The 61,545-nt window shown below is 38.6% G+C and overlaps 1 protein-coding gene across 3 annotated transcripts; it reads left to right on the top strand.

Annotated features, from left to right (window-relative positions):
* The first annotated feature begins 24,362 nt into the window (after positions 1-24,362).
* LOC131152156 (cellulose synthase-like protein G2) lies at positions 24,363-27,979 on the top strand. Of its 3 annotated transcripts, XM_058103842.1 has the most exons (8): positions 24,393-24,557; positions 24,660-25,040; positions 25,823-26,050; positions 26,123-26,335; positions 26,440-26,539; positions 26,665-26,843; positions 26,946-27,293; positions 27,388-27,979. In XM_058103842.1, exons 1-8 carry the CDS (start codon positions 24,447-24,449, stop codon positions 27,934-27,936), a joined length of 2,109 nt encoding a protein of 702 aa, XP_057959825.1. In that variant the 5' UTR covers positions 24,393-24,446; the 3' UTR covers positions 27,937-27,979. The 3 variants fall into 3 exon arrangements, with proteins under 3 accessions (XP_057959826.1, XP_057959824.1, XP_057959825.1); XM_058103843.1 differs by having other exon boundaries at positions 24,363-25,040; positions 26,665-26,757; positions 27,010-27,293; XM_058103841.1 differs by having other exon boundaries at positions 24,385-25,040.
* The last annotated feature ends 33,566 nt before the right edge of the window (positions 27,980-61,545 follow it).

Genomic DNA, 61,545 nt, shown 5'->3' with positions numbered 1-61,545 from the left:
CGGGGGGGGGTGAAGCGGGTCGGGGGGGGGCCAGTGGTATCAATGGGCCCGGTTCCAAGGCCACCAGGGAGAAACACGGTTCTTGTACAGCGAGTTGCTCAACGCTAAATGGGAAGTGGTGGGGTTAGAACACCAGAACAACCCGAGGAAAGACAGCGGCACAACGGGGAAATATGGGCAAGCAAAGGCGGCCCGTGTTCGGACCAAAGCCTGGTACCAGAAGGGCGAGCGAGCGTGGGGACCGAAGATTGGTGGCCATCATTTTCAACTGAAACAACCCCTGTGTTTGTGCAAAGCTTGCTTGTCAAGAGGGAAGGGAAAAAAATAAACCAAAGCATAAGGTGAGGAGCAACGAGGGGACTTCAGTCCTCGGGCAGAGCGTGCAGCCAGTCAGCGTGAGGTCATGTGCAGACTGCGGGAGAGCGGGCGGGCGCGCCGTGAGCCGGTAAGAGGAACATAAGCACGGGATGAATAAGGGAGGGAAAGATCGGGGCCGCTCGGGGAAGACGGCTGCAGGGGAGCTTGCGCGGGAACGGGGGGCGCTCCTCAGGTGCAGCTGTACCGCACGAGGAAGGTGCATCAGTTGTAACATCGGCAAGAGGTGGAGAACATCTGCCAGAGGGGCAGCATGCAAAGGGGGAGAAGGTGACTCGAAGTCAACCAAAATGCATTCCCACGATATTGTTGTTGCTTAACCCCGTGCCAAAAGCTGCAATTTGTTGGATTGTTAAAAAATACAAACAACCCACGCTAACAACGGGCCGGTGGCAACCGAATACACAATCTATAGCCCACAGGCAGCATGTCCATAACCAAGAAAAATGACATGACATACATTGTCGGGGTCATCCAATTTGCAGAGCTGCTCTGTGTGGAATGTAACAAATTGCCCGACAACCAACACTTTCAAGTGATCATACGGTGACATCCTTACCTTTGCCAATTTTTCGAAACGTCCCCAAGTAGGGGCGAGGTTGAATGAAACAAATTATCAAGTCTACCGCCGCTTCATTGCTTCATTCACCTCAAAATAATTTTTGGTAAACTTCGCTCATCAAGAGCATAACATCTCAGTAATCGCACATAGTAGGATGCGGTTCAGTCCTTTCGGCAATTCCCGTTTGTTAAGGGTTTTTTTTGACGGTCTTTTGATGTCTAATGCATTGGGCTATAACAATATGCATCAAATGGGGCCAATGTACTCTCCACCATTTATCCATCCAAAGCACACCACATTTCACCTTCTTTTCGGTCTCATTTCAACCTTGACTTGAAATGCTTAAACACATCGAAAACTTGATCTTTAGGTTTTCAAAGTGAAGCCCAACCTTTTCTTGAACACAATCCCAATCAGTAACAAATCAAGGCAACAAACCATGAGCTTTAACTTTCAATGACCACATAATCAAATGTATCAAATCTAAAATATTTTGATTTTTTATTAACAAACTTATTGTATGAAAAGGACATTCTATTTTGCTGCTTACCTGGCCAACAATGAACACAAGCTTAAGAAGGAGTACCTTTTCATCTCCGGGTAGGAGCTTCTTTTTTGAACAAAAATTGCATCCTTTTTCCAATCATGTGCCCAAGCCGCTTATTTCCACAATGGGTGGAAGAGTGACTCGGCAATTGCATTCACAACACGCATACCAATTATTTCCTTGCACATGTATAGTATACTAGTCTCGTTTAGCTTTAGAGTCCACACCAAATACCTTTTGTGATCTTCACAATGTTCCATCAAACCAAGGGTTGTTAAAACCCTTCGATCATCAAGGCTTTCCCGGTAGATACAATTTAGTTCTGAATCTCGGGTATAATTCTCACATCTTTGAGCACATCTCCACTTTGCATTCAAGATTTGTTTCCCCAAACAATATTTCCATGCCACCATTTTCAACAACCTTCAGTTCACCCATCCAACAACTTCATACTTCTTTTGAAATAAAAGTGAGAATCTTTCAGAATAACATAGAATGACGCACTAGAATCACTAACCTAATCATCTCTTGACTATCAAATTAAGCACTTCATCACAAACAACTATAAGATCACCATCACATCAACCTGAAGTTGTGTCTTTATGTTTTTCTCAAATTTTTTCTCTTTGTTTTCTCTTTTGAAGTTCCATTTTTTACACTCCTGCTTCATATGCATTTCTTATGACAATATTGACCCTTAATATCCCTTTTTCAAAATTGAGCTGGACCGGCTCTTTTTGATTTAATCATTTTCTGGTGAGAATTCTGCTTTTGCTTCTACCTCTCCCCTCGATCTTCTGTCACAAGTAGCCTCTGAATGAGAAAGAGCTACTGATTTTCTTTCTAATTCTTCAATTTAGCAAACTTATATTTGACTTGTATCATAATACTAACAATCTCCATCAAGAGCCGAATTACTAACTGTCACTAACAAGTCTCCCAACGTTTTCAGCAAAAGTTAAGAAGCATTAGAGAGCCCCTGCAACTCATCATCAAAAAACTATTTCCCAGTAACAGTTTGATTAATATATTTTCATTTCATTTCCAATTCGCTCGGTAATCGACCGTTCATCTTTATATTTACGTCCACTAATTTTATAATAAAAGTTTTATTTTAACTGACTTTCTATCATAAAGTACTCCGCTAATTTTTTTTCACAATGTGTGTCAAAGGTCAGTAAGAATATGATGAAAAACCTATCATCAATCTATTGTCGGATGACACCAAGTTTGTTTGCCTTATAGCCTATTCCACTCATCACTACTCCTGGTCTTTCAACTTTCGGCTATCATCCACCCTCATACAGGTCCCTCCAAATCTGAACTCAAAATAAAAGATCTTACATTTTTATTTTCTAAGTTACCCAATTGCTTCCATTGAATCTAATCATACGACTAGTATTACCATCCATAATTTATACAATCCTATTGAGTCCAAATAACACGACTCTGATACCACTTGTTAGGAAAAAAATTATATATTAACGATTCCCACAAGTAAATCAAGGGTGTAATGCAAATAATAAATAAAATGAGACATAAGAAAGTTAATGTGGTTCTCTAAAATGTTAAGGTACGTTCACGGGGTACGACAGTCCAAATTCACTATTACCAAATTCATACAAAGTGGATACAAAAGACACAAGTTTACAAATACACAAAGATATATAACAAATGCAGCAAGATGAAAAAGATGTCACCAAATATTGTGAACAAAGTTTCAAAAAATAATCAACCGAAGCACACCAAACTCCTCAAAATGCTGTACAAAAACACTAGCCAAGTTGCACGAAGAATAGAGAGCAACGGCAGGATTGCTGGCGGTGGAGAGGAGACCGGCGCAGGCGTGTAGAGTGTAACAAAGTATTGAGAAGCAATCGAGAGAGACAAGGAGGAAAGAATGAAGATAATGCTATCAAATCTTCCTTCATTAATCTGCATTTACACTGAGATTCTCTGTATATTTAACTAGAAATACGAAGAAAGACAAGAAACCAGAAACAGAACCAGAAAACACAACTGAAGCTGAAAAAAAAAACAAAACAAACGTAAGTAAATAATGAAAACTAACTTGTTAGCTGTAATAAGGCGCATGATACAAAATGCTGTCTGCGCGTGAGAGTGACTTGTGAGGTTAGATGTTGCATGATATACAGAATCAGAATAGATGAAAACCAGTGGAATTAGCCTTTGGCTGCGTACTTAACTGCGTGGCTTGAATATCCACAAGGAGGGTTTGCTCATCACTGCTAACGCATGGCTTTTTGTCAGAATGCCAAAGGTACCTGACTCCATACATGCCTTCTAGAGATGCCAACAAAGCATTAATAAAAAAAACTTTTTTAAAGATATGGACCTCACAAGGAGGAAACCCAACAATTTGGAGATCAAATTTTTTTTTTTTTTAATTATGCACCGAGTTTTCACGTGTTCGTTTTACGGTTCACGTGACTAATTCCACGCCCCTTAAAGTCGATTCCACTACTTCAAGGGGAGGTAAATTTCAGAAATTCAGGGACGAAAATAAACTCGAGAGGGTTTGAATACCTAATTTCATGAGAGACATTTTCACAGTCCGCACTATCACCTGAACCACATCTTGGGGGGAGATCAACTTTCTTCTCTCAACCCTTCTTTGTTTAAAAAGGATGAGAAATTTCTGGTTATCAATTATTATAACACTTTGGGAAATTACAGCCCTCAACTTTTTGGTTCCAGCCCTTCCATCTCCCTCAGCAAAAATTTTTTCACACCAGTACATGACCATAATCTTAAATATCGACTGCAATTTTTCATTTTGGGCGACACAAATTTTTATTTTTTTTTTTGTGAATTAAATTCTTGTGCCATTGTGAGATAGAATGCAATGCTAACCTATACCAGCATTTTCCCCCATGTCAAAGATTGAGCAAATTTTGCATATTGCAGACGTCGATGTTTCAAACAGAAGCGTCCCCAATGAAAATAAGCAAAAAAAAACAACACAAAGCATAGGTGCATAAAGCAAACACCACAATTAAATCCCTCTCAGATAATATAATCCTCCAATTTGGTCCTTGCAATTCGTCCGTTTAATAAATGTGTCATAAACTGATACTACTCGTAGAATTATTTTAAAAAATAATTTTTTATTATTAATTTTTTAAATACATTTCTACATATAAAGTATATATCTATAACATAGAAAACATATACATGTTGTTTATTTTTTTATATATCTTACTAAAAAAAAAATAGAAAACAGTAGAAAATAGTACTTCTCTTTAATTAATATTTTTTTTTTTAATAAATATATGTTATATCAAGTTAAACGCAGGTTACCTAACTAGTACCAACCCAAACATCGTCAAATCATTATTAAACAGGTAGATTGGAGTTATGTTTTTATAAAAATCACTTTTTTATTAACGAATGGGTCATGGGTTAGTGCCGGGTTAGACATCCAGCGTCCAATTTGATCCATATTTTTGAATACATCATTTTAGAAAATAAACTTTCGTCTAAAATTTTTTTAAATATTTTTTATTAAAATAATATTGAATTGGGGAAAACGAAACAAGATCGCATCTTTGGGATTGGGAGGGAAAACGACGGAGCTAAAAAGCTTACGGTTACACTCTAAAGTTGTCATTGGTGGGTCACTGCTTGGTTCACTTGATCTGCGGCTCTGTTCACCCTGGCCCTGACCCTGACCCTGACCCATTTGAATGTTGCGCAGGACCACCATTGCATATAAATAAACAAATTTATGGTAAAAAACACCAGTCCTTTTCTCGCCAATCTGTCTCTCTCATCAATAAATGATAGAAAACAATAACCCCTTTCTGGGCAGAGTTTTTTACGAAAATATTAAGAGAGAAAGTAAAGAAAAACACAAATATTGAGAAAATAGGTAAAAATATAATAAAAATTTGCACAGACACACACATTTTGCCCCCTAATTTACAGACCGTCCAAAATTTCTATTCTTAAGACCACGTGCTATGCTTCCTTTGCATTTCAGCCCTCAGCTGAACCTCTTGAATGGCATCCCCATCGCATGCTTGTGACATTCTTTTCTCTTCTCTCACAGGTTTCAAGTTCATGGTTCATTTTATTTTCATTTCTTTGTCTATCCTCCCTCCTGGAACACCTAGCAGAAATCATTTTCACTGGAGGATCAATTCGCATATGGTGGAACTTAGTTTTCGAATTTGGATAATAAGTCAATCACATCCTATGCGTTTGGAACAGTAGAATGTTTTTCTTGAAGTGGTTTGGCTTTGAGACGAGCCACGAGTTTCTTGCCTAATAATAAATTGCCGATGAAGACAATTAGCTGATACAAACACGACATATTTGACATTTTCAACATCTGCGTTCGTTCTTTCTTGCTCATTAGTTAGATTGCGTGATTTTAAACATCTTTCACTTTCGCTGCGGGAGTTGGCTAAATGATGGTTGCCGAATTGGATCCGTGTTTTGACCAGTTCTTCTCCCTTCTCATCTTTTTCATCCTAGTGGATGAATTACCCTATACATTGAAGGATATATTAAGGAAGGAAGGCAAATGCACATTCCACCTTCTTTCACTATTTTTGTTTGTCCATTTTATATGCCTATTTCGCTGTCCCTTTAGGTACTTTTGTTCTCATGTGGTGAAATGAAATCAAAATGAGATAAGTTTGAAGACTTTTATATTCAATTTTCTTTCGGGGCTTTTTTTTTTTTTAAATGGGTTGAATTATCGAATGCCCTTTTCCATAGTTTTTTTTGTTTCATTTAAATGCTATTATTATGGGATTTGACCATTAGGGGCACATATAATAGGATTAGATTGGATTAAGTAGGTGGGATGCCCTCTGCCTTACCCACTCTAATCTTGTCATATTTGAGATTGAGGGCCTATAACATGTTGGATAGAAAAGAAAATAAGATAAAAATTAATTTTTTATATTTTCTATCTTAAATATGATTAATAATAGAAATTTTCCCAAATTCAATTAAAAAACTACGAAAAACAAAAAATTAATGGCATCTAAAAAAATATGTTCACTCATTATATATATATAGATTTGAAGAAAATTCCCCAAAAAAAAAAAAAATAAAAGAAAAAAAAAAAAAAAAAAACAAAACCGTTCATAAGTGATGAAAAAAACAAATTTAAATATTAGAAAAAACAAAGCACTTCCGCCATGTTCTTCTAGAAGCAAAATAGTGAAATCCTAAAAAATACGAAGACCAAAAACGACCTACCAACCACCATTACAGCCTGCGATGTAAGAATTCAAGTTAAACACGACTTCCTGCCCTGCCACTTCAATTAATATTTATGACCATTCATAGAACAATGATTGCATGCGTATCAATGGAAAAGAAAAGCGACAGCCACGTTTAAACTCCAAGAACAAAGCCAATAATAGTTGCACAATAGTCAAACATTTCATCAAACACCCTGTGACTTTGGTGAATTCTGTGAAGAAATATCTGAACGGGAAGAGACAGTGAGCGAGAGAAGGAAAAAATTCTGAATCTTATTTCTGATAGTGCAATATTACAGCCACTGAAATATATATATATATATATATATATATATATATATATGAATATGAAAAACTAACAAATTAAAAGAATAACAAACTGAAATAAGTTGCAATGATTTGCTGTAAACAAATGGAATCATAGCTTGGCAGCTAATCTGTTTAATGACACTTCCCCTCAAGATGTATGTAATTGACAGTATGACACATTTACACATACACCCATCTTGGAAAGTATGAAGCAATGAATGGATCCAAGAGGTTTCATGACAGTGTCTACTATCTTATTTTGTGAAGTAACTTGCAAAGTCCTTGATAACCCCACCTTGTGTAATTTTTCCCGAACTATATGGCAGTCTATTCTTATTTTTGTTTCCTCCATAGGAAATCGGATTAGCCACTATATGTAATAAATCGCTGTATTGTTGTCCACAAAAATAGAAGGCTGGCTTTGTATGTTCAATAATCTTGTAATCTTTAAGTAACGAAATCAGTCAAGTTACCTTGCATATGGTAGTAGCCATGGTATTTATATTCCGATTCTTGCATATGAGGCTAGAAACTGCCACTTCTGTTTCTTGGCATTTCCATGAAACTAAAAGAATGTCCCAAAGAAAATACGTAATCCTGTGACTGATCTTTCTGGTTTTCTATGCCCTACGCCCAACTCTGACCATCACAAAGGCTTCAAACTGCTATTTCTTAAGAACAGCTGAAAAAACAGCCTTGACCAGGAGTAGCTTTAATATATCTCAGCACTCGATATGCTGCAATTAAGTGAGGTACCCTTGGCTTGTCTATGAACTGACTTAGAGCTTGAACCACATAGGATAAATCTGGCCTTATAATGGTTAGATACAACATCCTCCCAATTAATCTTCTGTAGGAAGTGGGATCTTCCAGTAAATCCCCTTCTTCTGTAGTTAACTTCAGGTTTTGCTCCATAGGGAATTTGATTGCCTTAGAGCCTATATAACCTGAATCTTTAAGAATGTCCAAGGCATATTTCCTTTGATAGATGGAAATGCCTCTTTTAGACCTTGCTACTTCTATTCCCAAGAAGTACTTCAATTCTTCTAGATCCTTAATTTTAAATTTGTCATGTAGAAAGTGTGCCAAATCCTTAAACTCTTGTAAATCATTTCCTGCCAAAATCACATCATCTACATATACTAAGAGAGCAGTGTATGACTCACCATTACCCTTAGTGAAGAGAGAATAATCTGCAAGTGACTGTTTGCAACCAAATTCTGTCAAAGAAGTGGATAATTTGGAGTACCATTGTCGCGATGCTTGCTTAAGCCCATAAAGAGACTTGTTTAGCTTGCATACAATATTCTCCCCCTTGCTATCAAATCCAGGAGGCACACGCATATAAACTTCTTCATGAAGATCTCCATGAAGAAAAGCATTATTGACATCTAACTGATGGAGATGCCAGCCTTTGATAGTAGCAATGGATAGGATGCAGCGAACACTAACCAACTTAGCAACAGGACTGAAAGTATTTGTGTAGTCCAAGCCTGCTTGCTGTGTGAAACCTTTGGCCACAAGCCAAGCTTTGGGCCTTTCAATAGTGCCATCAGAGTAGAACTTACTTTTGTAAACCCATTTATTATCAATAGCAACTTTCCCAGGAGGTAACTCAGTCAAGGTCCAAGTGTGATTGTCTTCTAGAGCCTTGATTTCAGCAGCCATTGCTTTCCTCCATTCAGGATGAAGAGCTGCCTCTTTATAAGATTGAGGTTCAATGAGATTGGTAACCGAGGACACAAAACCTTGACGAGCAAGAGAAAGATTGGAAGTGGATATGTAAGGATGAATGTCATGAGGACAACCTGGACCAACAACAGTGGCAGAGCTGGAATGATTTTTCAGAGAAGGCAGAGAGCAATGATAATCCTGGAGAGAGGAAGGAGATCAAATTTGTCTGGAAGATTTTCTCAAAGGAACTGAAGGAATAGAAACATTGAAATCAGTTGGAGAATCAATAGAAGCTTAAATTGGATCTGATGTAATATTTGGATTGTGGGAAGATGGAGTAGATGTGAATGAATTTGGACTGACAATGGGAGTAGAAGAAGATGGAAAAGACATAGAGGTTGATAGAATGGGATGAGGAATATCAGGGGAATTATTATGTGAAAATTTCTGAAAAGGAAAGATATGCTCATGAAACACAACATCTCGAGATATGAATATTTTTTGAGTGTGTGGATCAAACAATTTATAGCCTTTTACAGAATGAGGATAACCAAAAAATATGCAAGACTTTGCTCTAGGATCAAATTTGGTCCTACCATGTGAAATAGTCGATGCAAAACAAAGACAACCGAAAACTTTAAGATGAGAGTAACAAAGAATTTTATGAAACAACATCTTAAAAGGAGATTTGTTATTGAGAATTGGAGTAGGTAATCTATTAATGAGGTAAACCGCAGTTAAAACACACTCACCTCAGAAATGAAGAGGTAAATTGGACTGAAATCAAAGAGATCTAGCAACGGCAAGGATGTGTTGATGCTTTCGTTCAACAACACCATTCTGCTATGGTGTATAAACACAAGATTTTTGATGAACAATGCCTTTGGAAATAAAAAAATTAGGCATGTGAAACTCTGCACCATTATCAGTACGTATTGCTTGTACAGTAGTATGAAACTGATTTTCAGCAAAAGTAACAAAAGACTGCAAGTAAAAACTGGCTTGTGCCTTAGGTTGCATTAAGTATAACCAAGTGCATTGGGTATGATCATCTATAATGGTCAGAAAATACCTTGCACCATCAATTGATTTAGTAGAGAAAGGTCCCCAAATATCACAATGCACAAGTTGAAAATCTATTGAACACTTATTATTGCTGTTTGAAAATGACAACCTCTGCTGTTTAGCAAGAGGACATATATTACAATGACCAGAATTTGAATCTTTTATTTCAGGGACAGATTTATGCAGCAAATCTAGTCTAAGCTTGGATGGATGTCCTAATCTATAATGCCAGACATCAAAATCATAATTTCTAGCAGGAAATGAAGCAGGTACAGTGAGGAAGCTATTATTATTGAAAGCTGTATTAGAACAAGAAATGGATTTAAGAAGTTTACTAGCTGAGATTAGATTATAAGAAAAAAAAGGAACAACAAGAACATTAGTGAGCAGCAAATTAGATGTTAAACGAATTGTTCCAATGTGTGTAACAAGAATAAGAGCACCAGTAGGAAATTTCACAGATGTGTTAATGGAAGTTGTTATGGTAGTGAGAGAATGGACAGAATTTATCATATGATCAGTGGCTCCGGTGTCAATAATCCATGTGAGACTAATTTGCTTTCTGCCTTGAGTGCAAATAGCAGATGAACAAGAAGGAATACCTGTCATTGTAGAGAAGAGATGATCTTCAGAAAAAGATCTTGTACTGTGGGTGAAAGGTCTAGTAACTTGAGCAACTGAAGGCTGTGGCTGTATTTCAGGTGAAGGATGCATGATTGCCATGATCTGCCTAAGTTGTTCTTGAGTGAATGGAAGTTGCTACACTTCACTGGATTGCTCAGTGTTGGTTGTCAAGATTACTTGATTTGCTGAAGGAGCATTGTGCTTGTACCTTGACTTATAGCCTGGAGGATACCCATGTAATTTGTAACATTTTTCAGCCATGTTTCCTCGAAGTCCACAATGCGAACACACAGGTCTGTCTTTCTTGCCATAACTCTGCTTATTCCTTTGATTTCCTGTAGCTCTTCCTAGCATAGCAGTTGGTTCAGTAACAATCACTGAACTAATCTCCCTTTGCCTCTCTTCTTGCACAAGCAATGCAAACACCTTGTTTATAGGAGGTAAGGGATTGCTTAGAAGGATTTGACTTTTAATATGACCATATGACTCATTCAGGCCCATCAAGAATTTCATTACATAATCTTGATTTTGATAATCAACCAAGATTTTCAAAGAAGCAGGAGATGTTTCAGGAATTGGCTTGTAACTCATCAGTTCTTTCCACAAAGACTTTAATTATGTGAAGTAATCAACAATATTCATTTGACCTTGTGTCAAATTAGAAATGGATTGCTGTAATTGAAAGATCCTAGGTCCATTAGTCAAGGAGAATCGATCTTCAAGTTCAATCCATATATCCCTTGCTGATTTGATGAACATCACACTGGAATAGACATCGTCAGATAGTGAATTGAGAATCCATGATTTCACAGTGTCGTTACCTCGTTGCAGGTGGCATAATTCACATCAGAAGAGAGAGGAACTTCCAGAGTTCCATCAATGAATCCCAGCTTGTTTTTGGCGCTCAGTGCCATTGTTACACACATGCTCCATGTCTGAAAGTTGTCTCAAGTAAGAACCTTATTTACCAGATGCAAGTTTGGACCATCACTGCTTTGAAAGTAATAAGGATTTGGGTCGGATCAACATTGGAATTTACATGAGAACAAGAAGTATCCGAAGGAGTTGCAGAGGAAGCCATGAGAGAAGAAATTCTCTAATTGCTCTGATACCATGTGAAGAAATATCTGAACGAGGAAGAGACAGCTGAGCGAGAGAAGGAAAAAATTCTGAATCTTATTTCTGATAATGCAATATTACCGCCACTGAAATATATATATGAATATGAAAAACTAACAAACTAAAAGAATAACAAACTGAAATAAGTTACAATGATTTGCTGTAAACTAACTAAATCACAGCTGGGCAGCTAATCTGTTTAACAAATTCTCAAGAGTGAATTGATTATTTAAAACTTCTTAACTTGATTTCAGTTCCACAAACAATATTTCCCAACCTAAGATCTATCTATACAATCTTAAATGCGCAGATAAATACAAAGTGCGTAAATTAAGTCATGCGCAGCATTTACAGGAAACAACTTTGAGTGCCTTAAGGTCGGTTTATGTAGCCAAGGAATATACATTACCGCATTTTCTCATCAAGTTTGGACCTTTCATCTTTTGGAATATGCACAAATGCTTTGCACCAAAAAATACGCAGGTGATTATAGGAAACATCCTTACCTATCTATTGACATTTTGAGTCCGATCTCTGTTTTGATGTTGACAAACACAAGTGTCTTATGTGTGTACTTAGTGCTTGAACATGTCATAATTCAGGACACACATAAAGGACAGGCTATGGATGCCAAGCCAGTACTTAAAAGCGCATAAAACTTGATGTATTCCATGGAGTCTTCAGAGCAAAAGAAGAATACATATTTGATTTTTATTTGTAATGCATTTAAGTTTTATTATTTTGGTCTGTAATAATGCATGCATCTGCATGATATATCTAAATGCTCAGATTGAACATAGACAAACTTTAAGGCACCTAGAGTTTAACCAAAAACCCTTTTCATAAAGGTCGACCGAACCAAGCCCGGTCGATCGAATCATTGGTAGTATAAATGCCTCGTTCAACCAAACAGGTTAGAAGTCAACATGTTGACTTCACATCGGTCGGCTGTTCTGTTTTGAACATATCTTTCTCGATTGACCAAACTCACATGTGTCTGACCCTAACAACTTAGTCGACCGAACTTATAGTTAATTTTTGCCACGATCAACCTAACCATATGAGCGGTCGACCAAACCTAAGCCACGGTCGACCGAACCTACGAAGGTTTCAAAATCTCTTTAAGTCGGTCAACCAAATCCGTAGTTCAAAATTGACACGGTCGACCAAACCTATTAATATGGTCGACCAAACCTTGAATATGGTCGACTGAACCTTTCAGGTTGAAAATTTTTTAAAGAGCTAAAACGTCATTAACTTTTAATTAAATTTTTTCAAAATACCAAGCGTGTCCCCAACGGTCATAATTTTTGGAAAGTTTATAAATACCCCCTCATAACTCATGATTAGAACCTTTGATTAACTCCAAATTTCTCTCTAATTCTTTGTTAATCAAAGTTCCTTCAAACCAATTTTTATTGCAAAAATCATTCATTTGGGGCAAATGTTTTAAACAAAAACTCTCCAACTCGCTTTCTATTCACTTATTTCAAAATCACTTTGGAAGAGATGACATATTTATTTTGGGAATTTGATTTGTATTCACATGCACATATTCTCACTTGTTATTTATTTTCTGAAAATCATTTTGAGAGCGTTGGTTGGGTTTCTCATGGTTATTTCTTTAATAAATATTTTTTTTTGGGAGAAAAATTATTTACAGCACAAATATTTTCTTGAGCTTAAATACCTAGATTATCCAAATATTCTTTATTTGCAAAAATATTTATAGGAGAACAGTAATACTCATTTTTCATATATATTTTATTTGTGCAAAATTATTTGATAGCACTTTTACACTACTGAACATATTTCATATCATATTAGAGTGCATGCATTTAGAGCTTAAACGTTGTACATCTCTGCTTGTATTTATAAGCATTTTATCATGTACAAAAATGGTTTTTATTGTACCGGTTGGGTTCATCCCATTAGTTGAACTAGGGAGTCTCAACCTCGTAAGTGAGACCGGCTAGGTTCAGCCCGAAATTTGAACTGGGAAATTTCAGCCCTGTAAGTGAGACAAGTTTGATTCAGCCTTGTAATTGTGCTGGAGTTTACCTCACCCCATAAGGAGAGGTTGTAATGGTTTCTGCTCTACCCATTTAAGTGAGTAGGGATAGTGTAATCCTTGGGGGGTTATGCCCAAGGCAAGGACGTAGGCTAGTTTGGCCAAACCTCGATAACAAATATCGTGTGTTTGTTTCTCCCTTTCTCATTTACTTTTTGTACTTTAATTTCAGTATGTGTATGCTTGTTCATGTTTTTTTATAATCATCTTGCATGCACACAGAATTAATTTAAATGAGATATGCAGCACACGTGTATGTATGCACACATTGCTCACTTACTTTACATACATGTTTTATTTCAAATGGGATATGAGATGTGATGAATCAATGTAATTGTTTAAATTAGCGAAAAAGTTTTAAATGTCCAATTCACCCCCCTCTCAGGATCACACTATTTCCAACACTATCCAAACTTGGTATGACACATCAAACTGTAGAGGAACACAGGGTGTAAGATTCAACACAAAAAAAATAGTGCTCAATGCCTCCCCCCAAAAGGATTTTGGCAACTGGGCTTGTGAAAGAAAACTTCTCACTCTCTCAACTAGTGTTCCATTCGTCCTTTCTGCTATGCCATTCAACTGAGGAGTTTTCGAAGGAGTCTTTTGATGTCGAATACCTTGCTATCTACAATATTCATCAAATGGACTAGAATACTCTCCATCGTTATCAGTCCGGATGCATCTCAGTTTCTTCCCAGGTTGTCTCTCAACTAGGGCTTGAAATTTCTTGAACTCAGCCAACACTTGGTCTTTCGAATTCAAGGTATATACCCACAACTTTCTTGAATGATCATCTATGAAGGTCACAAAGTATCTAGAGCCACCAAGTGTTCTCGTCTTCATAGGGCCACACACATCCGAATGTACCAAATCCAGTATCTCTGACTTTCTCGAATGAGGGGAATTCTAGAAGGAAACTCTGCTCTACTTCCCTGACAAAAAATGAGTACACCTTTTCAAAAGTGTACTTTTTAGTCCACATAGTAGACTTTTCTTCCCCAGTAGAGCTAATCCTTTCTCACTCATGTGAGCTAGTCTCTTGTGCCACAAATATGTTGTACCATTATCCTCCATCGCATTAACAATGTCGTTGGAGATCTTTACTTGCAGAACGTACAATGCAGAGTGCTTCATGCCTCGAGCCACAACCGTAGCACCCCTAGTGAGCTTCCACTGGCCATCACTGAAAGTGCTGCAGTACCCTTCATCATCAAGTTTACTTGCATAAATCAAATTCAAACGAATGTTAAGAATATGTTTCACATCTCTAAGAACTAAACTCGTGCTATTATTTGTCTTCAGATACACATCCCCAATTCCAATGACTTTAACCAAGTCATCATTGCCCATCTTTATAGTTCCAAAGTTACAGGATCTATAGGATGTAAAGAGATCCTTTCGAGATGTAGTATGAATGGAGGCACCACTGTCAATCACCCAACTGGTCTCATGGTATGCAACATTTATCATCTCATCATCATAAACAATAAGGAAGTCTACAGGAGTGGTGATAGCAACTCTATCATCACCATATTTGTCATCTCCATTCTTCGTTCCCTTCCTTTTCTCATTCTTGTTTTCTTTCTTCAATTGCCTGCAATATTTCTAGACGTGTCCCTTTTTCCCGCAATGATGACACTCAATATTTGCAAACTTGTTGGACTTGCTTCTACTGTTATCTCTGATCTTTGGATCTCTGCTCTTACTTCTCTCCATCTTTTCTGTAACCAAGATCTTTGATTGTGAAGAGGATCCCTGTGTTTTTCTTCTCATCTCTTCATTTGGCAAACAACTCTTGGCCATATCCATTGTGATTACACCTTCTGGAGCGGAGTTAAACAATGAAATTCTGAGCGTCTCCCAAGAGTCTGGTAATGAACCAAGCAACCATAACCCTTGTATCTCATCATCAAACTTAATTCCCATTCCAACCAACCGATTAATAATTCCTGGAATGTATTCAGGTGATTAGATAAAGGAGTCCCGTCCTGGTACCTCAAAGTCATCATTTGTTCAATCAGCTTATTATTTCCAGTCTTTCTAGCATATAGTTGTTCAAACTTACTCCGTAGAGAATGTGCATTTGTCTCTCCACTAATACAGTTCAAAACATTGTCATCTACCCATTGCTTGATATACGCACACACCTATCGATGTAACAGAGTCCATTCCACATCAGACTTTTTTTTCTTGCTTTTTCAGCACTAAACATCGGTAGGTAATAATATTTCACAAAAAGAAGATCCTCCATTTTTCCTTTCCATATGTGATCATTTGAACCATTGAGATTAATCATTCTACTAGTATTTGCTTCCATAACTGCTAACTTGACAATCTGTTAACCGAGCTTTGATACCACTTTGTTGGGAGAGATATTAACAAAAAACCACAGTGGAATAATTATTCTCCCTATATGCAAGAAAATATAGTGTATCTCTACTTTTATATGCGCTAAAAATAATAGGAAAAATAATTAATCACATCAAGCCACAAGAACACAAACAATTTTTTACATGGAAAACTTCCCCAGTGTGAGTAAGAAAATCCATGGGACCTAGTCTAGTTGAAACCTCCACTATCAACCAAATAATGGGTACACCAAGTCTTCTCTTATCGCAATTAGAGGTTACAAATATATCTCATTAAGATATCAACAATCTTGACAAATACAAAGAGAATTGGAGAGAATATACCAAAATTGCGGTTACTGTTCACGGGCAAATATCCCAACTCCTGAGATCAAAATCTGATCTCCACCGTTCAGATTGTAGCTCCTTGAGTCATGGACCTCTCCTCCAAATTTCATCTTGATCGGACCACACACGAAGTAGGATGAGAGTCTTAATGAAATTTGGGCAGCATGAGAAAAATCACATTTTTCTCTCTTTCTTTTTGAGAAGTGACAACTCCTCCCTTCTCCCCTCTCTTTTTATAACTTCTTTTAGGCTATCGCACTAAAGGGCTGAGCTTTGGGCTTTTAATAAAGCCAACTTGGGCTTTCCTCCACATGGAGGGTAAACACGTGGAGATAGACTACCATTTTGTTCGAGAAAAAGTTCAACAAAAAACTTTGGAGGTTGGCTTCATCTCAAGTAAAGACTAGCTCATTGATGGTCTCACTAAACCAATCGTGTTAGCAAAATTTGCCTTCCTACGAGACAAGCTCAACGTGAATTCATCCCCACAAAACTTGGAGGGGCATACTACAAAAATAAATACTACATTAGATTATGGCAAATCAAGTGTAACTACACCTTGATTTTAGGAGTCCCCAATTATGGACATGAATATTGCAGCAGATCATGGCAAATCAAGTGCAACTGCACCTTGATTTAGGAGTTCCCAATGGCTATAAAATTAATTGCTTTCCATGTATATCTCATTTCTTTGTTTATAATTTCTTGTAAATTATTATACAGTTACTGATCATATAAATATATACCATCTCTCGCTACAAGGACATGGGAGTTTTTAGCATTCTTGTTTTATCTTTTATTCCACTATAAAAGTAATGATTAGAAAAATAAAGAAGGCGGCTCAGCCTCAAACAAATTAAACAATGACCATTAAAAAAAAAAACACAATGAGCATTATCTAAAGTTTTTTCCCATTTTATTATTAATTTATAATAAAATATAAAATAATACTTTATTTGGGAAAAAAATTCCCATTTTGAGGCTTACATAATCTTGCAAGATGGAGTAACCAGAATTAAACAAATCTCGTAGGACGGAGTTGCGAGATTTAAAAAAATCTCGTAGGATGGTCCTGCGAGATTTGCCTGCAACTATAAATTCATTCCTCCATTCTTTCTTTTATTTTCCGATCTTCAAGTTGCGTCCGCAACCCTAATGCTATCTTCTCTCTTTGCTTCCTCTTGTTCCTGGCCTGAACTCTTTGCTAGCAACCACAATCGGCCCCCCTAGGATCTCAATCCTGGCAACTCCATCTCATCGGTGAATCCTATTGACCTGCAGAAGCCTTGTGACGTCGCCGAAGATCAAGGGTAGGGCCATCCGGAGGCCCTCCAATTCCCCTACGATGACTCATCCATGCTCGCGTCCAAGCTTTAGTTGCACCATATTCTAGCCCACTCTTCCTCACGAAGGTGAAGACCCAGAAAACAGAGCTTCATATTTCCTTTTTTCTTTTCCTTTCTTTCGTTTTCTTTACCTACCAAATCAGATATAGATTTTTATTTTCAAAAACAATCTCCATGGAATCCATGGTGGAAGTCTGTTTAAGGCGACCTCAGATTGATCATAAATAATGTTAATTGTATTTGAGAATCAATCAAGTAATGAAGAAAGAAAAATATCTTTTGAAGATATATACTAGTTTTGTTTGATCTGGGTATGCATTCAAGTAATGAAGAAAGAAAAATATATTTTGAAGATACTAGTTTTCTTTTATCTGGGTATGCATGGGGCAGGTACCTTCACAGTTGAGTCTGTAGAATCGTCGAGAATTTGGATTATGATACGATCATACGACCATGAAAGGCCACATGCAGCTTCAATGGAGAGCTGATAAACCTGAAAGTGAAGAAAAATCATAACTAGAGAGAGAGAGAGAGAGAGAGAGAGAGAGAGAGAGAGAGAGAGAGAGATGAAATTGAAGTAAAGAACCTCTCTTTTATTGTACATTGGAATTTGGACAAGGACCATGGGATAGAAGGAATTGTCGAGCTATGTGTCACGGTTCGACTATTTTCACACCGTTGTGAAGGGCCGTACGGCGCTAGCTAAAGCACTCTTGCTTAACTAGCCAGCCTATCGTTTACCAACATTCATCCACGAAGCACTTTCATTAACATTCATGCAGATAGCAGCGGAAACAGTAATCAATTCATGAAAGCCGTGGCAAGCAAGCAGTAAACATTGAAACAAACGTAATTCATTAACAAATCCTCCGTTGACATGGTGTACTTAGCGAGGGAGGCAAGTAGGCTAAGCACGTTGATAATTTCTAGTGAGTTTTACAATGACTGATGAACATTCACCCTCCCCTAAAGAGCTTTTTGGGCTATTCTCACTCTAGCACTAGGAAACATCAAAGTGACCGAGGAGTCATACTGCCTTATTTGGCTTACAATGAAATAAATACTGGAAAATAACCTTACACTAGTATTTACATGATGGAAACCCATCCCAAACACACGAGGCAAGCGGTCACAAGCAAGCATAATGCCCTGAACAAGCTTAGCTCGTGACATTCTCCCTCACTTATGCGGTCGACGTCCTCATAGACTTTGACACTAGGTACACTTCGACTTTGTTTATGAATGGTTGCATACCTTCCACAGAAACCCAGCTAATTTCTTCGTCACCAAGGCCTTTCCACTTCACTAAGAATTCCTACTGCTTCTTCCTTGAGGATGTGAATTCTTTGTCTGCAAGGATATCTTCAACTTCACGTGTGTTAGGTTGAACTGTACTCACTTCTACTCTGGCTGACTGATTTTCGCTCAGATCGTCAGTGTTGGCGTTGTACGACTTGAGGTAGCTGACGTGAAACACAAGATGCACTTTCATCCAAGTCGGAGGGTCAATTTTGTAGGAGACCTTCCCGACTTTGGTCAAGATGGGGATTGGTCCTTCATATTTGTGAAGTAGTCTCCTATCTCGTCCTCGTAGTGACCTAACCCGTTTAGGATTGAGCTTAACAAGCACTAAGACACCTACGTTGAAGTGCTGCGGTCTTCTCCCCTGATCTGCCCACTTCTTCATCTGCTTAGTAGCTTTCTTTAGGTAGGCTCGGGTAATCTCAGCATTCTGTCTCCATTCTTTGGTAAAGACGTATGCCTTGGGACTCTTTCCCTTGTACGGCTCATCCACTGTGTGAGGTAATAGCAGCTGCTGGCCTATAACAAGCTTAAAAGGACTCTTGTTGGTTGTGGAGCACTTTTGGGCATTGAAACAAAACTGAGCCACATCAAGTAGTTGCACCCAATTCTTTTGGTTGGCGTTGACAAAGTAGTGCAAGTACTCTTCAAGTAGCCCATTGAATCTCTCCGTCTGTCCATCTGTTTGTGGGTGATAACTCGAAGAGATTTCTAGCTGTGAACCAAGGATTTTGAAAAGTTCTGTCTAGAAGTTGCTAGTGAATCTTGAGTCTCGGTCACTAATAATGTCATGGGGAACACCCTAATATTTCGAAATGTTCTTAAAAAACAACTGTGTTGTCTCCTTTGCCGAACAGTACTTCGGTGCAGCTATGAATGTATCATACTTCGAAAACCTGTCTATAATAACAAGTATAGACCCTGCGTCTCCCACTCTGGGCAAGTTGGTGATGAAGTCCAATAAGACACTTTCCCACGATTTGTACGGTACTAGTAGGGGCTCCGACAGCCCAGCAATTTTCCTCCGCTCCACCTTGTCTTGTTGGCAAGTGAGACAAGTTCGGGTATAATCAACCACATCATCATGCATGTGCGGCCAATATTACCCCTGCTTCAGTAAGGCCAAAGTGCGCTACCATCCTGGATGTCTGACCTATATGGTATCATGACATTCCTTCAGCAATGTCTTCCTCAGATCACCTACTCGTGGCACAAAGAGCCGATTACCATGGGTCATCAGTAATCTATCTTCCATATAGAACTGTCGTGCCTTCCCTTCTTCGGTAAGTTTCATTAAGTTCTGCCCAACTGGATCTTTGGCTAAGTTCTCCTTGATGCGCTCCCGCATCGTTGTGGTAACAGTACTTAAAGTCAAATGTGTTACCATTTGTAAGGCTGTCAGTTCAACCTTTCTACTCAGTGCATCCGCGACTTGGTTCAATCGCCCCACCTTGTGCTCAAATGAAAAATCAAATTCTGCCAAGAATTCTTGCCATCGGCCCTGCTTGGGTGTCAGCTTTGGCTGTGTGAAGAAATGGCTAACACCTGAGTTATCTGTTTTCACCACAAACCTTGACCCAAGTAATTAATGCCTCCACACACGGAGGCAATGTATCACTGCTAGCATCTCCTTCTCTTGATCTGTGTACTTTCGCTCTGCTTCACCAAGCTTACGGCTTTCGTACGCAATAGGGTGCCCCTCCTGTACCAAGATGCCTCCAAGGGTGAATTATGATGTATCTATCTGTTCCTCGAAGGGTTTCATGACATCCGGAAGAGCCAGTACCAGATCTCTCATCATGGCATCCTTCAAGTCATCAAAGGCTCCCTGGCACTCCGCTGTCTAGTTCCACCCATGACCCTTCTTTAGTAGTTTTGTCATAGGGGTCGTTCTCCGTGAATACTCCTCTATGAACTTCCTGTAGTAGTTGGCAAGCCCAAGAAAGGAACGCAACTCTTTCACCGTCCTTGGGATCTTCCATTCTTGAATTGCCCTTACCTTCTCCATATCCATTCTTATATGACCTTGTTCAATCACATAACCAAGGAATTTGATGCTCTGCTGAGCGAAAGAGCACTTCTCTTTCTTCACATATATACTGTTCCCCTTCAGCCTATCGAACACCTTCCGCAGATGTTCTTTATGTTCCTTCAAAGTGAAACTGTAGACAACAATATAATCCAGGTATACCACGACAAACTTGTCAAGGTACTCACGGAAAACCTGGTTCATCAAGGTATAGAATGTTGCAGGCACATTCGTCAACCTGAATGGCGTTACCAAGAATTCATATGCCCCATACCGTGTCACACAAGTAGTCTTCAGCTTATACCTATCAGCAATTCTCACCTGATAGTAGCCTGACCTCAAGTCAAGTTTAGTGAAGTACTTGGCGTGACTCAACTAATCAAATCAACAATCAACGGAATAAGATACTTGTTGCGCACTGTCACCTTGTTGAGCGCACTGTAGTCTACACACATCCGCAGGCTCCCATCATGTTTCTTTTGAAACAGCACCGGTGCTCCAAATGGTGCTTTGGAAGGGCGAACATATCCCGCTTCCAATAATTGATCAAGTTGCTTCCTTAATTCTGCTAACTTTGGAGGCGCCATCCGATATGGCCCTTTTGAAGGTGGTTTCACTCTTGGGAACAACTCAATCTCATGGTCCACACCCCATAGTGGAGGTAATTCGTGAGGCAACGTATCCGGCATCACCTCCTTGTACTCATCCAACACCGCTTGGATGGTTGTAGGCACCAGCTCTTTGCCTACTTCTTCATCTACAACCACCGTGGCTAGATATGTCTGCTCTCCTTTCCTCAAACCTTTCTTGAGTTGCATGGATGAAAAGAACTTCCCATCGTCTCCTTTTGTTGCAATAACTTGCACCATGCACGGGTGATCTCCCATCAGACATAGGAAACTAGCCGAAGGCATTAGCACTGCCTTCGTTCCCCTTAGGAACTCTATTCCCAAAATGATTGAAAAGTCATCCAATGACACTGCTATGAAATTCACATGACCTTCCCACTGCCCAAGCTTCACAGTAACTTGCTTGGCTACTCCTAAAGTAGGCTGGGCTACATAATTAACTGCTTTCATGCGTCTTGTATCCTTCTTTAAGGATAAGTTGAGTCTCCAAGCTTCTAGTTGCAAAACAAAGTTATGGGTAGTCCCGGTATCCACCATAGCACGAGTGCTTTTCCCATTGATTCTCAAGTCCACAAACATTAGCCCTCTGGCTCGTGTAACATTTGGGGCTTTTGCCTACTTTTCCAATGCGCTCACCTACTGCATTGCACCCATCCTGGGGGTCTCATCTTCTTCCCCATCATCTTCCAGTGCTTGTTCGGCAATGGAAGCCTATAAAGCATTAAGTGATGCTTTGTAAGGGCACTCAAAAACTCTATGAGGACCTCGACACAAGAAACACTCAAGTTTACCCTTTCCCTTGGGTGTGTTGAACCCTCGAGACGACGAAGCTTCCTTTGAGGTTGATGCTTTATAGTCGGCTCCCCCACTCTTGGGTTTGCCTTTCTTGAAAGACTTTCCATTGTTTCCCTCTAGAAAATAGAATAACTTGTCCTTCTCCGACATATCCCGGATATCCAACATCAAAGTAGAAAATTATTTCACATATTCCCTGATCGACCTAGTATGCTTGAGGTCTCTCAGCTTTTTCCTTGCATTGTACTCAATATTTTCATGAAAGAATTGGGCCTTGAGCTCTCTCTTCAAGTCTGCCCAACTATCAATTACACAGTTTCCATTTTCAATGTCATTGTACTTAGCATGCTACTGTAGTTTGGTGTCACCCACCAAGTACATGGTTGCAGTATCCATTTTCATCTATTCTGAGGCCATCCTCGCAGCGTGAAAATATTGTTCCATATCAAGCAAGAAGTTCTCTAACTCCTTAGCATCACGAGCACCCCCATACGTCCTGGGTTCAGGTACCTTGGTCTTACTAACTCCCGGAGTGTTGGTGTTCCCCATAGCAAGAACCATCAGATTCACCTTTGCATCCAGATTAGCCATCCGGGCCTGCAAAGTTTCCACAGTGTGGTGAAAGTCCTCTGACATTTCACTTGTCAAACTTGCTTGATGCTGCTGTGATCCCATCACTTCATCAACAAGTCCCCTCAGTTGGGCCATCTCGTTGGCCATATTGTTGGTTGTCTCTTCAACCTGTGCTTCCAGTGCACTAAGTTGGTGCCATGGTCAGTTACCAAAGCTTCCAAAATCCCACAATGAAGGTAACTGAATTCTCGTAGCAACTGAGCCTTGGCTCTGATACCAAGTGTCACGGTCCGACTATTTTAACACCATTGTGAAGGGCCGTGCAGCGCTAACTAAAGCACTCTTACTTAACTAACCAACCTATCATTTACCAACATTCATCCACGAAGTACTTTCATTAACATTCATTCAGATAGCAACGGAAACAGTAATCAATTCGTGAAAGCCGTGGCAAGCAAGCAGTAAACATTGAAGCAAATGTAATTCATTAACAAATCCTCCGTTGACATGGTGTACTTAGCAAGGGAGGCAAGTAGGCTAAGCACGTTGATAATTGTTAGTGAGTTTTACAATGACTGATGAACACTCACCCTCCCTTAAAGAGCTTTCTGAGCTATTCTCACTCTGGCACTAGGAAACATCAAAGTGACCGAAGAGTCATACTGTCTTATTTGGCTTACAATGAAATAAATACTGAAAAATAACCCTACACTAGTATTTACATGATAGAAACTCATCCCAAACACACGAGGCAAGCGGTCACAGGTAAGCATAATGCCCTGAACAAGCTTAACTCGTGACACTATGCGTCGTCTTTTATGAGCTCCCATTTGTAACGTTTTTCTAGTTTTCTACTAAAGAACTTGACTAGAATGAAGACAATACCCATGTAAACCCTCTCGACGAAGAGCATCAGAGACATGATCAGGTATAGGACAACTACGATTCTCAGGAAAGGGACGATCAACGGGGCTTTGACTCGATCAACGGGGCTTTGACTTGACCCCAAATCAATCCCATTTGCATTGCAATGTCATCTTTGGTCCCTTGAAACACATCTAGTAGAAGAGTCATCATCGAAAGCCGATCCATTTACGCCCTTTTTACTTTGAAAACAGAGCAGAACACAAAAAAAAATAGAACGAAACGAGAAAAATAGAGCGGTCATAGTCGCAGGCAAATCTTGCAAAATTGAACTACAAGATTTGTTTAAATCTCACAACCCTGTCCTAGGAGATCTATTTAAATCTTGCTATTTCATCTTGCGAGATTACTTAAACCTCAAAATGAGAAATTTTTTTTCCAAATAAAGTATTATTTTATATTTTATTATAAATTAATAATAAAATGGAAAAAACTGGCATTATCTATAACATGCTCCGCCGCATAAGAGAGACACCCATACCATCGTGTGTATATACATATATTCTCCTCGTGATCCTGCTGAATTGCACTCGCCGCCTTACTCCAAGTTGTCACTAAGCCAAATGGATTCTCTCCCTTTCCATCTCTCCATAGCCCACACATCTGCAGCCATCGCCAACAGACTACACGCCCTTCTTCACGCCATAGCTCAATCTTCCTTCATCTATTATAGAGTATCTTCTCTGCTATCCTCTGCCACAAACAGAGCACCTGTTTCCGAGCTTTTGGTGTTTTCTTCTGAACTGATTCTCTCCTTCCTATGGCTTCTCAATCAGGCCTATCTATGGCGGCCCATTTCCCGGACTGTCTTCCCGGAGAGATTGCCGTCCGACGAAGAGCTTCCGGCCATCGACGTTTTCGTGGTCACCGCCGATCCGAGGAAGGAACCGCCGATGGGGGTTATGAACACGGTTCTGTCGGCCATGGCGCTGGACTATCCGCCGGAAAAGCTGTCGGTGTATCTCTCCGACGATGGGGCTTCTCCTCTGACGTATTTCGCGCTTCAGGAGGTTTGGGTTTTTGCATGGTCGTGGCTTCCATTCTGCAGGAGGTATGGGATCAAGTGCAGGTGCCCGGAAGCTTATTTTTCAGATCCAGAGTATGATCCACAGATTTTTGGTAGCACTGAGTTTTTGGAGGAAAGAGAGAAGATCAAGGTAAACTATTTCATTGATTTTCTTTTAATTTGTTGTTGGGTAAATTATAAAATTAATTTGTTGTCGGGTAAACATAGTTATGTATTATATTAATGGAAGTTATGATAATACCATGATATGTGCTTAGGTTATGATCCTATTATTTGTAGCAAACTTTAAAATAATGTCAAATCTAATTACACTTTAAGGACTAGTTAGTGTAATTTAGAGGAGGAGGGGTGGGGTTTAGACTTGCTAATTAACTAAGTCAATTAATTAATTTGATCACACTTTCATTTTTGGAAACACTTTTCATTCATTTTCTTTTTTCACTTTTGATTGAAGACTGAAGTATGATAAAAAGAATTCTATATGTATAATCACAATTAAACACACAAGATGTGCGTTTAAAAATTATTTAAGTGTTCCCAAATGAGGCTTAAAGTTACCATTGGCACTCTAAGTTTACTTTTTCTTTTTTAGTATTGAATGACAATTTTATACCTTTATTTTCTCCAATTCATGAATTGGTCCTCTCTCTCTCTCTCAAAAAGTAAAAAGATCATGGTAAAAAAATAAAAATAAATGGAGGTGCCGCCCTCCTTATTAAAAAAAAAAAAAAACTTAAATTCTTATTTGGTCCAACATCGGGCATGAGTTTCATATTATGTTTTGAATTTGTGCAAATTTAAATGAAATTTAATATAATTTTGTTTTATACTCTATTTAAACTTGCATAAATTTAAATTTATGAGCCAATCTCTAAGCTGCCAAACAGAGAATTACAATTAGCATTTTTGCAGATGAAGTATGAATTGTTCAAAGAGGATCTGACGAGGGCTGCAGAAGAGAATAAAGGGACAAGCATTGCCAATACTCAAATTCATCCCCCAGTTGTTAAACTGATGAATCATGAGATTGCTGATGAAGCAAACACTGCCAGAGAAGACATGCCTCTTCTTGTGTACGTTTCTCGGGAGAAGAAACCTCGTCATCCGCACCATTTCAAAGCTGGAGCTCTCAATGTCCTCGTATGCATGCATACATCCATTTTTCAATGTTTCTGCCTCTGTTTCTGATGAATCATTTTGCAACTTTTGCAGCTTAGAGTCTCGGGCCTCATCAGCAACTCTCCCTACATACTTGTGTTAGATTGTGATATGTACTCCAATGACCCATCTTCTGCTCGGCAGGCAATGTGCTTCCACCTCGATTCTAAGATCGCTCCCTCGTTAGCCTTTGTTCAGTTCCCTCAGAAATTTCACAATGTCAGTGAGAACGACATCTATGGTGGGCAGCTTCGACCCCCATTTGTGGTATGCAAATGAATTCCTAATTGATTTAGGAGACAATTCCAGTTCTTAAAGAGCAGTTGCCAGTACATAGCAGCGTTTTGTTGATTTCTTGGATGCAATTGCAGGTGAAGTGGCCTGGAATGGATGGACTGAGAGGACCCATTTTGTCTGGTACATGCTTTTACATGAAAAGAAAGGCGTTATATGGTGCTGTTAACCAGAAAAGTATGACCAACACACAATTATCCTTGTGACTAACAATTCTGTAAAACTATTCCTTTCACTCTACTGCCTCCAATGTTTTACGGTTACAAAATAGTTCAGGAATAACTTTGCCATGTATTGACCAGCTAAGGATCTCCTTCAACTCAAGCAATCATTTGGTACTTCAAACGAGTTCCTTAATTCGATTTGTCAAGGCCATCGACGAACTATTATTGATGGTAAGGATTCATCAAGCTCATTGTTTCGAGAGGCAGTGTCTTTAGCACATTGCACATATGAGAGAGAAACTGAATGGGGTGAACAGGCAAGCACTGTATTGACTATCCATTGCATTACCAATTTTTGGTTTTGCTAGCCACCAGTCTTTTAACATACTTTTTTTTCCCTTCTCGTGCATTGGTAGTAGGTTGGTTTCTTGTATAATTCTGTAGTAGAAGACTACTTTACTGGTTTCATCTTGCACTGTAAAGGGTGGACTTCTCTGTTCTGCAATCCTTCAAGGCCAGCATTCTTGGGCAGTGCTACTACGAATTTAAATGACTTGCTTGTTCAAGGGACAAGATGGAACACTGGTGTGCTTGAAGTCGGGTTGTCAAAGTTTTGCCCCCTAATCTACGGACCATCGAAAATTTCTATTCTTGAGACCATGTGCTATGCTTCCTATGCATTTCAGCCCCTCTATTTCCTGCCTTTGTGGTGCCTATCTATCATCCCTCAGCTGAACCTCTTGAATGGCATCCCCATTTACCCCAAGGTTAGAATTCTGTGATTACTCAAAAAGTACTCTATTTTTTCTAATAGTCATGCTCATCTACATCTTTGTGGCATTCTTTTCTCTTCTCTCACAGGTTTCAAGTACATGGTTCATTTTATTTTCATTTCTTTGTCTATCCTCCCTCTTGGAACACCTAGCAGAAATCATTTTCACTGGAGGATCAATTCGCATATGGTGGAATGAGTTGCGAATTTGGATAATAAAGTCAATCACATCCTATGCTTTTGGAACAGTAGATGTTTTCTTGAAGTGGGTTGGCCAGAGACAAGCCAGTTTCTTGCCTACTAATAAAGTTGCAGATGAAGAACAAATTAAGCGATACAAAAATGACATATTTGATTTTCAAACATCGGCGATGTTTCTTGCTCCATTAGTTACATTGGTGATTTTGAACATCATTGCTTTCGCTGCGGGAGTTGCTAAAATGATGGTTGCTGGAAATTGGGATGCGTTGTTTGGACAAGTTCTTCTCTCATTTTTCATCCTAGTGGTGAATTACCCTATAATTGAAGGGATGATAGTGAGGAAGGACAATGGGCGCATTCCACCTTCTGTCACTTTTTTATCTATTTTGTATGCTATAATTATCTTGTCTTTAGGTACTTTTGTTCTCATGTGGTGAAACGAAATCAAAATGAGATTAGTTTGAAGACTTTTATATTCAATTTTCTTTTGGGTCCTTTTTTCAAATGAGCTGAATTATTGAATGCCCTTTTCAAGGGTTTTCTTTTTGTTTCATTTACATGCTTTTGTCACGTAGGAGGGATACACTGCTCTACCCACTCTAATTTTGTCATATGTGAGATTGAGACTGAGGGCCTAAAAAGAAAAAAAAAATAAAAAAAAAGCAACTTTGTGTGCAAAGCTCTTGTGTATGCAGGGTTCGAAAAAGGGGCGGACTATAATGGATTTATAGTATACAACCTTACCTTTTATTTTTGTAAGAGTTTTTTTCCACGTCTTGAATTCGTGATCTCCAGGTCACATAGCGATAATCTTGTCGTAACATATATATATATATATATATAGTTTGATAGAAGATTCGTAAAATGAAAAGAAAATAAGATAAAAATTAATTTTTTTATATTTTCAATCTTAAATATGATCAATAATGAAAATTTACCTGAATTTAATTAAAAAACTAATAAAAACAAAAAATTGATGGCATCTAAAAAGAGTATTTATTTTTTTTATTGATAATAAAAGAGTATTTATTTGTTTCATGTCTTTTATGTTTTTCAAATCTAAACCGATGATTTAGGGAGTAGGCCACCTCCCTCTTTTGCAGATTTGAAGATCCAAAGAAAATTCAAAACGGTCCAATCAAGTGCTGACAAAAAACAAATTTAATATTAGAGAAAAACAAAGAACTTCCCATGTTCGTCTAGAAGCATAAATAGTGAAATCCTAAAAAAATAAGAAGACAAAAACTACCTACCACCATTACAGCCTGCGATGTAAGAATTCAAGTTAAACACGACTTCCTGCCCTTCCACTTCAATTAGTATTTATGACCATTCATAGAACAATGATTGCATGCGTATCAATGGAATAGAGAAGCGATAGCAACGTTTAAACTGCAAGAACAAAACCAATAATAGTTGCACAATAGCCAAGCATTTCATCAAGCACTTAACTTGTCCAATGACTTTGGTGTATTTTTAATAGGTGAATTGGATATTTAAAACTTGTTAAGTTGATTTCAATTTTACAAATAATATTTCCTAACCTAAAATTTGTCTATACAATCCTAAATGCGCAGATAAATATAAAGTGCATAAATTAAGTCATGCGCAGCATTCACAGACTATTGAAAGTAAAATACACGTACAGTAAATAAATTACAAAAATATAAATTGCACACACGATATGTTATCGAAATTCAGCCAATACTGTCTACGTCTCTGCCTCAAGCTCACAAGTAAAAGAATTCTACTATGCTCACTTAACGGGTGGAATGACACCGTTTACAATCAGGTCAAATTCTTAGAGCTGACCTCAACCTTTACGCACTCTCCTTACGGGGCGGAGAAGACCCTATCGATTCTTACGAACTCTGTCAACACACCCACAGGTCACCCCTAGAATACAATCAGATAATATAAAATTTATGTACAATCAAGATGCTTCTTACACTAAGCAGATATGTACCAATACGCACATGCAATAATCAATGCACCTTAAACAGATAAGAACTATAAGCTCAATGCAACGATGTGTAATAGCACTCAATCCAATGTCAATAGGTAATTAATTGGAAGAGTGTATTTTCAAACAATCTTTGAAACAATATATCAAAGTATCTCAATCACAAGTATGGTTTCAAAGATATCCAACAAGTGTAATCAAAATATGTCAAAAATAATTTTCTCAAAAATCTAGCACAAGAGATATTTGTAATATAAGCTTGTCAAAATAATTTTTGTACAATCAAAACACAAGCTTAATGAGTATTGCAATAATAACGCAAAGACTCACTAACTAAAAGTTTTCCCCACAAAAGGATTTATTAATTAAACTAGGGGGAAAACTTTGGCTAAACTCTCAGTCATAAATCAAACACACAATCAACACAATGAGAATTTTAGCAAGTGAGACAATTTAAAATCACTCAAAGATACTTTGATTTAGCAAGAGGAATAGTAAAGGATGAGTGTTTTTGACTTTGGGTACGAAGAAAGACTAAAAAATTCAGAGAGAATTTTGGCTAATCAAATCCCTAATCATTTCTTAATTGAGAAAATGAACTCATATTTATATATATGGCCAAATTTATAACCGTTGGGAACACTAAGGATAATATTAAAATTGTTTTAAATGAGTTTAATAAAAATAACCTTGTTTTACCTAAGTAAAAAATAAACAACTCGAGAGGCTTGGTCAACCGAGGCATTTTTGAACTGTAGGTTCGGTCGACTGTATTTGTGTGATTTTGGATTCTCCGAGGTTCGGTCGACCAGGATATGTTCGGTTGACCAAATTTAGAGGTTCGGTCGACCAGGTCATTTTTCAACTATAAGTTCGGTCGACCAGGGCATTGGGAATCAACCATGTGCCAATTCGGTAGACTAGACTGTTGACCATTTGGGTCATTCTCAGTTTTGATAATGACAAATACTCTTGGTATTTAATGTTTTCCAAGTTTGTGTGCAAGTTCATATTGGCGAAATCAGTTGATGGCACATAAAGACTTGAAGAAAACAAAGACCCTGAAGTTTTCTCATTATTGTACTTTATATTATTGCTTTATTCGAGTCTGTAATAGTAACATAGGGCAAAAGTCTGTAATAATCTACATTGTATGCATGTAGGAACTTATAAGCTCAAGACCTTAGAGAGACCTTAGGGAACACCCTTCGGTTGATTGAAGTCGGATTTTTTCGGTGTCCTAAAGAAGACCTAGACTGACCTTAGGACTCCATATAATTTATAAAAATATGCCCTATAGTCTTAAAAATTAATCATTATATGAATAGACTTAATATACATAGGGAATAGGACCGAAATGCATTAAAAATACATGTTCGGTTGACCGTGCTTTCACAGTGTAAATCTGTCGGCTGACCGAACCGGTCACCAAGTCAACAGTTTGACCATGGCTCGGTCGATTGAATAAGACCACTTCAATTATGTTGGTTGACCAAACTTCCCCTAGTCAACACTTTGACCTTTCAATCGACCAACCAGGAAAGTACTTTAACGTCCTGGTCGATCGAAGGTCCTCGGGAGATGCCCCAACAGCCTGGTCAACCGAACTTCATAGTTCAAAGTGTCCCGGTCGACTGAACCACGCGAGAATGAAAAATCGCTCCGGGGACACTTATTCCAGTCGACCGAACTTTCAGTTCAAATTTCCCCCGGTTGACCGAACTTGGTCACTTGGTCAACTGAACCTCAACTTCGGTCGACTGGTGCTCTCAGCTTGCACATTATTTTCACCGCGGTTAAATTTTTTAAACAGTATTAATTTTATTAATGATTTAAAAAAATAATAATAATACCCTTGGTGTCCCCAACGGTCATAATTTTTCCTATGGCTATATATATCTCTTCATTTGCAAAATTAAGGCAAGATTAGCAAATAGGATTAAGCCAAAATTCTTTGAAAATTTCCAAATCCTATTTTCTCCTACTCCATAACACTCAAATACCTTCATTCCTTTGAGAAATCCTACTTTGTGAGTGTTTTATTAATCGTTTTTTAAATTACTAAGAAACTCTCACTTGCTTTGCTTGTGATTTTCATATTAAGGGTTTAACTTGATTTTTCCCCTGATTTTATTTGATAAATCTTTGTGTGGGAAAAATCTTATAGCTAAGTGGGTCTTTACATTGTCATTGCAGGACTCATTAGGGCTTATAATTTTTTGTGTGCAAAAATATTTTACAAGCTCAGATTGAATATTTTGTTGTGCATTGTTATTGAGAAAATTATTTTGGAGATATTCTAGATTTCTATTACTTTAAATTTTTGAAACCCTAAATTAAGATTGAGAGTTTATCATTGCTTAGTTTCAAACATTAGCTTGTATAAACACTTATGTGCTTAATTTGAGATACTCACTATACTAAGTGTTGATTACACACATAGAGCACCAAGCTTATAGTTCATACATCATTGAGGTGCATTGATTATAATGTACGTATTATAGTACATACCTGCTTAGTTGAGAAGGACATTTTCGTTTACGTAAATTCATATTGATTGTATTCCAAGCGTGGGCCTGAAGAGGGAGACTAGCCCTATTGAATAATTCCAGACTAGCTTATACCCGGTTAGGAAAGTTAGGTGTGCCATCCTGGTAAGACTTGTTGGTTGAGGTTAACCCCTTAAATTGACCTAGTTGTCACCATTGCCGCTCCACCCGTTAAGTGAGTTTTAGTGAATCCTCGGGCTTGTGAGCTAGAGGTGGGGGGCGTAGGCAATATTGGCCAAACCTCGATAACATAGCGTGCGTCTGTTTATATTTCCGCACTTTATATTTACCACATATGTATATTATATTGTGAATGCTACACATGATTTAATTTTTGCATGTCATTATCTACGCAATTGGTGTATGATTAGAAAGACCCTAGGTTGTGTTATATGGCTATCTCGTTTAACTTAGGAGATAAATTTTAAAATTCTAATTCACCATTCTCTTGGGAATACACTAAAGCTAACAATTGGCATCAGAGCCTTGTTGCACTAGACTTAAACGTTTTTTGCAAAAAGATCGCAATGGCTCACATTTGTGTATCCCCATTTGGAGAGGAACGATTACCTTCTAGTCCTCCATTATTTTGTGGTATTGATTACACCGCTTGGAAAATTAGAATGATCATTTTTGTAAAATCTATGAATTGGAGGGCCTAACAGGTGATTGATAAAAGAATTTGTATGCCAGTAGAAAATGATATTAATTTGATGCATGCAAATTCATATGCCATGAATTTACTGTACTATGCTTTAGATACTAATATTCTTCATGAGATTATGGCACGTAGTAGTGCACAAGAAATCTAGGATGAACTCGAAAAGAAATATGGAGAATCCAAGGAAAAGGAGACCATTACTCCAGAGGTGTCATGTTCAGATGATCAAGGAGTGGTAAATGATAGGGAAATGACATTAACAAAATAAGAGGTATATGATTCTAACTCAAACTCAATTGATGATTCTTACATTAATTGTTGTAATATGTCATGTGATGATTGTTATGTTGAATGCTATGTTGTGTCATATGATGAAACATCTAATATTCCTTGTGACAATACTGTTGAAATTGCATGCAATGATTCATATAATAACTATGATATATCTTATGATGAATCATGTGCTAAATTGATAAATGAAAACATGCCTTTGTATGAAAAGCTAGATAAAACTTTATTGAAAATGGACAAATTTCTAGCGAAGTTATCTAAGAAGAAATCCATTTTGAAAAAGGAAAATAAAAGCATGGCAAAGCAATTAAGAAAAATAAAAGATTATTATGCCATCTTAGAAGAGAGAAAGATTAAGAGGATCTTAAAAAATATCTGCTTAGAAAAAGAAATGGATGATTACTCTAAAGCTACACTCGAAGTTAAAAATGAAAAGAATAATCATAATAAACCCTTAAGAATTAAAAAGAAAAATATTTTCAATAAGGGTTCAACCTTTAATTCCAATAGCTATTTTTTTGCCTCATCGATCAAAAATAAGATTTGTAAGCATAATCTTTCACACATTTTCAAAACCTGCTTACACTGTAAAAAAAAAAAAGAAAAGAAAAATGGCACATTCAGTCTTCATGTCCATCTAGTAGTGGTAGAGGCCTGGATAAGAAAATGAATTGGATTATCATGATGGTGAATCTCTCAGGATCTAAGGAAGATCAAATTCCAATAGAAAATGATGATGTGTGTGTATATGTGTGTGTGTGTGTGTGTGTGTCTAAGAGAGAGAGAGAGAGAGAGAGAGAGCGCCAGTGCCAATTAATTGGAAATAGCCATGATCTCCTAGAATAATTATCAATAAATGACACAAAATAATTTACTCCTCCTAGGGATGCAACCGGTGATTCCCAAATATTTGAGTGAATTAAGTCTAAAATGTGTTTGCTTCTGGTATTAAATCTATCAAATTTTAATCTATGCTGCTTACTTGTAAGATAGTGCTCACAGAAAGGTAGACTTACTGATTTGAACCTAAGAAGAAGATTAAATTCTGAAAGGATCTTCAAACCATGTTTAGAGATGTGGTCAAGTCTGTAATGTCATATTATCGTTAATTTTTCATGGGTTGATGCAACTGATGCTTCTCCCTGTTGTATAGTATTTCCTAGACTACAAAAGAAATAGATTTTTAGTGACAAAAGTATTAGTGACGGTTTTAAAACCATCACTAATAGTGTAAGCATTAGTGACAGTTTTAGCAGCCGTCACTAATACTTTCGTCACTAAAAACTGCATGGTAAATAATTTTCGGGTGAAAATTTTTCAGGGAAAATATTAGCGACGATTCTATGGTATTAGTGACGGTTTTGAAACCGTCACTACTAGTGTTTTTATTTTAAAAAATATAAAAAAAATTAAATTAAGGGTATTAGTGACGGAATAGGAGATTTGTCACTAATAAGAGGATATTAGTGAAGGTTTTGAAATCGTTACTACTAGTTTTTTATTTAAAAAATATAAAATAAATTTGGTTAAGGGTATTAGTAACGGTTTGGGAGAACCATCACTACTAATAAGGTATTAGTGATGGATTTGACAACTGTCATTACTAAAAAAATTTAAGTTCAGAGTATTAGTGACGGATTTGTAGATTCGTCACTATTGACCCCTTATTAGTGACGGATCGACAACCGTCACTAATACTACCTATTTTAAAAAAATTAAAAATTTTAAGTTCAGAGTATTAGTGGCGAATTTATGAATTTGTCACTATTTGTCCCTTATTAGTGACGAATTTGAGAACCGTCACTAATAATTCCTTTTTTTTAAAACAAATAAAAAAATTTCTAATTCAGAGTATTAGTGATGATGTTGTATATTTTGTCACTAATAAGAGACTAATAGTGACGAATTTTTAGATTCATCACTAATATATCCTTTTTTTAAAAAAAAAATAAAAAAATTTAAGTTCAGAATATTAGTGATGAATTTATAAATTAGTCACCATTGGGGTCTTATTAGTAACGAATTTCAATATTCGTCACTACTAGGCCATTATTAGTGACGAATTTTGGACCATCACTAATGCTTTGTTATTTATTAAAAAAAAAAAAATAGACGGAGAGTAGTAGTGACGGTTTTGAAATAGTCACTAATGCCTAAAAACCCTTATTGCTTTGCGTGGGATATTTTCCCACGCTGCTTTTCCTTCCTTTATCTCCAACTGGCCTCTTCCCCTTCCCCTCTGCCTGCTCCCGCGAACCTCTCTAGCTCCCAATTGATCTCCCACTGCTCTCGGCTGCAAGCCAGGGCGCTAGCTCCTCCTTTTCCCCTCCTACTCCGGCGATCCACTCTCTTAGTCTCCCCCTGCTCTCGATCGGTTGCAAGCAACCGCTCCAGATCCTCCTCTTCCCCTCATCCTGCTCCGACAATCCTCTCTCCTAGTCTCCCCTTGCTCTTGGCCGCAAGCCACCACTCCAGCTCCTCCTCTTCCCCTCCTGCTCCAGCGATCCTCTCTTCTAACCTCCCTTTGCTCTCGACCGCAAGCCACCGCTCACAAGTCGCCATGGCCGTCGCTCGGTTCCCCTCTGCCGCAAGCGACCGTCTGCGAATCGCCAGAGGTCATCACCCGATTCCCCTCCATCACAAGTTGTCGCCCGACTCCCCTCTGCCGAAAACCAGTGCCTATGAGCCGCAAGCTATAGCCAACAAGTTGTTGGAGTCCGTTACTCTTCTCTGTAAGCTTCTCTTTCTTTGTATCTGTGCATTTTTCAATTTATGGATTTTTATCAATTTTTGGAGTTTATATCATCAAATGTATTTATTTCATTCAATTAGATCTGATGTTCATAAAAAAATTCAACTAAAAGGCATATTATAAGAATGTGTAATAATGTTATATGGTGGGACATTAATGTTTAGTTGACCACTACTGAAATATATAAAAGAGTTACTATCACAATATACATACATACATACATATATATATATATATATATATATATTATCTTAATTGGCTGAACGACATTACCTTTGGAACAATATATATTATTTTTGTAACACGTGAAACCAAAGAGATTTATTAATATATATTATTGATTAGTAATGCATATATGCATGAATGTGCCTACTAATGACTGCAACGTTTTACCTACCCTAACAATCTAGCTACTATAAATATCCTTCATCATGCCATTTAAACTCCCTCCACACATATATGATTGACATATATATATATTTCTTAAACGATTTCACACCTTAAGACTTGTGAGAAAAATCAAATATGAATGCTTTAATGGTCTATAATTGTGTGTGTGTGTGTGTGTGTGTGTGTGTGTGTGTGAGAGAGAGAGAGAGAGAGAGAGAGAGAGAGAGAGAGAGAAGACCTAAATGAAATTTTAAGATGTTGACTATATATGTGAGGGTGGTGAAGCCCCTAGGCGAGGACACTAGTAATTGGGAATTTTTCCTTTCTTTCTTTTATTTTTATTTATTTTTATTGACATGCTCCACTTCTATATATTTGTGGTAGAATATCTTAATTTTTTTCGAGAGGACTAGTGTTGTCCTCCCATCAGACCACACTATTTTACATATATATATATGATGGAGTTGATAGATAATACAATTTGAAACGGAGAATGGAATAATTTGCACCACACTATTAATTTGTACTCTTTTTCATTGTCAAATGCTCTATCAAGGCTTTAATATGTTACTTAAAAGTTAACCTATGGGCAAATTATTTTATATGAGCATTTTTCAAATTTGTACGCCACCAAAACAAAATCTTTTCTTTTTCCTTTTGAACTTTTATATACAAATATTGAAAAACTTGAAAAGAAAATGACATTTTGCAATCATTTGAACAATTAAAAATGAAAAATATTTTCCACAATTGCGTTAAAATTTTCCAAAGTCCTAAACAAAAGATAGACCTAGTTTATTGTTAAAATATTTTTAAAAGGATGAGTGAAACTTAGGAATCATAATAAATGAGGTAATGTAGACTTAGTTCATTTAGAATAGACATTCATTGATATGTTTTTGGTCCGGTAAGTTTAAAGCATTCATTGTCATGCCGAAATGATTGAAAATATTATATACACTTGGTTGAAGATTTGAAAATTTGAAAAATGCATAAGTTGAATATATACATAACTCACATGAAGCATCACTTTCATAATTATTTAAATTAAATGCTCTCATCATCTCATAACATTCATGTCCAAATGTATGGATGAATAACAATACTACACTGAACTCAATACTATCCACTGTTCTCTGCTATTTGTATTCTGAATTTAATATATGGTTACATGGATTACTATCGTTAATATGCTACATGATTTCACGTTAGTCTAGAACGCCTCCTGCATGACAGATGCAGTTGATGTGTATTGCATACTGGTAGTGGATATAGGTTCTCGTGTGCCTTCAACTTCTTATAAATAATCTATTTCAACCTATCAGGTGTAGGTTTTATGAGAAAACGTCTAATTTACAGACGGTATGCTGTCGAAATTGCGTTAAAACTTTTCAAAGTCCTAAACAAAAGATAGGCTTAGTTTAATGTTAAAATATTTTTGAAAGGATGAGTGAAACTTAAGAATCATAATAAATGAGGCAATGTAGACTTAGTTCATTTAGAACGGACATTCATTGATATGTTTTTGGTCTGGTAAGCTTAAAGCATTCATTGTCGTGTCGAAATCATTGAAAATATTATATACACTTGGCTGAGGATTTGAAAATTTGAAAAACGCATAAGTTGAATATATACATAACTCACAGGGAGCATTATTTTCATAATTATTTGAAAAAGACATAATTAGGGATTCGTTTGGACATATGGGTTGCAATCTCACTATAGAAAAGAATAAAAAAAAAAACAGTGGAAAAAAATGGTCCATGCACGAGATCACCGATGAAAGCGCCTAGGGCATATTTGATTTTCCATAATTTTCTCAGCTTCCAAACAAATGACCAATTTCATGTCCATTTGACTGACATATTTTACTTAGTTTTAATATTTTCTCATTAAGGCTTGAAAAGATACACACTTGCTCATGCCAGTTCATGACCTTTTTCTCCATGAATCTTCCCATTTCCCTCCTCTGCAAACCCCACAATCACTATTTAGAGTTTGATTTCAAGTAGAGTAATAATGCTTGTCTACGAAACAGTAAAGCATACTAGTTGGACATGTGTCTCTGGCTGGATTTATTCGCCGCATCCCCTTCCCCACGCAATGCTAATACCTCATTGAGTCATTGTGCAAATCCCCCATAAACTAATCTCATGCTACGTTCCAGAGCATGCATTTTACATCTTAAGTTTAGATTTAAATAGACTTTAATAAATTTCAATATAATTTTATGCTCCTCGTGTTTCGAGACACTTTGAACTTGAATTTACATTGAATTTAAATAAAATATAATATTAAATTGTATTAAAATTTGTCTAAATCCATTCAAATGTTTGAAATCTATGTTCTCGAACGCGACGTTATATTTTTCATTATTGATATTACTACCGTACAAATTATGTAATATGCATGATTATGAAATTTTTGCCAATTTGTTATATCATATAATTATTTTTCCTGATTATACTTAGCGTCAGCTCTCTTCAATTTGGTATGCTAAATTTTTTTAATGACTCTTAATTTGTAGGATTCGCGGCTATCATAACATCAGCATGATGTCATGCATGCATGCATTACAGTCGTCAGATGCAATTTTTGACTATTTCTTTATAATTTTTATTGTTATTTGAACAAATGGAGTTTTTGTATTTTAATTTTAATTTGTATTAGTATTTGTATTTGAATTTTGAATATTTTTAAAATAATTTTTGTTATCTAAACATATGTTATTTCTCCATTTTAATTGAATTTGTATTTAAATTTGAAATTTTGAATGATTTACGAATTTTGTAGTAATTATGGTTTCAGTTTATATATTCGAAAATGTAATTATAGATTTTTATATAAGAATTCATGATTAAATAAAATTAATATAAAAGATTGTTTAATTTTTCTAATTATTAGTGAAGAATTCAAATTTGTCACTAATACCCTACTGTTAGTGACGAATTTCTAATTCGTCACTAATACTGCTCTTATTAGTGACGAATTTCTAATTCGCCAATAATACCATACTAGTAGTGACGAATCACTAATTCGTCAATAATACCATACTAGTAGTGACGAATATCTAAGTTGTCACTAATACCCTATTAGTAGTGACGAATTTATAATTCGTCACTAATACCCCTACGATTAGTGACAAAATTCTATTTTGTCACTAATACCCCTACTGTTAGTGACAAATTTGAGTTGAACCATTCTATACTATATAGTGACGGTGTTAGGGTTTTAGTGACAGATTTTATCTGTCACTAATACTCCATTATTAGTGACGAAAGTTAAATTCGTCACTAAAAGTTAGTAATAACGGCACATATAACAACTATTTTAAAATCGTCACTAATATTATTAGTGACGAATTTATGAGTATTAGTGACGGATAAAATCCGTCACTAATACCTTGATTTTTTGTAGTGCTAGCAGCGTGTATAGATTTGCAATGATCTTTTCTACCTTCATCACTACAAGCACGCCTTTGACAACCTTCAAAATCCCTTTTCCAATATGAGTCTTGTAGTCATGGTCATCTAACTGTCCAAGAGATAGTGTGTAATGACCCGAAAAAAATATAATAGTATTTAAATAATAAAGAGGGAGGGAAATGGAAATAGAAACAGAATGAGGCAGCAGACTTTGTTGACAAACGCTTTGCGTTCGTCGACGACATTGCACTTTGGGAGTAATAACCGAGGAAACTTATCAGGTCCTCGTCGACGAAGACAAGTTTCATCGACGAGAAGATATCGAGAGAGGATTTTGGGGAAATATGAAATTCGTCGACGAAGGTGTAGGTTCGTCGACGAACTTTCTATAGGACTCGTCGACGAGGTGATGTGTCTCGTCGACGAATTCGACCCTATAAATAGCAAAAACCCGGATTTAAACGTAGACAATTAAGAAAAATCACTCACTCACTCACTCTCTCTCTCTCTCTCTCTCTCTCTCTCTCTCTCTCTCTCTCTCTCTCTCTCTCTCTCCTTTCTCTTCGATTTTGGCTCCGTCGCTCGCCGGATCAACGATCTAAGGCCACCACGACGTTCCTGGGGAAGTTCTCTCCAAATCTGCCAGAGCGGATTGTTGGTGGAAGCGAGTTGAAATTCATCCTTGAGTTGAGGTAAGGTTCTTTATGCCAAATTTGGTCTTGATGTAGTTATAGGAAATGATATTCACGTGAAAATACCGAAGTTTAGTTCTGAGAGTTATTGTTTTTAGGAAGTTGAACGGGGAACCCTGTGAGTACAGGACTGAAAATTTTAGGGGGTTTATTTTCAGTACCAGGTAAGGGAATAAACTAAACCAGTTCTTTTTCATACAAATTATTATTATTTATCAGTAAATTAATTTTCAGAAAATTATGTATTATATCTGTATATTACGAAGGAAATGCACATTTGGGAAAAAATACTGCTATTGTGTTGAAATGTATATATATGTATGAGATGCCAGAAATTATGATTTTAGAATATAAAGTATGGTTTTATACAGCAAATGTGTGGCATGAATATTACTTTACGTGAGAAGTATTATGATATGACTATGTTATGAATGAAGCATGTTTTCAGGAATATGAAATATTACAGTACAAAATGATGTTGAAAATACATGATATATGATTTTTTATTCAGAATGATATGTAGAAGATATTCAACGCAAGGTCGTGATTGATAGCCGGCGCGAGGCCATGTTTTACGTATGATTTCGACACCGTATTTATTAAATATTCGGCGCGAGGCCGTATTTATGAAATGTTTGGCACGAGGCCGTATTTAAATTATAGAAAATGCTATCAATGCATTTATGTTAAACGCTATATTATCATGTATTATGTGTTATCATAACTCAGATGGTAGTTTAGTTCAGTTCAGGAGCTCGGTACCGTATCTTATAGATCAGATATTTATGATCAGAGATTTGTGTTAACCACCCCACGAGGGGGTGGGAGATGGATAGTCAATGTGGCTTTCAGTGTAGAGTGTAGACGTCCACCTAGCAGTCTAGACTAGGGTGTGGCAGGTCCATCGTACTTACAGACATTTTTGACTCGGCAGTGGTCGACCAGCCATTGTAGGGTCCCGTCTTCGGGCTGCACAACCCGTCATGGGGGGTAATACATGACATCAGCTAGCTATTCATTTTGGGTATGTTTTTAGTATTATTAGTTATACCAGACAGTTATGATTAGTATGATGTATTAGAAATATGAAAGTATACGTTTTTGCAGTTATTAAATGATGAATGTTTTCTAGTATGAAGATTGTAATGTATATATCTATATTATCATTAAGTATTCATGTTGTCACACAGCTGTATTTAGTTTATTTTCCCTTACTGAGAAGTGTCTCACCCTTGAACATTAAATGATTTTCAGGAAACCCAGAGAGACCGGCGGGTCAGGGCCGCCGCTAAGTGAGTTGAGCTTCCCTGCTAGAAGGGTAAGTTCTGATATAGGATCAGGAGATTTTGTTATAAGATCCTATGCTTATTTTTGATATTTTGGAGATTGTACATATAAATATAGTATCTTTGGAGATGTAGTAGACTATGGTATTATATAATTATTGGTTGATGAATGTGATTTACATTTATTGCTGCCAAGGTTCCGGTATGTATGACAGGTGTCCCCGCTACCCACAGGTTCAGGTTGACTATTTGATTTATTCTGCTTTTATTATATGAATATCTAAGCAGGTCATTACAGTTTGGTATCAGAGCCTAGGATACTAGGTTTTGTAGACTCTAGAGTGCAACAATAATAATACTAGAGTATAGGATAAGGGGATTTAAGGTCTGGTTTTGTAGTCTAGATGCAGGACTTCCGTGGTGGTTTGTGTGATTTTCCTAGGGTGACGATCTCAGGAAAGTCATGGTAAACTATCATCGGGTTGGGTATCTAGGTTTCAAGACTGAACCTTGAATTAAGGTCAGGAGGGATGAATTAATTAGGAATAAATACTATATTGGTTGGGTGATATGTATAGTGAAGGGGTTCTGAGTTAAGTTATTTATTTTTCAGGGTGGAACCTAGTGGCAGTAGTGCCCACGCTAGTGGGAATGAGGGTACTGGACCCTCAGGCGCTGCGGGTAGTGATTCAGATGCAGTTTTACGCAGCGTGGCACAACAAGTTATGGCCAAAATTGACAGGAGTTCGAGGAAACAGAGTGGTCCGTCGATAGGCCATGGTAGCTCAATCGAAAAATTCATAAAGATGAATCCTCTGGCTTTCTCAGAGGGAATAGATCCTATAGTCGCTAAAAACTGGGTGTAGGAGATAGAGAAAATATTTGCAGTATTGCAGTGTTCTGAGGAGCAGAGGGTGCTGTTTGCTACCTACAGAATGACTGGGGAGGCCGAGAGATGGTCGTCGGCGGTGAAAATTTTAAAGCAGTGGAGGACAGTACCTATGGAGATGACATGGGAACGGTTTAAGGAAACATTCTTTTATAGGTATTTTCCGACCTCGTCCAGGGAAGTGAAGATTGAGGAGTTCCTGAATCTGAAGCAGGGACAGCAGATCATACAGTAGTACGCGGCGAGGTTTATTGAGTTATCCCGCTTCGGCCCGTACATCATACCAGATGAAGCAAAGAAGGTACAGAAGTTTGAGAGAGGCTTGAGGAGAGAAGTATATAAGTAGGTGTTGATTCTGAAGTTGCAAGATTTTGTTGAGCTAGTGGATAGAGCCACTATAGTGAAGATTGGGGAGTGGTTGGAGGCTAAGGAGCAGAGGCAAAAGAAGAGATCCATTCCATTTGGTTCCCAATAGGGAGTCAACCGTGGTTCATGGAAGAGAGGTGGCTACTACAGAGATCGGAGGTAGGAGACCGGGAATCGCGGTTTTCAGGGTGTGCAGCCATCTCCAGCTTGCCCGTCTTGCGGGAAGAGATACCTGGGAGAGTTTTGTGCCGGGCGAGGTGTCTGCTACCGATGTGGGGAGCCAAGACATATGATGAGGGATTGTCAGGCTCAGATGAGTGCTGCTCATGCTGCTAGACCTGCTCGAGGAGGCTACCAGGCGCCATGTGGAGGCTAGTAGCAGAATATGGCCCCAGTTAGGGTTTTTGTTTTGATGCCAGGTGATGTTGAGGTAGCCGGCGACATGGTGACATGTATGGTTAATATGCTTTCATTTAAAGTTATTACACTTTTTGACTCAGGGGCCACACATTCCTTTGCATCTATGGAATGTGTTAAATTATGTGGGGTTGAAACACAGACATTAGATGTTGAATTATTAGTAGCTACACCGATAGGGTCAGCGGTGAGATGTAGTAGGGTACTCCATGGTTGTCCAGTTGATGTTCAGGGGAGGATTCTATCTGCTGATTTGGTAGTATTATACATGCATGAGTTTGATATTATTTTTGGCATGGATTGGCTAGCAGTTAATTTTGTCAGTATAGACTGCCATGTGAGAGAAGTAATTTTTAGACCACCAGGAAGACCGGAGTTCAAATTTACAGGGTCACAAATGCAATCTCTACCTCAGATGGTTTCAGCTATTCAGGCGAGGAGACTGCTCTTGAGTGGTTGTTAGGGATTCATAGCCTTCGGGAAAGAAGCAACAGGGAATGAAGGGAAGCTCACCAGTATGCCAGTAGTAAAGGAGTTTACTAACATGTTTTTAGATGAATTGTTGGGTTTCCCACTTGATCGTGAGGTAGATTTTCCCATTAATCTACTTCTAGGTACAGTGCCGATCTCTAAAGCACCGTACCGAATGGCGCCAACAGAGTTGGCAGAATTGAAAGATCAGTTACAGGATTTACTTGATAAGGGCTTCATATGACCTAGTGTATCTCCGTGGGGAGCTCTAGTTTTGTTCATGTCACGCCCCGAACCCGTGAGTGGGTCCCAGGTGTGAATAAAGTAACCTAACCTGTCTCTATATCAATTTAAAACATACATGATACAATACAAAAGAGGGTCCGACCCCGTGGGGTGAACGGATGCCCATAAACATACACATAACCATCCATACTCATCCAAAGTATGCAGCGGAATACGGTCTTTTATACAATAACAGTATCATACCAGAGTCTATACAAGTTAGGATAGACATCCCCATAATACGAAACATACCCCAGGTGTCTACAAAAAACCATCCCAACAACTTGGGTACAAAAACCTGTACCTAGTAGGTACTAGCAGTAGCTAATGAAACCCCTGCTCCAAGATGCTAGGATGCTAATTACAGCTACCTAAAGGACCTGAAAAACATTGTACGTACATTCGAGGTGAGACACCTCTCAGTAAGGAAGAAAGCAAGTTATATCAGTGTGTGACATACTAGTGTTATTTTACATACTTCATAAATAAAATACGATGCAGTTCAAAACATTTGCGTACAATTTTATACACAAAACAATTTTATGCAGTATAAAATACGATATACAAAACAAACGGTCAGTGTCGTCACACTAGTTCGCAACTACACAAGGTCACCTCGTCTCACATCGATTACATTGCTACATACGCAACTACGCAGCGACGACCGAGGCCCAGTAGTGATTACATTGCTCCATATGCTACACAAGGTCACCACATCTCACAGTGATTACATTGCTACACACGCAACTACGCTACGATGACCAAGACCCAGAAGTGATTACATTGCTACATAAGGTGTAGAACACACCCTTCGGTGACCAGCCGGAAGATACTGGTGATATTTCACACCCCAGATATAGAGCCGACCACTCTCGCCCACGGTAGTTAACCGATACATGGCTGTTTTACAAATTCCTGGAATCATTTTGGAACTCATGTTCCTATACATTTCAGCTTATGGTAATTAGCCACCACATAGGTTTTTTACAAATACCTAGAACAAATACATTCAACCATACATACGACACTTATTTGGTTATGACAAATCATATCGTTTACAAATTCAAGTATACAGTTTAGGCAAATATGGATTACGGTCACCTCAATATCACAGTTCTAGAAAAACCAACAGTTTTCCAAACAAAGTAGAGATGATACTCGAAATCCCCAATTTTTTCAAAAATTGTAACCCAAAAATCCCGCATTTTTACTCGATAGATTTCGCCAAATAAGTAGCCAAAACATACATATGATCGTAGCCTACAAGCTTACCGATCTTGATTTCGAAAATAAATTGATATAAACAGAATCCCCTTACCGTAACCCGAATTCCAATTACGAACTCAACGGTCCTCAAAACTATGAACTGAGACTCCAAATCCTACAAACCACAATACAATACATACTTACAATTCATACTACTACACATATACAGAATAAAAAATGAAAATCGAGCCTTACCTCAATTTTTGCTCGAAACCCGAAATCCTCCTAAACGAGATTTCGATCCACTAGAAACGTAGAGAATCCTTTCCTGATCCTCGCAGTATCATTAGATTTACGAATCGGCCAACGATCGGCAAAAAAAACTAGAGAGAGAGTGTGTGTAGGGAGAGTTCTAGAGAGAGAGAGAGAGAGAGAGAGAGAGAGAGAGAGAGAGAGTTTGGGGAAAACTTAATCCCAAAGCAACCCAAAAATATCTTTCTAGGCCTTTGACTTGAGGGGATTCATCGACGAATTGAGGTTCTCGTCAAAGTATCCCCAATTTCCAACTCATCATAACTAATAACATGAGATGGATCCAACATGTACCTTCTTAGCATGGATACGTGAAACACATCGTGGACCCTCGAGAGTGTTGGGGGTAGTGTGACTCTGTAGGCTACCAGACCCACTCACTTAAGAACCTCGAATGGTCCGATATATCTCGGGCTTAACTTGCCCTTCCTTCCGAATCTCATCACTCCCTTCATCGGAGCGATTCTAAGGAATACCTTACCCCCCAACTCGAACTCCAACTCACGGCGGCGAACATCCGCGTAACTCTTCTGCTGACTCTGAGCCGACCTAATCCTCTCCCGGATCAAACCTACTTTCTCATATGCTTGCTGCACAAGTTCAGGTCCTAGAACCTAACGTTCACTGACCTCATCCCAATATAAAGGAGATCGATACCTCCGATCATACAAAGCCTCGAATGGTGCCATCCCTATACGAGCCTGGAAGCTGTTGTTATAGGCAAACTCCACTAGTGGCAGAAACTGAACCCAACTACCTCCGAAGTCCAATACACAAGCCCATAACATATCCTCCAAGATCTGTATCGTCCCCTCTGACTGTCCATCAGTCTGGGGGTGGAACGCTGTACCGAAAGTATGCTTTATCCCCAATGCTTCCTACAAACTCTTCCAAAATCGAGAAGTAAACCTTAGATCTCGATCTGAAACAATGGACACCGGTACCCCATGCAATCTTACAATCTCATGCACGTACATATCAGCTAGCCTACTCAAAGGATAGCTAACCTTTGTTGGTACAAAGTGAGCAGATTTCGTCAATCGGTCCACAATTACCCAAATAGCATTCTGCCTGTGAAGCGTTGGCAGCAATTCGGTAACAAAGTCCATGGAAATATGCTCCTATTTCCATACCGGAATAGGCAAAGGCTGCAACGGCCCTGCCGGCCTCTGATGTTCAGCCTTCACCTGTAGACACGTTAGACACTGCACCTGGATTACCAAGCTAGAAATGAAAGCCTGATGATCACCAAACACCAACTCTACGCCAAGGCTTTCCAGATCCCACCTGACATAATGCTGAGCTACAACTGCAGATACTGCTACATGTTCTGACTTTCGACTTAACGCATCAACTACCACGTTAGCCTTCCTCGGATGGTAACTAATTGTGCAATCGTAGTCCTTGATTAACTCTAGCCACCGCCTCTGCCTCATATTCAGCTCCTTCAACATGAAAAAGTACCTGAGGCTTTTGTGGTCTGTGAAAATCTCACACTGAACACCGTCTAGGTAGTGTCTCCAGATCTTTAGGGCATTAACTATAGCAGCCAATTCCAGATCATGCGTAGGGTAATGCTTCTCATACTCCTTAAGTTACCGAGAAGCATAAGCTATCACCTTACCCTGTTGCATAAGCACACATCTCAAACCCTTCAGGGACGCGTCGCTATAAATAACAAATCCCCCATCCCCTGAAGGAATGGTCAATACTGGAGCAGTAACCAGCCGGTGCTTCAACTCGAGAAAACACTACTCGCAATCACTAGTCCAGTCAAACTTCACTCCCTTTTTAGTCAATCGTGTCAGATGTCCAGACAATTTAAAGAATCCCTCCACGAACCGACAATAGTAACCCTCCAGTCCCAAAAAACTTCGAACCTCCTGCACACTCTTCGGTCTAGCCCAGTCAACCACAAGTTCGATCTTGCTAGGATCAACAGAGATACCGCCCTCAGACACCACATGGCCTAAGAACGTGACCTGATTAAACCAGAACTCACACTTCTTCAGCTTAGCATACAACTTCTTCTCTCGCAGAACCTGTAGCACCAACCTCAAATGGTTTTCATGCTCTTCCGAACTCCTTGAGTATACCAGAATGTCATCGATGAACACCACTACCAACTGGTCCAGGTATTCATGGAAAACTCGGTTCATCAGATCCATGAACACTGTCGGCGCATTGGTCAACCCGAACGGCATAACCAAAAACTTATAGTGGCCGTATCTGGTTTGAAAAGCGGTTTTTGCTACATCCTCAAATCTAACCCTCACCTGATGATACCCTGACCGTAGGTCGATCTTCGAAAAGACCTGCGTTCCTTGCAGATGGTCAAAAAGATTATCTATACGAGGCAAAGGGTAACGGTTCTTCACGTCACTTTGTTGATCTCACGATAGTCAATGCATATACGCATCGAACCGTCCTTCTTCTTCTCAAATAATACTGGAACTCCCCAGGGCGAAACACTCGATCGAATAAAAACTTGGTCCAGTAGTCCCTACAACTACTCCTTCAACTCTCGATGTTCTGTTGGAGCCATCCGGTACGAAGCTTTAGAGATCGGTGCCTTACCAGGCAACAACTCAATCGTAAACTCCACCTCACGATTTAGAGGTAAATCAGGTAAGTCATCTGGAAACACATCCGGAAACCCGTTGACCACCCGAATGTCCTCGAGTCTCAACTCATCCCACAGCAGTTCCTTCACACAAGCTAGGTACCCCTAACAACCATCCAAGAGTAACCTCCTCACCTGTAATGCCAATAAAATCTGTGGCGTCGAATGCACACATGATCCTATGAACTCATACTCCTGTTTTCCAGGAGTTCTGAACACCACTACCTTCTTCCAACAGTCAATCACCGCATAACTAGAAAACAACCAATCCATTCCCAATATGACGTCGAAACCTGACATGTCGTATACTATAAGAGTTGTCAGGTAGCAGTCTCTCCTAAATCACAACTAGGCAGTTTCCTAACATCTTACTACAAATCGTTACACTTCCAGTCGGCGTAGTCATAAACAACCTCTCATTCATCACACAGGTTTCCACCCCACACAACTTCACAAAATTAGTAGATATGAATGAATGGGTTGCCCTCGAATCAAATAAAATAATAGTTCTATTCGAAAGCAATAACATGGTACCTGTAATCACGTTCTTAGCGTGTTCCACATCTGCTGGAGTAAGTAAATATACTCTCGCCAGAGCCGTGGCTGCCTGGTGGCTTCCCCGAGGCATCTAATCACTCCCACGGTTCTAACTCTATGTAGGCATAATCCTCCTCTGTTCCTAACAGCTCTTCGCCATGTGGCCCAACTTGCCACAGTTGTAGCAGACACCCCAGAATGACTGACATTCACCATCATGCCATTTACAGCACTTAGCGCACGGCGTGGAGGATGAATCCTCCTGAGAACTCGGCCGCCCGGTGTTCTACCGATAACCAGAGCTGTAATTCTTCTTATTCTTCTTCCACTGACTGTACCGAGAAACACTCTGAGGACCGGAAGATACTGGCCTCTTCACCTGAACTTGCACTACCTCATCTCCCCGAAGGTCGGTATCAACTATGGTGGCTTTATCCACCAGGATAGAGAACTCACGGATCTGCAGCATCCCCACAAAAAGGCGGATGTCTTTCCTCGGACCCCTCTCGAACCTTCGATACTTCTCGTGCTCATTCAGAACTAAGTGCGGTGCAAATCGAGATAACTCGATATATCAGGCAGCATACCTCTGCACCTTCAGAGTTCCCTGTGTCAGGCCCGAAAACTCATCAGCCTTCGCATCCCGAGTGGAGACCAGAAAGTATCTCTTAAAAAATACCTCCTTGAAATGGCCCCACGTCATACCAGATGGACCAATTCTCTGCCTCTCCAACAGGCTTACTGTCATCCACCATCACCCTGCCTTCCCAGTCAATTGGAAGGTAGCGTACAAGACCTTTTGCTTCTCAGTGCAGTGGAGGACTTCCAAAATCCTCTCAGTCTTCTCGACCTAGTCCTCCGCCACTATCGGATCAGGTCCTCCTATAAATGTCGAAGGGTGCATGCGTGTGAACCTCTCAATGGTACACCCCGCACCATTAGGAGAGCTCTCACATCTCCCAACACTCCGCCCAATCTCTCAGATCACCTGTCTCGCCAAACCACGAGACACAGAAGGAGACTCATCGCTCACCGTCTCCTCGGAGCCACTCTCCAAGTTATTATCCTTGGGCTCCATTATGAAAAAGGAATAGGAATCGGTTAGAATTCCTATATTGTACACAATTAACACAATCATAGACCTAATCATGTCAACTATTACTCTCACAGGTCTAAGCTTGTCCCATCACACCGATACGAATCCATCAATGGTCTGCCCTGCCTTTACTGGAATCGTCATTCCAGGAAAAACACGGAATACCGCTGACACATTCCTATCTAGCAACAGAACAACCCTCGACCAACACTACCCATTTCCTACATCCTATACTCTAGTATATACACATCAATACTCCTAACCAAGTCTACAAGACCTAACAACCTGGTTAGCTCTCATACCAAGCTGTCACGTGCCGAACCTGCGAGTGGGTCCTAGGTGTGAATAAAGTAACCTAACCTATCTCTGTATCAATTTAAAACATACATGATATGATACAAAAGAGGGCCCGACCCCGTGGGGTGAACGGATGCCCACATACATACACATAACCATCTATACTCATCCAAAGTACGCAGTGGAATATGATCTTTTATACAATAACAATATCATACCATAGTCTATACAAGTTAGGATATACATTCCCATAATACGAAACATACCCCAGGTGTCTACAAAAGACCATCCCGACAACCTAGGTACAAAAACCCTTACCTAGTAGGTACTAGCAATAGCTAACGACACCCCTGCTCCCAGATGCTAGGATGCTAATTACGACTACCTGAAGGACCTGAAAAACATTGTACGTACATTCAGGGTGAGGCACCTCTAAGTAAGGAAGAAAGCAGGTTATATCAGTGTGTGGCATACCAATGTTATTTTACATACTTCATAACATTATAAAATACGATACAATTCGAAACATTTACATACAGTTTCATATAGATACATACAGTTCCAGTATTTTCACAAAAACCATTCCAATACATACGATACCCAAAATATACGGTCAGTGTCATCACACTAGTTCGCAACTACACAAGGTCACCTCGTCTCACAACGATTACATTGCTACATAAGCAACTACGTTGCGACGACCGAGGCCCAATAGTGATTACATTGCTCCATACGCAACTACACAAGGTCACCTCGTCTCACAGCGATTACATTGCAACACACGCAACTATGCTGCGACGACCGAGGCCCAATAGTGATTACATTGCTACATACGGTGTAGAACACACCCTTCGGTGACCAGCTGGAACATATAGGTGATATTTCACACCCTAGATATAGAGCCGACCACTCTCGCCCACGATAGTTAACCGATACATGGCTGTTTTACAAATCTCTAGAATCATTTTGGAACTCACGTTCCTATACATTTCAGCGTATAGTAATTAGCCACCACATAGCTATTTTACAAATACCTAAAACAAATACATTCAACCATACATACCACACTTATTTGGTTACGCCAAATCATATCGTTGACAAATTCAAGTATACAGTTTATGCAAATATGAATTATGGTCACCTCAATATTACAGTTCTAGCAAAACCAACGGTTTTCCAAACAAAGTAGAGATGATACTCGAAATCCCCAATTTTCTCGAAAACTGTAACCTGAAAATTCCATATTTTTACCCGATAGATTTCCCCAAATAAGTAGCCAAAACATACATACGATCGTAACCTACAAACTTACAGATTTTGATTTCGAAATAAACTGATATAAACAGAATCATCTTACCTTAACCCAAATTCCAATTACGAACTCTACGGTCCTTAAAACTACGAACTGAGACTCCAAAACCTACAAACCACAGTATAATACATACTTACAATCCGTACTACTACACATATACTGAATCAAAAACGAAAATCGAGCCTTACCTCGATTTTTACCCGAAACCCGAAATCCTCTGAAACGAGATTTCAATTCGCTAGAAACGTAAAGAATCCTTTCTTGATCCTCGCAGTATCATTAGATTTACGAACCGAGCAACGATCGGCAAACAAAACTAGAGAGAGAGTGTGTGGGGGGCGAGAGTTCTAGAGAGAGAGAGAGAGAGAGAGAGAGAGAGTTTGGGGAAAACTTAATCCCAAAGCAACCCAAAAATATCTTTTATAGGCCTTTGACCCAAGGGGATTCATCGATGAATTGAGGTCCTCGTCAACGAATTGAGGTCCTCGTTGACGAATTCTTCCCTAGCCTCGTCGACGAATCGGCAGCCTCATCGACAAGCCAGATATTCCAAATTTCCTGGACCGCTCGGCATTCACTCGTCGACGAGCTTCTGAATTTCGTCGACGAGAAGCCTTCAGCCTTCGTTGATGAATTATGGCCTCGTTGAAAAAATATGTGAAATTCCATTTTTTTTCCCTTCTTTACATAATAAGTCCATACATCACCATTCGGGTTCTTACAGTTCGTGAAGAAGAAGGATGATTCTATGAGGATGTGCATAGACTACAGAGAGATTAATAAAGTGACCATCAAGAACAAGTATCCTCTACCCCATATTGATGACTTGTTTGACTAGCGCCAGGGTACACAGGTATATTTTAGGATCGACCTCAGGTTAGGCTACCATCAGGTGAAGGTGACAGCAGAAGATGTATCGAAGACGGCTTTCAAGACCAGATATGGGCATTACAAGTTCCTGGTTATGCCATTTGGCTTAACGAATGCTCCTACGATATTTATGTATTTGATGAATAGGATCTTTTATCCATATTTAGATCAGTTTTTGGTTGTTTTTATTGATGATGTACTGGTCTATTCGAGGAGCTATGAGGAGCACGAGATATATTTGAGGCAGGTTTTGCAGATGCTCAGGGAGAAGAAGTTGTATGCAAAGTTCAGTAAATGTGACTTTTGGTTCAAGGAAGTTGTGTTTTTGGCGCACATTATCCCAAGAGACGAAATTTCTATAGATCCTAGTAAGATTGACGTGGTAGTGAGTTGGGTTAAACCGAGGAACGTCCAAGAGATCAAGAGTTTCTTAGGGTTAGCTGTATATTACCGTCGTTTTGTCAAGGGGTTCTCAGCTTTATCAGGGCCTCTGACACGATTGACTAGGAAAAATGCCAGATTTGAATAGGACAACAGTTGTGAGCAAAGTTTTCAGGAATTAAAGCAGAGGCTAGTCACAAAGCCAGTACTGATCATCCCGTCTAAGGGTGAGGATTATATTATCTACAATGACGTGTCTTTGAAGGGACTTGACTGTGTATTAATGCAGCATGGCAGGGTAGTGGCATATGCGTCTAGACAGTTGAAAGAGTATGAGAAGAACTACCCTACCACAATCTTAAATTGGCTGCAGTGGTACACGCATTGAAAATTTGGAGATATTACCTGTACGGCGAGCAGTGTAAGATTTTCTCCAACCACAAGAGGTTAAAGTATTTCTTCACTCATAAGGAATTGAATATGAGGCAGAGAAGGTGGTTAGAGTTGATTAAGGATTTTGACTGTACTATCAGTTACCACCCAAGGAAAGCAAACGTGGTAGCTGATGTACTGAGTAGGAAGTCTGGGGAATCAGCGTTGGCAGCTATGGAGATCTAGCATCTGATCATGATGGATCTAGAGAGACTTGACATTGAATTGATAGAGAGTAATTCTATAGTATGTATCGCTAGCCTAGTGGTACAGCCTACTCTATGGGAAAGAATTAAAACTGCCCAGAAAGAAGACCTAGAATTAGTAGAGGTGATAAACAGAGTGCAATCTGGTCAAGGGGAGGAATTCAGTATTGCAGATGATGAAGCTTTGCTGTTTCGTTCCAAGTTATGCGTTCCTGCTGATACTAACATTAGGAAGACTATTTTGGAGAAGGCTCATAGATCTTTATATACGATTCATCTTGGCAGTACGAAAATGTATAGGGATCTGCGACAGTTTTATTGGTGGAGTGGTATGAAGAGAGAGATTACCGTGTATGTAGCCCAGTGCTTGACGTGCCAGCAGGTAAAAGCTGAGCACCAGAGGCCGGCAGGTCAGTTGCAGCCGCTGTTTATCCTAGAGTGGAAGTGGGATCATATATCCATGGATTTTGTTGCAGGGTTGTCGTTGATATTGCATGGCCAGAATACGATTTGGGTGATAGTAGATCGGTTGACTAAGATCGCCCATTTTCTCCCTATCAAGATCAGCTATCCCCTAAGCCGTTTGGCAAAGATTTACGTCCAGGAGATAGTTCGTTCTCATGGGGTGCCAGTACCCATAGTATTAGATCGAGACCTACGTTTCACGTCACGGTTCTAGAGAAGCTTGCAGGAAGCTCTAGGGTCTTAGGTATCATTTAGCACGACATTCCATCCTTAGTTAGAATGGCAGACTGAAAGGATGATACAGATGTTAGAAGATATGCTCCGAGCATGTGTATTAGATTTTAGGGGCAGTTGGACTCAGTTCATACCACTGGTGGAATTCACATATAATAATACCTTTCAAACCAGCATTGGTATGGCACCGTTTGAGGCATTGTATGGTAGGAGATGTCGATCTCCTTTGTATTGGGATAAGTTGGGTGAGTGGCGAGTTGTGGGGCCAGAGCTGGTACAATAGGCGTACGATAAAGTTCGGCTCATCAGAGATAGAATCAATACAGCTCAGAGTTGACAGAAAAGTTATGTCGACTATCGCCGTAGGAATTTGGACTTCGATGTGGGTGATCATGTATTTTTGAAGATAGCTCCATTAAAAGGGGTTATGAGGTTTGGTAGGAAGCGTAAACTTAGCTCTAGGTTTATCAGCTCGTTTGAGATTTTAAAGAAAGTGGGGCTGGTGGCCTATAGGCTAGCTTTGTCACCTACACTATCCAGGATACATGACGTATTCCACGTATCTATGTTGAGGAAATACGTCCTAAATCCTTTTCATATTATCATCTATGGTGAGTTAGAGCTCACTGATTCGTTAGTCTATGAGGAGGTACTAGTACAGATTCTGGACAAAAAGGAACAGGAACTACATAATAAGAAGATTCCTCTAGTAAAGGTTCTACGGAGGAATCATGCAATAGAAGAGGCTTCTTGGGAGCTCGAGGAACAGATCAGATAGACATACCCGCAATTATTCCAAGAAATCCATATGTGATTAAGAAATGTGAGTAAATATATAATGTTTCTTTTGCAGGTACATGTAATACTCTAGTAGCAAGTGGTATTTTAGTTTTGGGGGAATTTTTTTTTGGTATATGTAATCTCCCAGGACTTGAAATGTAACCACGGTATTCGCCCGCCATAAGTGAGAGCAAGTAATAAAATAAATAGACCATTTTGCATATTAAGGGATGATGAATTATATGGATAGTAAATTTCAAGGACGAAATTTTATAAGGAGGGGAAAATGTAATGACCCAAAAAAAAAATAATAGTATTTAAATAATAAAGAGGGAGGGAAATGGAAATAGAAACAGAAGATTCTCGTCGACGAACACAGGGGATTCATCGACGAGGGTATAAGAGGGTCTGATCAACGAAGACAAGTTTCGTCAACGAGAAGATACTGAGAGAGGATTTTGGGGAAATATGAAATTCATTGACGAAGGTGCAGGTTTATCGACGAAGTTTCTACAGGATTCGTCAATGAAGTGACGTGTCTCGTCGACGAATTCAACCCTATAAATAGCAAAAAACCAGATTTAAACATAGAAAATTAAGAAAAGTCACTCACTCACTCTCTCTCTCTCTCTTGCCCTTCGGTTTCCTTGTCCTTTCTATTCGATTTCGGCTCCGTTGCTTGCCGGATTGACGATCTGAGGCCACCACGATGCTCCTAGGGAAGTTCTCTCCAAATTTGCCGGAGCGGATCATTGGTGGAAGCGAGTTGAAATTCATCCCTGAGTTGAGGCAAAGCCTTTTATGCCAAATTTGGTCTTGATGTAGTTATAGGAAATGATATTCACGTAAAAATACTGAATTTTAGTTCTGCGAGTTATTGTTTTCAAGAAGTTGAACAGGGAACCCTGCGAGTGTAGGACCTAAAATTTTAGGGGGTTTCTTTTCAGTACCAAGTAAGGGAATAAACTAAAGTAGTTATTTTTCATACAAATTATTAATATTTATCAGCAAATTAATTTTCAGGAAAGTTTGTATTATATCTTTATATTATGAAGGAAATGCACGTTTGGGAAAAATACTGCTATTCTGTTGAAATGTATATATATGTATGAGATGCCAGAAATTATGATTTTAGAATATAAAGTATGGTTTTATACAGCAAATGTGTGGCATGAATATTACTTTTCGTGAGAAGTATTATGATATGACTATGTTATGAATGAAACATGTTTTTCGGAATATGAAATATTACAGTACAAAAAGATGTTGAAAATACATGACAATTGATTTATTATTCAGAATGACATGTATGAGATATTCGGCGCAATGCCGTGATTGATAGCCAGCGCGAGGCCGTGTTTTTTGTATGATTTCGGCGCGAGGCCGTATTTATTAAATGTTCAGCTCAAGGCCGTATTTATGAAATGTTCGGCACGAGACCATATTTATGAAATTATAGAAAATGCTATCAATCGATTTATGTTAAATTTTATATTATCATGTATTATATGTTATCAGAACCCGGATGGTAGTTTATTTCAGTTCAGGAGCACGGTGCCATAGCTTATAGATCAGATATCTGTGATCAGATTGGTGCTAACCACCCTATGAGGGGGTGGAAGATGGATATTCGATGTGGCTTTCAGTGTAGAGTGTAGACGTCCACCTAACAGTCCGGACCAGGGTGTGGCGGGCCTATCGTACTTACAGACATTTTTGACTCGGCAGTGATCGACCAACCATTGTCGAGTCCTGCCTTCGGGCTGCACAATCCGTCATAGGGGGTAATACATGATATCAGCTAACTATTCATCCTGGGTATGTTTTTAGTATTATTAGTTATACCAGACAATTATGATTAGTATGATGTATTAGAAATATGAAAGTATACGTTTTTGCAGTTATTAAATGATGAATGTTTTCTAGTATGAAGATTGCACTGTATATCTATATTATCATTAAGTATTCATGTTGTCACATAGCTGTATTTAGTTTATTTTCCCTTACTGAAAAGTGTCTCACCCCCAAACATTAAATAGTTTCAGGAAACCCAGAGAGACCGGTGGGTTAGGGCCGCCGCTAAGTGAGTTGAGCTTCCCTGCTAGAAGGGTAAGTTCTGATCTAGGATTAGGAGATTTTGTTGTAAGATTATAGGTTTATTTTTTATATTTTGGAGATTGTACATATAACTACAGTATCTTTGGAGATGTAGTAGACTCTAGTATTATGTAATTATTGGTCGATGAATGTGATTTACATTTACTACTGCCTAGGTTCCGCTATGTATGACAGGTGTCCTAACTACCCACGGGTTCAGGTTGACTATTTGATTTATTCTGCTTATATTATATGAATATCTAAGCAGGTCGTTACATAGTAAATATTTCTTCAAGCCCTTCACATGTCGTACCTTTTTAATAGTGCGAATCATACTGTCGTACATCTTTAGTTTGATAATACCGACACCAGCAATCTCTAGGGCATGATCATTACCCATGAATATAAATTTGCCTGAAACAGTTTCATATGAATGGAATTAGTCTCGGCGAGAGGTCATGAGCCAAGTTGCTCCTAAATCCATGATCCATACATCAGTGAGTTTCTTACCACCTTTAGAGATAGTTCCCGCTTCTCTGTATAGGATTTCACCATCGTTGGAGCTACTCAAAGCACATCCTTGAGAAGTGTTCTCCTTAGGAGCTTTCCCTGCATTCTTCTTCTTATGCCAACAATCCTTCGAGATGTGCTCCTTTTTTCCACAGTTGTAGCATTTAAAATTCTTCTTACTCCTTGACTTTGATCTACCATGATTGTGACTCCCACTAGAGCAATGTTCTGTTGATCTTCTTCTCGTCATCGGTAGTGTCTCAACTTGTTGATAACTAGGCGATCTATCTTCCTTGTTTTTACGTCTAGATTCCTCTTCCAAAACAACCGTTGCAACATCATCGAAGACTAGATTATTTGACTGAATATTATTTGTTATGTTGATGATGAGTTGATCATACAAATCTGGTAAACTTTGGAGTAGAAGCTCTGCTCGTTCGGTTCGTTCAATCTTATGGCCCAATGTTGTTAGTTGGGAGAACAACATATTAAGGTTGCTGATGTGATCCGTAACCAATGGGGATTCACTCATTCGAAAAATGTAGAGTCACCTCTTTAAGAATATTTTATTGTGAAGTGACTTAATCTTATAGAGTTTTTTCAGTGCATCCCAAATTTCTTTTTTCGAATTTTTCTCCATAGTGTTTGATAACACTGAATCTGCCAATGCTAGATGAATATTGGCCACAATGTTGTCATCAATCTCGTTCCATTTTTTCGTTAATTATCCTTGTTGGTCTATGTCCAATTGCCTCTAAGAAATTGTCCTCTCTCAAGACGACCTTCATCTCCAATTTCCAAAGGGAGAAATTACCTCCATTGAACTTCTCAATTTCGTACCTTGCTACCATTGTAGTAGATAAGATCTACTCCTCCACTAAACCAACTTTCACTTTTTCACCATGATCAATATTGTATACATGAACAATATTATAAATGAATGGAATTGTATACTTGAACAAATCTCGTATACGTTCACAATACTATAAAAGTATCCGGTGAAATGTGTGAATAGTAATCCCAAGCCAAAGGTTGTAACCCAAGACTCTGATACCATTGTTAGGATGTGACAAACTGCTTAATTTTCACATTTTTTTTCCATATTACAAAATCACAACCCTCAACTCAGCGGATCATAATCCACCTGGACCCGTGGGTACCAGGGATACATCAGAACACATAACGGAAGCCTAAGTAGCAGGAAACATACAATCACAATATTATAAATACGAAAACATCCATCACATTACCATAAATACCAAAGTCACTATATCCACTGTATTTCAGTATATACATCCCAAAAACAAAATCTAGGGACATTTCCCCCAAAATCCAACTGTCCCTACTAAAACTTACCCTTCTAAGAGGGCAGACAAACATTACTAGATCAGCGGAGCTTTTCCCGCTCTTCTATCTGGGACTCTTGAAAATTTTATAAAATTTTAAGGTGAGACACCTTTTAGTAAGGGAAATAAACTAATACCAATGTGTGGCAACATGAGTATTCCATGTTATACATCTATCATACAGAACATATTCAGTAACTATTTTGTCAAATCTGGGAAAACATATATATCATCAAAACATGGCAGAACATACTGCATTTTCATATACATATTTCATTTCATATTAGGTTAGCTGGTTGTCATGTATTACCCCCACATGACTTGGTTGTGTGGCCCAAAGGCGAGACCTGACAATGGTTGGTCAACCACTGCCAAGTCAAAAGTACAGTCTGTAAGTCTGCACTGCCTAACTTGGTCCGTACACCAGGGACGCTCACACACTTCTTAAAAACCATATCGACCATCCAATCTCACACCACTCCGTACAGCGGCGTTAACACAAATATCATGATCATGATGACCATGGACACATAACAACGGTACTGTGCAAGTGCTAGCCTAGACCAAGCCAACTAGGTTCTGATATCATATAATATATATTGAAACTGTGATACATGGATATTTCATATAATTAATTATCAAATCAGTCATATCATTTTGCATATATACGTTTATCATGAAAATCAGCAGCCTGTATGCCGGCATTACACATTTTACCATAGCTCGGCTCGTACACCGGCAAATCATATCATAGCACAGCTCGTACGCTGGCAAATCACATCCATAGCTCAGCTCGTACGCCGGCAAATCATATACATAGCTTAGCTCGTACGCTGGAAAATCATACACATAGCATGACCCATACGCTGGCAAAACATATAAAAATCTCGGCCCGTACGCTGGTTTTCCATTATAAAAATCCGTATCATTAACACATTCCCAGAAACAGTATTTCATATTAATTTCTACTCAGGCCACACTAAACATGTTTTTCATATATTTAACATATCATCACTTTCAATAGCATTTTCCCAAATATAAATCATATATAAATATATTTATTTTCCTGAAATCAAATGCTATAACAATATACATATTTTTCATAAAATATTAGCTTAGTTTATCCCCTTACCTGTGTCCTGAAAAGCCCCTAAAACAAACACTCCTGCACTCACAGGGTTCCCCGTTCAACACCGTGAAAACAACATTCCCCAGAACTAAAGTTCAGTATTTCTACGCGTATATCACTTCCTACAACAGCCAATTAACCAAATATTGAGTAGAAAGCCTTATCCTGGATTTGTGATGGTTTCCAACTCAGCCCCATCGACGATCTGCTCTAGAAGACTTGTAAAGAACTTTCTTAGGAGTGTTGTGGTGGCTTCAAATCGTCGAACCAGCGAAAATCAGGCCCAAAATCTTAGTCAGAAGGAGGAGAAACCGTACGAGGAGAGAGAGAGAGATTCGGCGCTGGAAAATGAAATGAAAATCACGTTTGACCCTATTTATACTGCAGGATTCATCGATGAGCCACGTCACCTCGTCGACGAGTCCTGTAGAATGTTCGTAGACGAACTTCAACCCTTGTCGACGAATTTTAGGCTTCCAAAAATCCTCTATTGGTATTTTCTCATCAAGGAATTTCAGCCTCGTCAACGAGCACCTGTTATACTCTCGTTGACGAGTCCCCTATATTTGTCGACAAGGAGTTGAAAAATTCCTCGGGATTATCTTTTCCAAAATGCAACATCGCGTTCGTCGACGAAGTCGACTGCCTCCTTTTGTTTTCGGATTCCATTTCCCTTTCTTTTTATTATTTAAATACCATTATGCTTCGGATCATGACATTCTCCCCTCCTTATAAAATTCCATCCTCGAAATTTACTATTCACATAACTTGTCATCCCTTAACAAGAAAAGGGTCTACTTACTTTATTACTTACCCTCACTTATGACGGAGGAATACCGTGGTTACACTCCGAGTCCTGGAAGATTACATACACATAAACAAAAGAAAAATTCTCCCAAAACTAAAAATACTACACTAATTAAACCATTACATGTACCTGCAAAAGAAATACTATCTAACTACTTACATTTTACCTATTTAGACTCCTTGGAATAGATGCGGATACTTCTGTTTCATCTGTTCCTCGGATTCCCAAGAAGCCTCTTCAATTGCATGATTCTTCTACAAAACTTTTACTTGAGGAATCTTCTTATTACGTAGCTCCTGTACTTTCCTATTCAGAATCTGTATTGGTACCTCCTCATACACCAGTGAATCACTGAGCTTTAATTCATCATAACTAATCATATGAGAAGGATCTGGGACGTATATCCTCAACATAGCAATATGGAATATGTCGTGGATCCTGGACAACACAGGTGGTAAAGCTAACCTGTAGGCTACCGACGCCACTTTCTCTAGAATCTCAAATGGACCGATAAACCTAGGACCAAGTTTACCCTTCTTTCCAAATCGCATAACCCCTTTCATCAGAGCTATCTTCAAAAACACATGATTACCCACATCAAATTCTAGATTCCTGCAGCGATTATCAGCATAACTTTTCTATTGGCTCTAAGCTGCACTAATCCTGTCCCTGATAAGCCGAACCTTATCATGCGCTTGCTGTACAAGCTCTGGCCCCATTACTCACCGCTCACCCACTTCATCCCAAAATAAAGGAGAACGAAATCTCCTACCGTATAAAGCCTCAAACGGTGTCATGCCAAGGCTGGTTTGATAACTGTTATTATACGCAAATTCTACTAATGGCATGAACTAATTCCAACTACCACCAAAATCCAATACGCACGCATGGAGCATATCGCCTAATGTCTGTATCGTCCTCTCAGTTTGCCCATATGACTGAGGATGGAATGTCGTGCTAAATGATAA

This window comes from Malania oleifera, chromosome 3 (assembly GCF_029873635.1).
Source record: "Malania oleifera isolate guangnan ecotype guangnan chromosome 3, ASM2987363v1, whole genome shotgun sequence".
Classification (NCBI taxonomy): Eukaryota; Viridiplantae; Streptophyta; class Magnoliopsida; order Santalales; family Ximeniaceae; genus Malania; species Malania oleifera.
The sequence above is the reverse complement of the archived record's forward strand: the minus strand, read 5'-3'. Positions and strand labels throughout refer to the sequence as shown.

What these genes read in the sequence shown, in the direction of transcription:
- LOC131152156 (XM_058103841.1), top strand. Translation starts at nt 24,447, where the DNA reads ATGGATTCTCTCCCTTTCCATCTCTCCATAGCCCACACATCTGCAGCC. An exon ending in AGCTTCGACCCCCATTTGTG is followed by an intron (nt 26,336 to 26,439) that starts GTATGCAAATGA and finishes ATGCAATTGCAG; the next exon opens with GTGAAGTGGCCTGGAATGGA. An exon ending in GCATCCCCATTTACCCCAAG is followed by an intron (nt 27,294 to 27,387) that starts GTTAGAATTCTG and finishes CTTCTCTCACAG; the next exon opens with GTTTCAAGTACATGGTTCAT.